This window comes from Aegilops tauschii, chromosome 3, assembly GCF_002575655.3.
Source record: "Aegilops tauschii subsp. strangulata cultivar AL8/78 chromosome 3, Aet v6.0, whole genome shotgun sequence".
In the NCBI taxonomy this organism is placed as follows: domain Eukaryota; kingdom Viridiplantae; phylum Streptophyta; class Magnoliopsida; order Poales; family Poaceae; genus Aegilops; species Aegilops tauschii.
In genome coordinates, this window is record NC_053037.3 from 467,466,984 (window position 1) to 467,539,072 (window position 72,089).

General features: G+C 47.6%; 1 long non-coding RNA gene across 1 annotated transcript; it reads right to left on the minus strand.

Annotated features, from left to right (window-relative positions):
* Nucleotides 1-37,872: 37,872 nt before the first annotated feature.
* Nucleotides 37,873-44,611, minus strand: LOC123497878 (uncharacterized). Its single transcript, XR_012205322.1, has 4 exons — nucleotides 39,091-44,611; nucleotides 38,887-38,992; nucleotides 38,592-38,813; nucleotides 37,873-38,525 (listed from the first exon to the last, which is right to left on the minus strand). It is a non-coding gene; the product is annotated as an uncharacterized lncRNA (long non-coding RNA).
* Between the last annotated feature and the right edge of the window lie 27,478 nt (nucleotides 44,612-72,089).

Genomic DNA, 72,089 nt, shown 5'->3' on the forward strand with positions numbered 1-72,089 from the left:
ACCCTTTAACTGCCTCTCCAGCGCGCGCAGGGGGCTCGGGGTCAGGATGCGAGGCAACTGACCTTACCCCGGCCTCGGGCAAGCGGATGTCGAGCGGCTCCGGGCAGCAGGGCAAGAAGACAGCAGGGAGGAAACCAGGGAACAAGACAGTGGCCAAGGAGGCGGCGGGTGCGATCGATGCGCTGGGAGGAGAGCTAGGAGCGGCTCTGGAGGCGCCAGGGCCGGCGACCAAGGCCAAGCGTTCGAGAGCGACTCCGGTGGCGACCCGGGCTCCTAGCGTGCGCGCCAAGGCCAAGCTCGGGGACTTGTCCTCGTTGGAAAGCGCCAAGCTCCGTGCGGCTGACAAGAACATGGACGTGACAGGTAACCCTTCCCCCTTTTACAAGATCTTAAATGCCTTTTCTGACGTCCATCTAGCTGAGATACTTCACGATAGTGGCGTTGCACTAGATTCCTCGCCTTTGGATATCATTCCCTTAGTTCGCGCGCGTGAAGATGCTCAGGCCGCTCTTGCGGCTGCTGCCGCCCGTTGTGCGGTTGTGCAGCCCGCGGACGGTCAGGCCGTGCTACCAGTAGGGGCTGGTGCAGTAGATTTTCCCAACGAGGAAGACGAGGCCGGGGTGGCCTCGGACTTGCCTTCTTCCAGCCGAGCACCGGCAAGGAAGCGTGTGGCCAAGGCGGTGAGCTCCCGTGGAGTTCGCCTGCGTAATAGGGTTATCTGATGAGATACATCTTCTGGAACATTCGCGGATGCGGCCATGGGGGGCGGCGTACGCAGCTCAGAGAGTATATGTCTAAAGAACACATAGATTTTGTTGCGCTCCAAGAGACTATTAAGGCTGATTTCTCGTTTAGAGATTTAGTGGCGTATGATCCTTTACAGCGTTTTGATTGGTTTTGGACCCCTTCCATGGGGCACTCTGGAGGTCAGCTGATGGGTTGTAATAGAGATATCTGTGATGTTATTGCGTGGGAGCCGGGTTTATTCTATATTGCAGTTACTGTTTTCGTCACCGGGTATCCATGGCTACTTGGGTGATTGTCAGTGTCTACGGGCCGGTGGACCACGCGAGGTCTGCAAATTTCTTGGGGGAAATCACAACCTTGGTCGGGGCCAAGCGAGCGGCCAACTTGCCCATCGTGGTGGGCGGGGACTTTAACTTGATCCGCTCGGGGGCGGACAAGAGCAATAGCAACATTGACTGGGCTAGGGTGACCCTTTTCAACAATGCTATTGCGGCCGCGGCTCTTAGGGAAATTGCGCGGACAGGTGCAAGGTACACTTGGACTAACAAACAGCGGGTTCCAGTGCGATGTGTTCTCGACCGTGTTTTTTGTTCAAGCGATTGGGAGGCCCTGTTCCCCCTCTGTACCTTAATGGCCGAGACGCGCATTGGTTCAGATCATGTCCCTTTAATTCTGTCGTCAGGGGAGGATAGTAGGCGTCGCAGCCGTAGATTTTTCTTCGAGACGGCGTGGTTCGAACACGAGGGCTTCTGTCAGTTGGTCACGACTCGTTGGGCCTTGATTGGAGACCAGGTGGGGTGTCAAAGAGGACCAGTAGAGTTCTGGTCCACGGCGGCTGCGGCTTTGCGGGCTTTCCTCAGGGGATGGGGGGCCAACCACGGCAGCGAGTCCAAAAGGGAAAGGGAACGCATCGTGGAAGAAATCCTGAGTTTAGACGCGCAGGCGGATGCCAGACCTTTCTCTGGCGACGAATGGGAGCACCGATACTCTCTGGAAAACCAGGTCTTGTCTATCCTTAGAGCAGAGGAGGAGTACTGGCGACGTAGGGGCGGCGTCAAGTGGGTCGTGAAAGGTGACGCCAACACCGGCTACTTCCACGCGTACGCCAACGGCCGTAAACGCAAGAGTACCATCCTAAGACTTCAGTCGGAGCATGGGACTCTGGTGTCCCAGTCTGAAATCGTTAAGCATATCTTCGATTTCTTTGTCGAGTTGTTGGGAACAGCCGAAGAGAAAGGCTTAAGTCTTAGGGAAGACTTATGGGGCCCGGAGGAGAGGGTGTCTCAACAGGAAAACGACGCACTCATGCTGTCCTTTACGCCACAAGAGATTGACCTAGCGCTTGCGGGCATGAAGAACGACACGGCTCCAGGCCCGGATGGCTGGCCGGTAGAGTTCTTCAAAAAGTTTTGGCCTTTCCTTAGAGAACTCTTCCAAGCTATTATTAATGGCTTCGCCCTAGGTACGGTTGACCTCTCGAGACTTAATTATGGGGCGATTTGTTTGATTCCCAAGGTCAAAGGGGCGGATACAATCAAGCTGTTCCGTCCGATCACGCTCCTAAATGTTCCCTTCAAGTTATGTGCCAAAGCCTTTGCCTCTAGGTTAGCGCCGGTTGCCCAACGAGTTATCCATAAGAGCCAGACCGCTTTCCTTAAGGGTAGAAACACTCTTGAAGGGCCTATTGCGCTCATGGAGATAATCCACGAGTTAAAACGTACTCGTGGACAGGGCGTTATCCTCAAGCTCGATTTTGAAAAAGCATACGACCACGTAAACTGGGAGTGTGTGCGGGAAGTCCTCCTCAAAAAGGTATTTGAGGCGGGTTTCGTACACCGGATCATGCATCTGATCTCGAGTGGCAACACCTCGGTTATTGTCAATGGCGAAATGGGGAAGTTCTTCCGTAATAGGAAAGGGTTAAGACTGGGCGATCCCATCTCCCCACTTGTCTTTAATTTTGTGGCAGACGCTTTGGCAGCTATGCTGTCCAAGGCCAGCGAGGCTGGTCATGTTAAGGGACTCGTTCCACACCTCATCCCGGGTGGTGTGACCCATCTACAATACGCAGACGATACCTTGCTTTTGTTTAAGCCCGACGATCATAGTATCGCATCGATTAAGCTTTTGTTATTAGCCTTTGAGATCCTGTCTGGACTCAAAATCAATTTTCTTAAAAGCGAGGTCATCACCATGGGGATGGACGACCATCAAAGTCGGCGTGCCGCAATCTACTTAATTGCAAGCTTGGGAGCTTTCCAATAAAGTATCTGGGGCTTCCTATATCCCATCGTAAACTTTCGATTTCAGAGTGGGAGCCGCTATATGGGAAGGTGGCCAATAGGGTTAGCCCGTGGCGTGGGCGTTTTATGTCCTCTGCGGCTAGGCTCATTTTAACTAACTCGAGCCTCTCTTCCCTGCCCCTATTCACTATGGGGATGTTCTTATTAGCTGATGGCGTGCACGCTAAGCTAGATACACCGCGATCCCGGTTCTTTTGGGAAGGAACTGGTATCAAGCGGAAATATCACCTGGTAAAGTGGGCGGCTGTCTGTAGGCCCAAAAAATTCGGAGGCTTGGGGATCCTAAACTCCAAACTTATGAACGTAGCCCTTCTGTCCAAATGGTGGTGGCGGCTTGCCCAAAACGAGACGAGTCTCTGGGCTCAGCTGCTTAAGGCTAAGTATTTCCCAAATGGGAATCCTTTCAGTGCCCCGGCCAACGGCTCCGTGTTTTGGAAAGGGATCCAAGCGGTCCGACCAGCGTTTGCTATCGGGGCCAAATTCCAGATTTAGAATGGACAATCCACTCGCTTTTGGGGAGTATTGGTGACACGGTAAGTCCGAGCGGGCTGGGCTCCGTGGACTTCGGAGCGACGCCCCTGCTGGGAAGCTGGTAGCGGCAAGTTGGGTGGCACGCGATGTTATGACGGCGGCAGCGGCCCTGCGCGTGGTAGAATTGGCGCCCGTTATCTTTCATCAAGAAAGAAAAAAAGGATTGGTGCCCGTCGGTGGTGCGGCCACGATCGTCAGTGTCAGCAAACTTTTCGGCGCCGTTGGTGCGCTTCTGCTCGGACTAGCATCCATTAGGTACCCACTGAAATCATCGTCAAAAGATTTTCCAGTCTCTATATCTTACTCCTAGCAGGAGCTTTATTGTCTTGCCCTATAAGACCATTACGTGTTCATTTCTATTTTTTTATTGGAATGACAGATTCAGAAATCTCATCAGCTTCTTGTCTAGAAGTGTTAGGTATGTCTCTTGTCGAAAAATATAGTATCCTTAGACTTTATTATATAAGCAAACGTTATGATGAGCATAGCCCAGAAAAACAAAGTGCGTGATGTTTGGCCCAAGTTTATGATTTTGGAGTATTGCACATTGACTTTTTACAAGCCGTGTGTGCATGTTTTAGAAATGAGGCGTTTGCCCGACTTTAGTGAACTGAAGCCCTTACAGCATTTACAACATGAGGAGCAAAACAAGTAAAAGGTTCTATACAGACCCACAGGGTCAAAGGCATGAGGCCAAACTAGACAATAATGAACGTGTGTGCATGTAAGAGAGTGCTATACTTTTCTTCTTCCATTACTCATAGGGAGTAGTTTTTTATCCTTTATGGGAACTTTAGTCAGAACAAGATGTCAATGTAGCCTCCCAACATGCCTTGGATAAACCCTATGTGTAGCATTAACCAAATATGTTATGGACGGTTTTTTCTTTTGGGGAGGCATCCTTTAATGAATAATATCATGTTCCGCACAAAGAAAATGAACTAATTTGAACACCACGATTTGACCGAACTCTTGTAATTTTTCTTTCAAATTGATTTTCACCTTTTGCCTTAGGGCATCTCCAACAGCAATCCGCAAAAAACCTCTCGCATCCCGGGGGAGGGGGGCAGTCCGCGGACATGGATGCGGAAGGCAGCCATCCAACGCTAGCCGCATACATTTGAAAACACATTTTAACAAAGGAGGCGAAATTCATGCAAACCGGCCGATATTCATCAAAGTTCAGATAGAAAATAGCACAAATCATCCACACATAACATGCAAATTAAGTCTAGTACAACAAGGTCTCAAATTCGACTAGATCCCGGATGTCCAACAATTTTTTCATGAACGGATCATGCCCCCCCCCCCCACACACACACTTCCCCTTCAGCTTCATCTAACGGTGTGTGCATGTAAATGGTCGTCCGTCTGACCTGTGGTACACCATGGTGGCGCGTGCGGGCTACATACAATGTGTAGACGAACATTGAGTGAATGAATCAATCAACAAGTTGAGTAAGAGGAAGTAAAACTTACCATCTCCTCCATGTCTGCGTGCAATGGTCACCTTGCCTCGAGCTAACTAACCAAGTTGCAAAAATTGATGACGCTGACCTAGATAGCGTGTCAGCGATACGACAACGACCTCACGTTGCGTCGTTGAATGATGTACATGTCGTAGGGCGCAATGTGCTTTCATGCGTGAAACTTTTCATGCACTTGCTCCCAGAATGGCGGCCCTCTGGTCCTGCCCATGAAATCCGCGGATACGACCAGCCATGCATCGCACAACAACTCATCCTCCATGATCGAGTAGCTCACCATACTATGTACTCTAAAAACTGACATAGCATTTGAAAATAAGCTCAATGACATTTGACCGAACACCTGCCGGGCGTGGTGTCCGCCATGGAGGTCGTCGACAGGGGGCAGAGTGTACCTAGATGCAAACAGCTCTAGGGCTGAAAGCTCCATCCGAACGGCGAGCGGGCGCGTCCGTGCTGGTTGCGGACGTCCGGCAATGCCTCTGTGGCGGCCAGAGATGAACATCAACGACGGTGGAGGTGGATGGTGCGGATGCAAAGCAAGGGGGAGAAGGGGCGGATTGGAAGGAAATGGGACCGGAAGGGGGGATTTGGTGGGCCGGGGGTGTCGGAGTCCTACATTTTGGATGTCCGGACTCCTGCAAACCTCCCACACTTTTGTCTCCAATTTGCGGGAGAAATCGCGTCTGGCCGCCCTACGGACCGATACAGGTCGACGTTGCATGAGTTCTGTGATCCGGACAACGCGGTTCGGACGGTTGCGGGACGTTTACGGGTCCGCCTTGGAGATGCCCTTATAGACTTTAAAGTGTTGTATAACCTCATCTTTAGGTTTAACACAAATGCGTAAAAATATCCAGTGGAATCATCTATCGACGTCATCAAATATTTCTTTCCACATTCTGTCAATGCACCATCCATCTCACATAGATCAGAATGTATTATCTCTAGTGATGCCAATTTCTCTCTTTTGTAGTATTTTGAGCCTTGCAAGGTTCCTTAGCTTGCACGCAAGCTTGTCACTTAGATCCTTAAGGCTAATGTGAATCTCGAGACTAAATTCATTTGGTAAGTCATGTAATGCTGCAACTGAAGCTAGCGTGACAAAGTCATGAATTGGAAAACATTGGTTTCATTAACACTAGAATGTGTATGGTTCATAACAGAAAAGGGGAATAGATCTCTGCACTCATAGATTTCACCACAAATGGTCAATACTTTGATATGACTACTTTTCTGGATTCAAAAACTAACTCAAAACTTTATGTATAGAGAAGGGAGCCACTAATGAGATTATTATTTACTAGGAAAATGTTGCACATTCTTAAACTCCACGATCTTTCTCAAAGTAAACTTCATATTTGTTGTGTCAACACCACAAATGGAAGCATGTGATTTGTCCCCAAATAGAATGGGGTAATCCCTTGTGATCGGGCAAGAGGAAAACAACAAATATCAACACACACACACACATGAATATTAACACTTGTATCAATCCAAAATTTAGTAGACTAGCAAACAAAAGGTACAATATGTACATTGGTATACCCTGTATCCTGCACCATCATTGTTGCAACTAGTGGTCATACTGAAGTTGCTAGTCCATACCATGATATTTTCCCTGGCCCCGTGAGAATTTCTCCGCGCCACATTAGTGCTAGAATGACTTTGTATTCACTTAGCGTGTGAGTCTTCTACCGTCACTGCTACTTAAGAGAAGTGGTAAAGTTCTTCTATAGAGGAGGAACCTTAGCAATAACTGAAAGGATCGAGACAGACCTAGAGGGGGGGGGGGTGAATAGGTACAATTACAAATTTTAATTGTTACTTAGCAATTTTAGGCAATAATGCGGAATATGAAAGTAAGCTTAACAATTGCAAGTAAGATGTGAAGAGCTAAGCAAGGTAAGCAAGTAACACAAGTAAGTGAGTAAGCAAGTACAATATGATATAAGTAAAGACTAAGAGACAAGTAACCACAAGTAGGAAGTTAGGGTTAGGAATAACTGCAACTCCGAGAGACAAGGATGTATGCCGATGTTCACTTCCTTGGAGGGAAGCTACGTCACCGTTAGAGAGGTAGATGTTACCACGAAGGCACACCAACGCCACGAAGGCTCACCCTATTCTCCCTGTGAGACAATACCATGAAGGCATTTCTCAACCACTAGTGGTAGACCTTGGGGTGGTCTCCAAACCCTCACAAACTTTCTGAGGGTAATCACAAAGGTCGATTCCTCTCCGAATGGCTCCTGCCGCCTAGGAGTCTCCAACCTCCAAGAGTAACAAGAACGATGGGGAAAAGCTCAATACTTGCTCAAAACACGAATTCCTTTGGTAAAAAGATGGGGAATGAGAGGATCTATCACTTGAGTGGACAACTTCTTGCAAATGCTCTCAAATCCCTTAAGGATCTAAGATTTGGTGTAGGAGCGTGAGAGAGAGAGAGAGATTAAAACATGTTCTTGTGAGTGTTCAAAGTGAATGGTCAACCCTCTCCCGTGGAGGAAGAGGGCTATATATAGTGTTGGTGCAAATATGACCGTTGTAGTGTAAGTGACAGGGCAGGCCGGACATCCAGGTCAGGGGCCGGACATCCGGCCTGGCGTAGCACTTGTGAAATGAACCAGAAATTACAGGATAAAATAGAGGGGCCAGACATTCGGGGCAAAGCCCGGACATCCGGCGATGAGGCCGGACATCCGGCGAAGTCACAGAACCCAGATGCTCTCTGGTAAGCTGAGGCCGGACATCGAGCTTGGGCAGCCCGAATATTTGGGGAACACGGAGAGCCCGGACATCCGGCATGGAAGGCCGGACATCCGGAATAAACACCAGCACACGGTGCTCTCTGGGCAGCAGGGTGCCGGATATCCGGCGTGCGGGCCGGATATCTGGCATGCGGCCCGGACATCCGGCAAGCAGCCCGGACATCTGGCTTGGGAGCATAGGCAGAACTTTTAGCACCAAAATATTGTGTGCGACCCAAAGATTTTGAAGCTAGGTATTTAGTGGCACGAGAAAGTCCTTCACTAACCCTACCAATCCCCTCTTAATAGTGCGGGATCCTATACTCAAGAACAACAAATATACAATCTTTTTGATACTTCTTTCTTGAGTAAAATCAACTCCGTATGTTCATGATCCACACACCTTTGACATCCGGGGACTAATAAGTGAGATTCACTTGACGAACATAGTTAGTCCCCTACATGTATATTGTCATCAACATCAAAACTTGATGTAAGGGCATGATTGCACTTTCAATCTCCCCCTTTTTGTTTGTTGATGACAATCATACATGTAGTATAATAGATAAAATAAATACATTTAGCAGTGTAATTCATGAGAGCATAATACAATATATGTTCCTATTTGCTTTAGCTCCCCCTCATTGTGTGCATAAGATAATTATATTAGAATGCAATGCACATATTTTCATGGTAGCATATGTAGCCCAAAAAGGTAGAAATGTAGGACAAGCACACATGAAACACAACATCAACCCATAGCCACAAAGATAATAAGATAGTCTCATACAATTAAGTGATTAAGTAACATATGTAGCATACATAGATAGTTTGAATAATAGCGAACCCAAATAGCAACATATAGCACGACATCTAGTCATCTAAGGTACTACTTCTCCACCTTCGACAGCAACATGCAAAAAGGGGCGAAGGTAATGAGAAGAGCAACACTGAAATCACTCCTGGCGGATGCCAACATCATCAGCGATCCCCTCAAAGAACTCGGCGTACTCGTCACGAGACAGGAACCCGAAGGTGGAAGAGGACGGTGCCGCGGGAATAGGATCATCATCACTCACGGGACTCCCACGGTCGCGAAGGCGCTGCTTGAGCTGGTTCTTGGAGATAATGAGGCGCTTTTGAACATCATGATTTTGCTGACAGCTAAAGGTGATAGCATTCATAATAGCAGACTGAGCCTTCCCCAAGAACAAGGCAAGACGTCCACGAGGTGCGGTCGAGGAGGAAGGCACGATCGAGGAGGAAGGCACGGACGACCTCTTGGGATGAGTCCCAATAGCAGACCTCCAGGGCTGACTAGGTGCAGCAGACGGCGCAGGAGCTAACATGCGCATATGAGTAGGAGGTTTCCAAATGGAATGCATAACCGTCTTGGCAACCTCAAAGGGGGCAGTGTGATCAATCATCACCTGAATGAATGGAGCATGAGGGAATTGGCGCGTCTGAAGGAAGCTGGAGACACGGATCTCATGCCAAATGTAATGGGCTGTGTCAAGTGGCTTTGTAGGCTTGTCATGCATACGTACCATCAAATCAATGCAGTAGTTGCGAGCCCTCGAGCGATCTCCCTTCTTAGGATAAAGCGTGCGAAGCACAACCTAATAGAGAATGTAGTATGGAGACCGGAAGATGGATACTTCATTGGGTGGATACTCACGTTCCTCCGGGGTGAGCTGAGTGGTAGGCTTAACAAGAGACATGAAATCATCAATCCATTTGGGCCTACGCAGTGGATCTAGACTATGGATTTTAACGGCCAACACCAGAGAAGCCCAAAATCTAAACAAACCGGTCATAGGTGATGCTCAGCACAGTATCGTCGGTCATCTAGGTGAGTGTGTTGTTGGGGCCAAAGAAGCAGGTGGCATAGAACTGAAGGATGGCAGTTGCATTCCAATCACACTTGAAGGTCATAGGTAGACCGAGAGTCATATCATCAATGATCTTAACCACGTTGTCAGGAAACATGGCAGAATGGTCACGCATGAATTGAAGATCCAAGTATTTATGAGGAGCCAGTCCACGACCGCGGACGAAGCTAGAGTAGAGATCCTGTTGCATGCGAGTATGGAACCGAGGATCCTCGGCATCGTCCACCATCTCATACGGGTTGGTATCCCGTCGGAACTCAAGATATGGACCAGCCCCCACGGTCTTGAAGTCGTGAGTGGGGCGAGCCTCGCTGAAAGGGATCTCCATGGAGATGTGACGACCATTGACAAGGGGCATCGCAGAACCCCGGACCGGAGGCACGGGCCCCCTCCGGGTGCCCAGTTTCGACTGACCAACGGAGCTTCTAGGAGCAATGTCATCCTCTTCCTCCCCAACATAGTCTGCATCATCCGGATCAGAGGCCGACGGACTGGGTGAGGGAGCCCGACGCTTCTTCTTGCGTCCAGTGGTGGTCTTCTTGGGTCCGGTAGTGGTCTGCTTCTTCTTAGGACGAACATGTTCCTCGGAGTCGGTGGAACCTTGCCGGCGATCAACTAAAACGGGTACACGATAGGGATATCGATGAGAAGTAGCCCGAAAGGATATGAACAAGGGTAAAACAACTAACAGAGTGGAGATGTGAATATTTTGAACATGACCATAGGAGTGGTAGATCAAAATATCGACATGCCCATGGTTAATTCGTTTAGCCAAGTGCATAGAGAGTAATTTGGACTAAACAATGAACATCAAAGTGATAGAGGGATATATATGTAACCAACCGATTTATCGGAACCCTAGAATTAGTTGAGCCAAAGGAAGAGAAGGCAAGAACAGAAACGGCCATACCCCGGGATGAAGGAGGAGGACCGCATTGCTTGGTACGCGCCATGAGGAACTCCGGCGGCCGACCCTCGAGTCAACACCCAAACCGGCCCGTCCCGAGTGATTCACACCACAACCCAGGAAATAGATTGGGTGGGAGAGTAGATCGGGAAGAGGCGAGGGCGTGGAGAAGAGATCGGGTCCGGAGGAGCGAGGAGATGGCCAGGGCGGGCCGGAGCACAGCCCGGCGGCGGCGGCGACGTGAGACAGGTGGGGGAGCGAGAAGGGAAGAAAAAGGGGAACTGCCCCCAAATCCCAAGCCCCCCTATTTTATGTGTCTGTGCGCGTATGAGTGCTGCTTCTTGAGCTTGCGTTGGTTTTTCCCTTGAAGAGGAAAGGGTGATGCAGCAAAGTAGAGATAGATATTTCCCTCAGTTAGAGAACCAAGGTATCAATCCAGTAGGAGACAACACACAAATCACCAATACCTGCACAAACAATCAAACAACTTGCACCCAAGGCGATAAAGGGGTTGTTAATCCCTTCACGGTTACTTGCAAAAGTGAGATCTGATAGAGATAAATGAAACTAAACAAACGATAAAGTAAATTTTTTTGGGGTTTTTTGATTTATTGATCGGAAAGTAAGAGATTGCAAAATAGTAGATCGGAAACTTATATGATGGAAAATAGACCCGGGGGCCATAGGTTTCACTAGAGGCTTCTCTCAAGATAGCAAATAATACGGTGGGTGAACAAATTACTGTCGACCAATTGATAGAAAAGCGCAAAGTTATGACGATATCTAAGGCAATGATTATGAAATATAGGCATCACGTCCGTGTCAAGTAGACCGAAACGATTCTGCATCTACTACTATTACTCCAGACATCGACCGACTCCTGCCTGCATCTAGAGTGTTAAGTTCATGAAGAACAGAGTAACGCATTAAGTAAGATGACATGATGTAGAGGAGTAAACTCAAGCAATATGACGTAAACCCCATCTTTTTATCCTGGATGGCAACAATACAATACGTGCCTTGCTGCCCCTAGTGTCACTGGGAAAGGACACCGCAAGATTGAACCCAAAGCTAAGCACTTGTCCCATTGCAAGAAAAACCAATCTAGTTGGCCAAACCAAACCGATAGTTCGAAGAGAATGACAAAGATACCAAATCATGCATAAAAGAATTCAGAGAAGATTCAAATAATATTCATAGATAAGCTGATCATAAATCCACAATTCATCGGATCTCGACAAACACACCGCAAAAGAAGATTACATCGGATAGCTCTCTGAGAACATCGAGGAGAACATGGTATTGAGAATCAAAGAGAGAGAGAAGAAGCCATCTAGCTACTAGCCATGGACCCATAGGTCTGTGGTAAACTAATCATGCTTCATCGGAAGGGCAATAGAGTTGATATAGAAGCCCTCCGTGATCGAATCCTCCTCCGGCAGGATGCCGGAAAAGGCCCCTAGATGGGATCTCATGGGAACAGAAGGTTGCGGCGGTGGAAAAGTGTTTTCGTGGATACTTCTGGTGGTTTGGGAATATATGTGAATATATAGGAGGAAGATATAGGTCAGGGGTCACCGAGGAGCCCACAAGGTAGGAGGGCGCGCCCCACCCCCCTGGGCGCACCCTCCACCCTTCACTACAAAAAAATACACTTCCGTGATGATACGTGTTTGTCACAGTAGGTCACGTTTTCTGTCATGCATGTACATCCATGACGATTCTATGACAGAATCAAGCTAGTCATACCTGTGCTGTCGTAGAAGTGTCCAATGACATTACCAAAATTATCATCATGGAAGTGTCCACTTCCATGACGATAAATCACGCGTCATAGAAGTGCTTTCGTCAAGGGTGACTGACATGTGGCATCCACCATAACGGGTCGCCGTTAAGCTATCGAGTTCTAGTTTGGATCCAATAACCTGTTAACAGCCCGGACCAATGGGAATTTTCCACATGTAAAATTCTCAATGGCCAGGGGAACCACGTGTCGGCTCACCGTTGGGACAGATGGCATCCACTCATTGGACCGAAGGCGCCTATGATACGTCGACACGTGGCACGGACCAACAGAGGCCCATTCCAGTGAAAAGGCCATCCCATTTGACTTGGTCAAAAGGTAGCGGGCCGGCCCACGGAAAGCCTGTTAACGTCATGTTCGCATATAGCCCATTTACATCCCGCTAACTCACGGCCCATTACGGCCTACCGGAATTTGGCCTAGTAGCGTCATCTGGGCCGTCCAATATGATTCCAGCCCATTGTAACTTCCGGCCCATGTATGGCCCATGACGTATTTCGGCCCATAGGAGGCCCTTTGTAACTCTGGGCCAATTAAAGGCCCGACATGAAACTGGCCCATAATGAACAGTGTATCGCTTTATACCCATTAACAGCCCATTATTCCATAGGCCGTTTCCAGCCCGTGTTAACTTTCGGCCTTCTAAGGGCCCATTTATTCTTGGGGTCATTTCTAGAATTCGATTACTTACGGTCCGTTACTGGCCTGTTCTGCTTGTGGGCCAAATTCAGCCAGTGGTTACGTCGGCCTGTTTGTGCCCCGTTAACCCGTTGGGCTGTTTTCATAGCGTCATCAAATACGGCCCATTATGGTCGGGCCATAAAACAGACGATTTCCACTCTAGCCCGTTTACGGGCCATTTTGCGGACTATTATTGGTCCACGAATAGTACGACCCATGTTTGGCGAAACGATTATACTACCCATAGAAGGCCCATAGATCCTACGGCCCGTAGAAGGCCCATGGATCATACGGCCTGTAGAAGGCCCATGGATCGTACAGCCTATGGAGGGCCATGGTCACTACAAAAGGTAGCAGGACCATGGTTACAATAGTCCGTGTGTTGCCATGGTTGTTGTGGCCTAGTTATAAAAATAGGTTATTGTGGCCACTAGAAAAACGCGGAAAAAGAACTGAAGTGACTACAAGCAAACAACTAAACAAGACAATAAGGAAATAAATAAGCAAGCAACTAACGCTAGGCTATTATGGCTATTACAACATATTACATCCACTGGACATCAAAATTCGCCACCAGTGCAAATATAGGGAACAAAGCAGCATATTACATACACTGGCCGTCTAAATTGGCCACCAGTGCAAATAAACGTGGCAACAAAACAAGTCCATAACTGAAACAACTTCAGATGAGCTCAAGAAATGTTATCCTGGGTATCCACCATGCTGGCAATAAGTTTAGCAAGCTTATTAGCTTTCTCCTATTTAGCGCTAAAATCCTCCAACACTTGCTGTTGCACCAGAAAGTATGCATCTGAATGCTCCAGGGACTTCCGCAGTCCTTCGGCTTCTTGTCGCAGCACAGCTGATCGATGTATTTCAGCTTGTAGTTGAGACTCAAGAAACCAAACTGATTCAGAGAGTGAGTTTGAATAGCTTGTGCCAGCGGTAGTGGCCAGTAACTCGAACACTAAAATAAGATAGGACTTTGGGGTTGTCTCGCTGTCTTCAAGATAGTTTTCCTTAGCTGTTTTATCAGCTTTGTTGGAGACCAACAAAGATGTCTCACTATCTGATGACCCACAAGTATAGGGGATCAATTGTAGCTCTTTTCGATAAGTAAGAGTGTCAAACCCAATGAGGAGCAGAAGGAAATGACAAGTGGTTTTCAGTAAGGTAATGTCTACAAGTGCTGAAATTGTAAGTAGCGGGGTAGTTTGATAGTAAGATAATTTGGAACGAGCAAGTAACGATAGTAGTAACAAAAGTGCTGCAAGGTATCCCAATCCTTTTGAGGCAAAGGACAGACCAAAACGGTCTCTTATAATAAGCAAAGTGTTCTTGAGGGTACACGGGAATTTCATCTAGTCACTTTCATCATGTTGGTTTAATTCGTGTTCGGTACTTTGATAATTTCATATGTGGGTGGACCGGTGCTTAGGTGCTGTTCTTACTTGAACAAACCTCCTACTTATGATTAACCCTCCCGCAAGCATCCGCAACTACGAGAAAAGTATTAAGAATAAATTCTAACCATAGCATTAAACTTTTGGACCCAATCGGTCCCTTACGAAATAGCGCATAAACTGGGGTTTAAGCTTCTGTCACTCTCGCAACCCATCATCTAATTGCTACTACAGAATGCATTCCCTTAGGCCCAAATATGGTGAAGTGTCATCTAGTCGACGTTCACATGACACCACTAAGGGAATCACAACATACATACTATCAAAATATCGAACACATATCAAGTTCACATGATTACTTGCAACATGATTTCTCCCGTGACCTCAAGAACAAAAGTAACTACTCACAAATGATAATCATGCTCATGATCAGAGGGGTGTTAAATAGCATAATGGATCTGAACATATAATCTTCTACCAAATAAACCATATAGTAATCAACTACAAGATGTAATCAACACTACTAGTCACCCACAAGCACCAATCTATAGTTCCGGTAACAAGATTGAACACAAGAGATGAACTAGGGTTTGAGATGAGATGGTGCTGTTGAAGATGTTGATGGAGATTGCCCTCCCCAAGATGGGAGAGTTGTTGGTGATGATGATGACGATGATTTCCCCCTCTGGGAGGGAAGTTTCCCCGGCAGAATCGCTCCGCCGGAGGGCAAAAGTGCTCCTGCCCAAGTTCCGCCTCGAGACGGCGGCGCTCCGTCCCGAAAGTCCTCTCCTTATTTTTTTCTAGGTCAAAATGACCTATATACTAGAAGATGGTCACCGGAGGTGGGCCTGGGTGAGCACAACCCACCAGGGCGGGCCTTGGCTCCCTGGCGCGCCCAGGTGGGTTGTGCCCACCTGGTGGGCCCCCTCTGGTAGTTATTTGCTCCAATATTCCTCAAATATTCCATAAAAAATCTCTGTGAAGTTTTAGCTTGTTTGGAGTTGTGCATAATAGGTAGCCTGACGTAGCTTTTCCAGGTCCAGATTTCCAGCTCCGGAATTCTCTGTATACCTTGCATATTATGAGAGAAAAGGCATTAGAATTACTCCAAAAAGCATTATTATGGATAAAAACATTATAAATAACAATAAGGAAACATGATGCAAATGGACGTATCAACTCCCCCAAGCTTAGACCTCACTTGTCCTCAAGCGAAAACCGAAATCGAAAAACATGTCCACATGCTTTGAGAGAGAGGTGTCGATAAAAACAAAATACGGACATAGAAGCATATGTTGATTATTATAGCAACAACAAAATTAAACATAAGAATTTTATCATAGGACTTTTATCATATATTTCTCATGAATGAGTAACAATTCATCACACAATTGAAGTATAAAGCAAAAACTCTATTAGAAACCAAAAAACTATGTTCTCAGTCAACTTTGCATGTACAATTCATCATCTTTTCAGGAAGGGTCACGTATCGGAGCCTTTAGGCAAGTCCACATACTCAACCATCATATAGTCTTCTATGATTGTTAACACTCACCGCGTACACATGAGCAAAACGTTTCAACCGGACACATCGAAAGATAGGGGCTTATAGTTTCGCCTCCCAACATATTCACCTCAAGGGTGATGTCAACAATAATAACTCATGCTATCTATATTCAACTAGACATATGTGCCTAGATCTTTCCTCACCACATGATGCTTGCCAAAGGAGAAAAATAAAAAGGAATAGAAGAAAAACGTTGACTCTTTGCATAAAAGTAAATACGTAAAAGTTAAAAGATAGGCCCTTTCCAGAGGGAAGCAAAGATTGCCATGCGCTTATTTGTTTGTATGCTCAACCCCTTAATGCAAAAGAACGTCAGATTGCATTGCCCCTTGTGATAGCGACCTTTATTATGCAGTCTGTCGCTTTTATTCTTCACCATCACAAGTTCGTGCAACGCTCAATTTTCTCTTACACTAAATGATCTCACACTTTTAGAAACAATTTTTTTGCTTTTTTTCACCGATGATAACTTACTTGAGGGACCTTGCTCAATCCCTAGGTAGGTATGGTGGACACTTGAAAGTAAGATTTGGGTTTAAGGATTTTTGGATGCACAAGTAGTATCTCTACTTAGTGCGGAATTTTTGGCTAGCAAAGATAGGGGGCAAGCACCACATGTTAAAGGATCTATGACAATATGACTTCTATGTGAATATAAACAAACACAAACCATTAAGTTGTCTTCCTTGTCCAACGTCAACAATTTTGGCATATAATATTTTGATGACGACTCACAATCACAAAAGATTTCTCGGATAGTATATTTATATGTGAATCTTGTCTTCCCTTATTAATTCTTTCATGAGTTGCATCATTGACTGATGCTATGTTTGTCAATCTCTAATAAAATTTTCTACTTATACTTTTGCTTAATGTGGTGTCATCACCTACCATAGGATTAGTATATGATCTTCTTGATTTATTTCCTTTCTTTTATTTATTTCCTTTCTCTTTTTTCTCTTCCTTATTTATTTTCTTTATTTGCAACATGAGAGTAAAGAAAGCAAAAACTCAAACTAAACTTTATTATATAACTTGCACACGATTACAAGGATAGATCACTAAGCAAACTCTCAAAGAAGAAAGGATCAAACTAAAATTTTATTCATTCTAAAGCAAAAGATCGAACTAAAATAAGTAAAAGCAAAAAGATAGTGGGATGATACGATACCGGGGCACCTCCCCCAAGCTTTGCGGAAGCCAAGGGGAGTGCCCATACCCGATACTCAATTCTCCTTTGGTGGTGAAGAGGGTGATGTTGGTGATGAAGAAGGGATCTTGTCCTCGGATTTCCATGGCATTGGTCCACCATCATAAGAGGAGGAGTGAGTCTCACGAGTCCTGCAACTGGCAGCCAAACTCATACCTTTAAACCTCGCCTCTTGTTCAAAGACTTGGTTTTGGAGGTCATAGATCTGGCTTTGGAGGAAGTTGATTTGCTCGTTGAGGGTGAAGATGATGTCCTTCATAGGCTTTCCATCCACCTTGAGATTACGGGAGAGGTCCATGATCATAAGGTGATTGGCGTTGAGTCCACGGTCCACCATCCCCTTGCACCGGAAGACGTCCTGCTCCATGGCTTCAAGTCTGGCCTCCATGGTTCCCGTCCCCTTGGGACATGGCACATCGCGGAGGTGAAGCACCCCCTCTTGCATCTGGATGACCTGAGGGTGCTGCACCACCTCCCGAAGGTATGGGTTGATGACGTTCTTGAAGAACTTGTCCTTGGAGGAGCTTGAAGCAGCCATCGTAGATGGGATCTGACAGAAAACAGCAAGGAAAAGAAAACAGAGGATTTCTCCGTGATACGGTGATTAACAGGTTCGGGAAGTATATATAGATTTTTTATCTTGGGGGACAAGCATATGGTAGAAAAACAGAGTCCGGAAGGTGTCCCAGGTGGGCACAACCCACCTGGGCGCGCCAGCCAAGCCTGCCGCCCCCTGGTGTCTTGTGCCCACCAGGATACGCTTCCTGGAAGTTTCTTTATTTCCTAAATTTTTAAATATTCCAAAATTGATAAAAAATATTTTTGTGGATTTTTCGGAGTCCGTTTACTTACTGTATCACGTACCTCCTTATTTTCACGATTCTGGGGTGTTCCGGAAGGACTCTTTTATGTGTTCTTCCGGTGTCAAAGTTTGGATAATATTACTTTCAACATTAATAGGCGTACCTGAGATATAATGTTTTATTCGTTGTCCATTGACAACCTTCGGGTTAGTACCTTCGGCATTATCCATTTTGATGGCTCCAGACCGATAAACCTCCTCGATAACATATGGGCCTTCCCATTTTGAGAGGAGTTTTCCTGCAAAGAATCTAAAGCGAGAGTTGTACAAAAGAACATATTCTCCAACTTTAAACTCACGCTTTTGGATTCTTTTGTCATGCCATCTTTTAACTTTTTCTTTGAATAATTTTGCATTTACATAAGCTTGGGTTCTCCATTCATCTAATGAGCTAATATCGAATAATCTCTTTTCACCAGCAAGCTTGAAATCATAGTTGAGCTCTTTGATGGCCCAATATGCTTTATGTTCTAACTCAAGAGGCAAATGACAAGCTTTTCCATAAACCATTTTATAAGGAGACATACCCATAGGATTTTTATATGCTCTTCTATAAGCCCAAAGTGCATCATCTAATTTCTTAGACCAATTCTTCCTGCACCTATTGACAGTCTTTTGCAAAATTAATTTTATTTCTCTATTGCTAAGTTCAACTTGACTACTAGATTGAGGATGATAGGGTGATGCAATTCTATGGTTAACATCATACTTGGCAAGCATTTTACGGAAAGCACCATGAATAAAGTGTGAACCACCATCAGTCATTAAATATCTAGGGACTCCAAACCTTGGGAAAATAACTTCCTTAAGCATTTTAATAGAGGTGTTGTGATCAACACTACTGGTTGGAATAGCTTCTACCCATTTAGTAACATAATCAACAGCAACCAAATATATGTGTATACCCATTAGAGGAAGGAAAAGGTCCGATGTAATCAAATCCCCAAACATCAAATGGTTCAACAGCAAGTGAATAATTCAAAGGAATTTCTTGACGCTTACCGATATTACCTATTCTTTGACATTCATCACAAGATAAGACGAACTTACGGGCATCCTTGAAGAGAGTAGGCCAATAAAATCCAGACTGCAATACCTTGTGAGCAGTTCTATCTCCAGCATGATGCCCTCCATAAGCTTCAGAGTGACATTTCCGTAGGATTTGTCCCTGTTCATGCTCAGGTACACAACGTCTAATAATACCATCTGCTCCTTCTTTGTAAAGATGTGGGTCATCCCAAAAGTAATGTCTTAAATCATAGAAGATTTTTTCTTTTGTTGGTATGTAAAGCTAGGTGGTAAATATTTAGCAACAATATAATTAGCATAGTCAGCATACCAAGGAGTGTTATGAGAAACATGTATTGCAGCTAACTGCTCATCAGGAAAACTATCATCAATAGGTAGTGGGTCATCAGGCACATTTTCAAGCCTAGACAGATTATCAGCTACGGGGTTCTCAACTCCTTTTCTATCAATGATATGCAAATCAAATTCTTGTAACAAGAGAACCCAACGAATAAGTCTAGGTTTAGCATCTTTCTTTTCCATAAGATATTTAATAGCAGCATGATCGGTGTGAACAATTACTTTGGAATCAACAATATAAGGTCTAAATTTATCACAAGCAAACACCACTGCTAAGAATTCTTTTTCAGTAGTAGCATAATTTCTTTGAGCAATGTCTAGAGTTTTACTAGCATAATGGATTGCATTAAGTTTCTTATCAACTCTTTGTCCTAGAACAACACCAACAACATAATCACTAGCATCACACATAATTTCAAAAGGCAAGTTCCAATCAGGTGGTTGAACAATAGGTGCAGAAACTAAGGCTTTCTTGAGTGTTTCAAAAGCTTCTAAACAATCATCATCGAAAACAAAAGGAATATCCTTTTGCAAAAGACTAGTAAGAGCCTAGAAATTTTTGAAAAGTCTTTGATGAATCTCCTAAAGAAACTAGCATAACCTAAGAAACTACGAATACCTTTTATATCTTTAGGACATGGCATTTTCTCAATTGCATCAACCTTAGCTTTGTCCACTTCAATACCTCTTTCAGAAATTTTATGACCCAAGACAATGCCTTCATTAACCATAAAGTGGCACTTCTCCCAATTCAAGACAAGATTTTTTTGTTCACATCTCTGCAAAACTCGATCAAGATTGCTTAAACAATCATCAAAAGACTTCCCACAAACAGAGAAATCATCCATGAAAACCTCAACAATCTTTTCACAAAAGTCAGAGAATATAGCAGTCATACATCTTTGAAAGGTAGCAGGTGCATTACATAAACCAAAAGGCATACGTCTATAAGCATAGGTTCCAAAGGGACAAGTAAAAGTGGTCTTTTCTTGATCAGGTTGAGAAACAGATATTTGTGAAAAACCAGAATATCCATCAAGGAAGCAAAAATGTGTGTGCTTAGATAATCTTTCTAGCATTTGATCAATAAAAGGCAAAGGGTAATGATCTTTTCTAGTTGCTTTGTTTAATTTTCCAAAATCAATTACCATTCTATAGCCTGTAACAATTCTTTGTGGAATAAGTTCATTCTTATCATTAGGAACAACAGTTATACCTCCTTTCTTAGGGACACAATGAACATGACTTACCCATCTACTATCAGCTATAGGATAGATTAAACCTGCGTCCAGAAGTTTTAATATTTCCGTTCTTACCACCTCTTTCTTCTTCGGATTTAACCGACGTTGGTTATCAACAACGGGTTTAGCATCAGGTTCCATATTAATTTTGTGGTGACATAGAGTGGGACTAATGCCCTTTAAATCATCAAGAGTATATCCAATAGCAGCTCAGTGCTTCCTTAGAACTTTCAATAATCTTTCTTCTTCATGTTCTGAAAGGTTAGCACTGATAATAACATGATATATCTTCTTTTCATCAAGATAAGCATATTTCAAAGTGTTTGGCAATTGTTTTAATTCAAACACAAGATCACCTTTAGGTGGAGGTGGACCTCCTAGAGTTTCAATAGGCAAATTGTGTTTAAGCAGAGGACGTTGTTCAAAGAAAATCTTATCTATTTCATTTCTTTCATGCATATGTAAATCATTTTCATGGTCTAGCAAATACTGTTCTAGTGGATCAGTAGGTGGCACAACAATAGAAGCAAGATCGATTAATTCATCTTTACTAGGCAATCCTTTTTCATGAAGTTTTCTACTAAACTTGGAAAAATTAAACTCATGAGACTCATCGCCAAAACTAACACCGACAGTTTGTTTCTCACAGTCTATTTTAGCATTAACGGTGTTCAAGAAAGGTCTACCAAAAATAATGGGACAGAAGTCATCTTGTGGGGAACCAAGAACAAGAAAATTAGCAGGGGCATTTTATTTCCCACACAAGGCTTCAACATCTCTAACAATCCCAATTGGTGATATAGTGTCTCTATTAGCAAGTTTAATAGTAACATCTATGTCTTCTATGTCTGCGGGTGCTATGTCATTCATAATTTCTTGATATAAGGTGTAAGGAATAGCACTCGCACTAGCACCTATGTCACATAAACCATGATAACAGTGATCTCCAATTTTAACTGAGATGACAGGCATGCCAACAACAGGTCTATGTTTTTTATCAGGTTTGGCAATTCTAGCAGCTTCTTCACAGAAGTAAATAACATGCCCATCCATATCTTCTTCCAAGAGATCTTTAACCATAGAAATACTAGGTTCTACTTTGATTTGTTCATCGGGTTTAGGTGTTCTAATATAGCTTTTGTTAACCACAGTTGAAACTTTAGCATGTTCCTTTATCCTAACAGGAAAAGATGGTTTCTCAATATAAGCAGAAGGAACAACTGGATCAACATTATAAAGTATAGTTTCTTCTTTAATTGGTACCGGTTCTTTAGTTTCTTCTTTAATAGGTGGGTTATATTTAAACCACTTCTTTTTAGGGAGTTCAACATGAGTAGCAAATGATTCACAAAAGGAGGCTACTATCTCAGAGTCAAGTCCATATTTAGTGCTAAACTTTTGAAAAGCATCGGTATCCATAAAAGATTTAACACAATCATACTTAGGTTTAATACCTGACTCTTTACCTTCTTGAGTTCCCAATTTTCAGAGTTGCGTTTAATTCTTTCCAAAAATCCCACCGGAATTCAATAGTCTTCTTCATAAAAGAGCCAGCACAAGAAGTATCAAGCATGGTTTGATCATTACGAGAAAGCCGAGCATAAATGTTCCAGATAATAATTTCTCTTGAGAGCTCATGATTGGGGCATTAATATAACATTGACTTAAGCCTCCCCCAAGCTAGAGCGATGCTTTCTCCTTCACGAGGACAAAAATTATATATATAATTCCGATCACGAGAACTAGATGCATAGGATAAAATTTGAAGGAAATATGCCCTAGAGGCAATAATAAAGTTGTTATTTATATTTCCTTTTATCATGATAAATGTTTATTATTCATGCTAGAATTGTATTAACCGGAAACTTAGTACATGTGTGAATACATAGACAAAACAGAGTGTCCCTAGTATGCCTCTACTTGACTAGCTCGTTAATCAAAGATGGTTATGTTTCCTGACCATAGACATGTGTTGTCATTTGATGAATGGGACCACATCATTAGAGAATGATGTGATGGACAAGACCCATCCGTTAGCTTAGCATAATGATCGTTTAGTTTAATTGCTATTGCTTTCATCATGACTTATACATGTTCCTCTGACTGAGATTATGCAACTCCCGAATAGCGGTATTACACCTTGTGTACTATCAAACGTCACAACGTAACTGGGTGATTATAAAGATGCTCTATAGATGTCCCCTAAGGTGTTTTTTGGGTTGGCATAGATCGAGATTAGGATTATTTGTCACTCCGTGTATCGGAGAGGCATCTCTGGGCCCTCTCGGTAATGCACATCACTATAAGCCTTGCAAGCAATGTGACTAATGAGTTAGTCACGGGATAATGCATTACGGAATGAGTAAAGAGACTTGCCAGTAACGAGATTGAAATAGGTATGATGATACCGACGATCAAATCTCGGGCAAGTAACATACCGATGACAAAGTGTCGTGGTGGGCGGACGACAGATGCCATGGGATGGCTGAAGATAGGATGAGGCTCGAGGGCACTGGTGGGCTCCAGAGGCGAGGTCGGCATGAGCGAGTGCGGGACGCAAGACATACCGAGGTTCGGGGCTCTCCGGAGAGATAACACCCCTAGTCCTGCCGAGTGTGGTATATATGTGACAGTACAGAGTTACTCCTAGAGCTGTATATTACGAAAAAGAGCCGGAGGCTGCTAGCTTCATGTGTGTGTGTGAGCACAAGTGTGTGCGTGAGTGCTCTTGGCACTAGTAGCCGTGAAGCATGGATGGATGTGGCCGTATGGGCCTTGTGGCCGTATGAGTGTGTGCGTGAGCATGGATGGATGGATGCTGACTTTGTAGTGTGGCTTGCTACCTTGGTGAAGTCTACGCCTTCTTGGCCAAGGGAGTGACCTCCTCTCCAAGAAAGTGCCTCCCCTGGGTCATTTTATACAATAGTGCTCACGGAAAAGTAGCACTGTACATGATGTCACGTATGACGAGTAAATAGTGTATGCTTTATCAGCAACAGTGGTCGCTGTATGGCCATCTTGTTGGTGTCGTGTCAGATGGGACGCCGTAGTTGACTTCACGTAGCAGGCCGGCTGGAGCAGCCGGCCGGGCGGCCGGGTTGAGCAACCCGGCCAAGGGCGAGCCGGATTGAGGGGCGTTGCTGGCCCCGATGTTTTTTAAGCGTCGTTCGCCGTCTGGGGCCTACCCGCATCCTCCCGACAATAGCCTCCGAGCCTCCGGGCAACTTGGAAAAGTTGTGCGGAGGTTTTTAGCGGGCGTCGATGACGCAGTAGATGTCGATGACGGCCGACCGCGGACCGCAGCCGGTGCGGCTTGCTTCCGGTGGGGGCGCGCGAGCGCACCCTTTGGGTGTAGCCTCTGAGCCTCCGGGCAACTTTGTAAAAGTTGGGCGGAGGGTCTTCGCGGTTGTTGGTGCAGACGATGGCGTCGAGGGTGCCGGTTTCAGCCGGCAGCGGGCGTGCAACAGGCGTGGCATGTTCCGAGTGGGGGCGCGCGAGCGCACCCACAGGGTGTAGCCTCCGAGCCTCCGGGCAACTTGGAAAAGTTGGGCGGAGGGTCTTGCTGTTGATGAAGAAGCCGACGGTGACGTCGAGGGTGCCGGACGCGGACACGGAGTCCGCCGACTGAGTGGGGGCGCGCGAGCGCACCCACTGGGTGTAGCCTCCGGGCAACTTTGGAAAAGTCGAGCGGAGGATCTTGCTGTTGATGAAGAAGTCGACGGTGATGTCGAGGGTGCCGGGCGAGGACACGGAGTCCGCCGGCTGGAGGGCGCGGGGCCCTGCCGGACGTGGACGCGGTGTCCGCCGGCTGAGTGGGGGCGCGCGAGCGCACCCACTGGGTGTAGCCTCCGATCAACTTTGGAAAAGTTGCGCGGAGGGTCTTGCTATTGATGAAGCGGACAGTGGCGTCGGAAATGCCAGTTGCAGCCGGCGTCGGGCCTGCAATCCACGTGTAGCCTCCGAGCCTCCGGGCGTGGAGGGGGTTCCCCATAGCGATGATCGTACAAAAGACAAGGTTAGTCCGCGCAGATATATCAAATATTTTGTTTTAGCGGTGCAGGTTTTATGCAGAGGGTGCCGACTCGATTTCGTCCGAGCCCCTTTCAGTCTTTTTCATGTCCCTTTCGCTCTTTGGCTTTGCGTCTTGTTAGCTAGACAACCCGGAGCTCGACTCCGTACTCTGGGGCTGCGGACCATGCCTAATCGCACTATCGGATACACACCTTTCTTCATGGAGTACGGCGCAGAGGCAGTACTGCCCTGCAACATTATTCATTACTCACCTCGAGTGCGCATCTACGAAGAGAGAGAGGCCGAGCTCGATCGGCAGGACAGCTTAGATGCCCTAGAGGAGGAGCGCGACGTCGCAAAAGCCCGTTCCGCATTTTATTAATAGCAGGCTCGCAGGTATCAAAGCAGAGAGGTGCGGGCCAAAAACTTAAAACGTCGGCGCACTCGTTCTACGCCTGCCGGAGAAGAAAAAGGACAAACTCAAGCCCAAGTGGGAGGGTCCCTTCATCATCGACGAAGTTCTCACCGGAGGGGTGTAAAGCCTGCGTGATGCGTCAGACAATCGATTAGAGCCGAACCCCTGTAATGCGGCCAGATTCCGAAGATTCTATGCCTAGCCCGGAAATCTTTGTTCGTATCCTTCCCCCTATTTTCCATTATTTTTTCTCTCTCTTTTTGTTTTTATTTTTAGCTTTAAAAGCTTTCGTGCGGTTAGACCGTACACCCCCGACGCATACGTCTTGAAGTATGTACGTCTATTATACCTGGGGGCTTCTTGGACAGAAGCTTGCTATTGTTATCTTTCGAGCATCAAGCTCCTCACATATGCATTTTTTCCCATATGTACCTTTTCTTCGCCATTATATGCATCGATATGACTTAAGTTTTGGCCAAGCTGGGTTGCCTGGCTCCTGTGCTTATGCCCTATGTTCCCGTTAGTTCGGCTAGGGCATAAAGGGAGCACCTCTGCGATTGTTACTGCCGGGTTGTGACGCCCTCGATTTGACCGTACACTAATCATACACGCAAACATGTACGATCAAGATCAGGGACTCACGGGAAGATATCACAACACAACTCTAAAAATAAAATAAGTCATACAAGCATCATAATACAAGCCAGGGGCCTCGAGGGCTCGAATACAAGTGCTCGATCATAGACGAGTCAGCGGAAGCAACAATATCTGAGTACAGACATAAGTTAAACAAGTTTGCCTTAAGAAGGCTAGCACAAACTAGGATACAGATCGAAAGAGGCGCAGGCCTCCTGCCTGGGATCCTCCTAACTACTCCTGGTCGTCGTCAGCGGCCTGCACGTAGTAGTAGGCACCTCCGGTGTAGTAGGAGTCGTCGTCGACGGTGGCGTCTGTCTCCTGGGCTCCAGCATCTGGTTGCGTCAACCAGGTAGAATGGAAAGGGGGAAAAGAGGGAGAAAAGCAACCGTGAGTACTCATCCAAAGTACTCGCAAGCAAGGAGCTACACTACATATGCATGGGTATATGTGTAAAGGGCCATATCGGTGGACTGAACTGCAGAATGCCAGAATAAGAGGGGGATAGCTAATCCTGTCGAATACTACACTTCTGGCCACCTTCATCTTGCAGCATGTAGAAGAGAGTAGATGGTAAGTTCACCAAGTAGCATCGCATAGCATAATCCTACCCGACGATCCCCTCCTCGTCGCCCTGTTAGAGAGCGATCACCGGGTTATATCTGGCGCTTGGAAGGGTGTATTTTATTAAGTATCCGGTTCTAGTTGTCATAAGGTCAAGGTACAATTCTGGGTCATCCTTTTACCGAGGGACACGACTATTCAAATAGATAAACTTCCCTGCAGGGGTGCTCCACATAACCCAACACGCTGGATCCCATTTGGCCGGACACACTTTTCTGGGTCATGCCCGGCCGCAGAAGATCAACACGTCGCAGCCCCACCTAGGCACAACAGAGAGGTCAGCACGCCGGTCTAAATCCTATGGCGCAGGGGTCTGGGCCCATCGCCCATTGCACACCTGCACGTTGCGAATGCGGCCGGAAGCAAACCTAGCCTAGTAGGCGTTCCAGTCCAATCCGGCGCGCGCCCCTCAGTCGCTAACGTCACGAAGGCTTCGGCTGATACCAGGACGTCGAGTGCCCATAATTGTTCCCGGGTAGTTGGTTAGTGCGTATAGGCCAAATGGCCAGACCAAGATCAAATACTAAGAACTCGTTAAGCGTGTTAAGTATCCGCGAACGCCGACAAGGGCCAGGCCCACCTCTCTCCTAGGTGGTCTCAACCTGCCCTGTCGCTCCGCCACAAAGTAACAGTTGGGGGCCGTCAGGAACCCAGGCCCACCTCTACCGGGATGGAGCCACCTGTCCTTTCAGCCCCCTCATCAGAATCACTTGCGGGTACTCAACGAGCTGACCCGACTTTAGTCACCACATGTGTCATGTATATAAATTATATAGTATATACCCGTGATCACCTCCCTAGTGATCACGACCCGATAGTATAGCATGGCAGACGCACAAGAGTGTAAGGCCACTGATGGAACTCTAGCATCCTATACTAAGCAGTAGGATAGCAGGTAAGGGTAACAACTGTAGCAACAATGACAAGCTATGCAGCAGAATAGGATTAATCGAAAGCAGTAACATGCTACACTACTCTAATGCAAGCAGTATAGAGAAGAGTAGGCGATATCTGGTGATCAAGGGGGGGGGCTTGCCTGGTTGCTCTGGCAAGAAGGACGGGTCGTCAACACTGTAGTCGTACTGGGTAGCAGCGGCATCGGTCTCGGTGTCTAACAACAGAAGAGGGGGAAGAAACAATAAATACAATGCAAACATAAGCATGACGATGGAAGACATGACAATGCGCGGTGCTACGTGTGCCCTAACGCGGTAGGAGGTGGTACCGGCGAAGAGGGGAAACATCCGGGAAAGTATTCCCGGTGTTTCGCGTTTTCGGACAGATGAACCGGAGGGGGAAAGTTGTGTGTGTGCTATGCTAGGGATGTGTGGCGGGCGAACGGGCTGCGTATCCGGATTCGTCTCGTCGTTCTGAGCAACTTTCATGTACAAAGTTTTCCCATCCGAGCTACGGTCTATATTATATTAATTTTTAAAGTTTTAATTCATTTTCTAAATTACTGGAATTAAATTAATTTGAATTAAACACTAAAAAGCTATGGGTACACAGAAGTGTACCGAGAGATGTGCATGTGCGGCTGACAAGGGAGGGCCAGTTGACTGGGTCAACTGCCCAGTTAGCAGAGGCTGACTGGTGGGGCTAGGGGGCTGAGTCAGCAGCCTAATCAGCAGTCAACAATTTGACTGTTGACTGGTCAAACCTGACCAGTAGGTCCCACCATCAGTGACTGTTATATATATAACATGTTTAATTAATCTGGTTAATTAGCTAGGGGCCCACTTGTCATTCCCTGTTAGCTTAATTAAATTAGTTAGTTACTTTAATTAATTAAGTGGGCCCATAGGTCAGTGTCACAAGGGTGGATTAGGGAGGTTAGCATAGGGCTAAGCACCGTGGTTAGCGCCGGGACCCACAGGGAGTGGCCCAACCGGCAAACCAGCGCACGCGCCGGCGATGAGGCCCGACGCGGCGGTGGTGGTCGGAATAAGGCCTCCGGCGACCATTTGGACGGCGGAGCGGCTCGTTCGAACTGGAGGAGCAGCACGCGTGCAACGGCGGCATCGCTCCGAGAAGGGGTGGGCTACAACGGCGACGGCGACGGCGTGCAGTGGTGGTCGGAGCTGACGGGCACGGCGGGACATGCGTTTGAAGGCCGCGGCCAGGGGGTGCGCCCAGCGCGAGCGAGCGGGAGGGGAGGCACGGGGCTGTGCGGGGGTGCGCATGGCCACAAGCGAGGTCGGCCGGAGCTGCGGTGAATAGGCCACGTGGCGGGGCGGGGCCAGCAGCACAGCAAGGCAGCAGAGCGGAAGCAGGGTTCAGGGGGCACGGTCGCGGCCACGGGGCGATGGGGAGGAGAAGGAGGGGGTCCTCACGAGGGTTGTAGGGGAGTGGCAGCGGGGGCGCGAGGTGGAGACGGTGACGGCGTGATGGAGAGGAGGCAGGCCGTTGAGGAGGAGGAGGCAGTCCGGCGGGGAAAGCTCCGGCGAGGCCCATGGAGCTCCGGGCGGCGTCGGGGTCCGGTGGGCGTCGGGGTCGACGCGGTTGTCGGGGGCGAGCGCCCCCGATCCAGATCCACGTGGGGGAGGGGAGAGAGATCCGGGGAGTGTGGAAAAGTGGGCTGACGGGGGGTTAGGGTTTGCGGGTGTGAGGGGGAGGCCTAAGTAGGCCACGTGGTAGTGGGGTGGGTCGGCCGGGTAGCGGCCTGGTGGGCCGAAGCCCAGTGAGGGGGGGAGGGCTTTTACTCTCTTTTGTTTTTGTTTTGATTTTTCCCTTTTATGTATTTTTCCTTTACTTTTTGCATTTAGTTCCTAATTATCTTAGTATTAATAAAATACCAAAGTGGCACCTAAATGGTTGTTACAACTTATGTCACAACCACAAAAGGTTTCAACCCAAAATAATTTAGTTTAGTAATTTTCAAAACATAAAAGGCATTTAATTAATGGTTTTAGCTAATGATTTAATTAGTTTAGTGCATTTAAACATTTTGTAAAGAGTTGGTTTCTCCACCAATATGTCTTATGAATTATTTGTCATATTAAGAACATTTTAGTTTTGACTTTTGAAAACTTTAATTGTTTGACTTGTTTTTGAATTCGGTTTTTGAATCGGTTTTGAACTAACGCGGGATTAGCAACAGTAACGGAGGTGACATGGCATCATTAGCAGAGGGTTGTTGTAGCTTAATTATCTGGGCGTCACAATTCTCTTCCACTACAAGAAATCTCGTCCCGAGATTTAAGAGGTGTAGTAAGGGGGAAAGATCTGGTTACGAAATTGTAACAAATCTTCTTGGTCTTGGTTGCTCTTCTCGAAGAGATCGATCCATTTCATTGATGTCTTCATTCCACTACTTCAGGTCATCATGATGAAATCATCATCCTTTCTTCGGAAATTTCATCGTACTTACGAAAGGACAAGGGGTAACTTCGGAAGAACGGACCTTACAAGGTTGACTATCTGGCAGATAACATCGGGGAAGGTGGCGGAAAGTAACTCTCGAATTGAAACCTTAAGAAAATCTCGAGAGCAAAGTAAGGAGGTATCATGGGAAGTTTCGAGTGGGCAGGCAATCGTTCGTTGCCTGATACGAAATGTGAAAGGGGGTTCAGAGCAATGGGAATAAGTATTGCGTCTGATACCAGAATAGATCACTAGGCGGGTGGCCCGTGAACTACATACAAAGTCAAGCTCTAGGAATAACTTTGGCAACAGGGTGTACAGGAGAGTCAGGTTTCGATCCTGTGAAACTGTGGGTTATGGGCCCACCATGTGGGTTAAAAGTACAAAGAGCGGTGACATCTTGCACGATCATGATAGCAAGGTAGGTCAGAGAATAACCGATCAGTTATGTTGGCAGCATCGTTGGTACCAAGGGCGAGGGACGAAGAGAACCATTTTCCTGCTCATTGAGATGAGGCGGACCAATAGGCAAAGTTCTCGTCCATCGGTGGTTACCGAAATGTCATCAACATAGTAACACGGTCTTACTAACACAGTTGTACACCAAGGTGTTTACATATGCAGAAGAATATTACTGCTTAGATGATATAGATCACAAGAAAGATTAAATAAATCAATGGAAAGGAAAAGGTGATCATCAGATTAAACAGAACAATGGAAAGGAAAATGTGTGTAAACACATATTTGAAGGGTATATCCTTCCCAATGATAAGCAGAGCATGATATCCGTGACAGGATATAATGTAGAAAACCCTTTAGATAAGGGGAGAGTAATTTCATGACAATACCCATACAACGGTGTTTTGGATAATTCTTAAAGAAAAGATAGCATTTTGCTTCAAATGTTCTTGTTGAAAATCGGAGTACCATAGGCATGCTTCGAGATAGCATTGGCATGGTCATCAGGTGAAGATCAAACTTTGGAAACACAAAGGATCCATCAAGAATAACTTGTAGAATAAGTCTTACAATTTCCTCATGGAAGAATGGATAACCTTGCTGAAAAGGAATCTGTAACAATAGGGCCTCCGGCCAGGTGTGCTATGCATGACATAACCTTACCGGGTCATATAAAGACCAACATTATAACTCTTGGAAATATGTTCCAACCATCACATCTGACCGAGATTCAGATCTGATTGGTGTCACGATACCTCAGACTTAGGATGCCTGAGAAGAAAAGGTGCGGCACAATTTGACGAGATGACATTGTAAGATTCTCGGGAAATGAACTATGGAAGCGAGTTCCGAAACAAGAGTCCATCAGTATACCAACGAGAGGATGAGGAGGTGGCTGATGGAATCAGCGACAATTCATCGAGATTAACAAAAGATGGATTTCCACAACTATGTGAACAAGGAGATAACATTTGTCAGATCAGATGGTATAATGATGTATGCTCGAGGAAAACATACACAATTAAACATTGGTTGAAAGGTGCACCCGAAATATGGGCTGGGTTGCACGACCAACGTCGGAATGGTGATTCAATAATCATTAGTCTAAGAACGAACTGTCGATCGTTAACTTCAAAGCAATAGGGTTGGTAGAAGGGCAGGATCCAAACAACACCGCTCACTTGTTGGTACCCCAGTTGGAATCAACACGAGGACCCAAGAAAGAATGGTGACGTGAGAAGTATCACCATACCAAGAATTCTTAAGAGGTGGTGAAATTCTCACAACATTGAGGACAAAAGAGATGTTAATGTTCCAAGGTAAAGAAGAACAATTGCTGGATAGCAAGGAACTCAAGGTATAACACCAAACACGAACAAGCTTGTGTTGGTGGGAAGGCAATAAAGTGGTCGATGATAACACAGATCATCGAGGGCAAGGATGGTATTTCTCATCCTGAATTTTGACACACAACTTGGAAGAAGTCAAATTGTTGACAATGATCACGACAAATTTGCCGAAGGTTTTCAAGAAGATGTAATTGATCGACGATGACATCAAGTCAAAGGAATGATGAAAGCGAAAGGTTATTGGAACCACGGGTAGGACACAAACTCGAAATCAAGTTTGCTGTTCAAGGAGAAGTGATATGACGAGGAAGATCGACGCAAGATTAGCTCACTGTCGAAATTTGTGCGCTGGGAAGGACCAGGCAGCACAGTTAAAATCGGCACAATAATGACATAGCCGAGCAGGCTAGGAATGACTTCAAGGATTATTAAACTCGTAAGCAACAAAAATTACTTAGAGTTATTGAATCGGAGTGCGGAATTGATTCACTTATCGGTGTCCTTGAGGGGTTCTAACAACTCAGAACCCGTTGGAAAAATGGAATCGACAAGAATATTAGTTGATGAAGAACTCATAAGAAGTTATGTAGTTCCTTGGCATTCTCGAGATACCAGGGGGGGTAATGCTCGACGACAGATCAAAGTAGAGGTTGGACTAGGGTATTGCTCTGCAGAAGACAAGTGCTTAAACTTGCACGAGAAATGGTATTTAAAGGAGAACATGGTCGGAACCACGATTGCAAAAGGCCGGATCCCAGATATAAGATGAACTTATACCAAGGAAATAATTAATTTAAGAAAAGCTTTAATGATAAGATCTACATCGTGTCCATGGGCATGAACGCAAAGTTCAAGGTCGACTCCCACTTCTTCAATGCATAACCTTTCATTCACTTCTCGCGTTTGATGAAGTTGCAGTGTTGAAAATTTTATCTGGCAAAATACCAGAAGAGTATGACTCATGAAAACTTTCGAGTTCGCACATATTATGAAAGGCATAGGTTCAACCCATCGGGGCATCGTGGAAACATATACCACAAGCTTCAATAGTAAGTATCACCAGTTCGAAAGCAGAGCATGGTTGGCCAAATCAAGGAATAGGATTTACCAAAGGCATTATGTATCAGGGAATGAACTTCCAAAGTGATTGAAAATGAAGGACGTCGTCGGATAAAATCCAACAATGGATCGAGCGATCCACAGCGGAGCTGATGTGAGTATCGGTACTCAATCAGAGGAAGAAATAATGCAAGGGCGTCAGATTATATAACATGTGAATAATTTGATGCTTAGTTAACAAAGGAATTTATGATTTCCAAAACGAAGGATCAGAAGCAGACGCTCTGATCAAGGATGGATAAACTAAATAGACCAGAGGATCAATCGACGACAAATAGTTTGGTCAACAACCAGCTCAAGTTCAAAATGACGTCTGAGCCGGAAAGATAATTTAGAAGGGTCGATTGATGATTATGTGCATTCACACACATGTTGAATCAATAGGATCAAAATGATAGTGTCAAAAGATACTAGTGAATATTGCTAGTGATATGGGAGCATCCATAATGTAAGCCTACAAGTATTTGCAGAGCAATAGTTCGAAGAGGATGCTCAGAAGGTCGGATAGTATTTCAGAGTATCTTATGAAGCATACGAACAACTGGGGATGAACGGATGCTCAATAAGTGCGAGGATTATCCGTAGGGTATTCAGGTGGCAAAGAACTGCAAGGCAGTAGGCATAAAGTATTCTCGGAACAACAGAGATAATTTTGGGGTATCTTGTAAAAACAAGAACAACTGGGAAACATTGTATGAATGGCGAGTATACGTGGTTATCCATAGGAGTTTATCGATGGAAGGGAATTGCAAAAGTGATAAACACAAGTTCTCGGGTTAACAGCGGAGAGTGTCTTCAGGGTCTTCACGTGCAGCAGACGATCATCAGTAATAAGGGGCTCTCCGGGTGAAAGTGATAACGAGATCCTAATGTTAGATTTAGCAAAATTCATTTAACCCGCATAGGAGAGAGATCAGAGTCCCGGAGTAAAGGTCGAGGAGTAAAAGATCCTAGTACCACCCAATGGCGACGTGGGCCCATGGGCCGCACAGCCATGTTAGTAAAAAATTTCAATGTCTAGACTCGACTTTGGCCAAGGAGTATGGAAGGGGGGTTCCTAAAGGCAGTCGGCTCTGTTACCAACTTGTGACGCCCCCGATTTGACCATACACTAATCATACACGCAAACGTGTACGCTCAAGATCAGGGACTCACGGGAAGATATCACAACACAACTCTAAAAATAAAATAAGTCATACAAGCATCATAATACAAGCCAGGGGCCTTGAGGGCTCGAATACAAGTGCTCGATCATAGACGAGTCAGCGGAAGCAACAATATCTGAGTACGGACATAAGTTAAACAAGTTTGCCTTAAGAAGGCTAGCACAAACTGGGATACAGATCGAAAGAGGCGCATGCCTCCTGCCTGGGATCCTCCTAACTACTCCTGGTCGTCGTCAGCGGCCTGCACGTAGTAGTAGGCACCTCCGGTGTAGTAGGAGTCGTCATCGACGGTGGCGTCTGTCTCCTGGGCTCCAGCATCTGGTTGCGTCAACCAGGTAGAGTGGAAAGGGGGAAAAGAGGGAGAAAAGCAACCGTGAGTACTCATCCAAAGTACTCGCAAGCAAGGAGCTACACTACATATGCATGGGTATATGTGTAAAGGGCCATATCGGTGGACTGAACTGCAGAATGCCAGAATAAGAGGGGGATAGCTAATCCTGTCGAAGACTACGCTTCTGGCCACCTCCATCTTGCAGCATGTAGAAGAGAGTAGATGGTAAGTTCACCAAGTAGCATCGCATAGCATAATCCTACCCGGCGATCCCCTCCTCGTCGCCCTGTTAGAGAGCGATCACCGGGTTATATCTGGCACTTGGAAGGGTGTATTTTATTAAGTATCCGGTTCTAGTTGTCATAAGGTCAAGGTACAACTCTGGGTCGTCCTTTTACCGAGGGACACGGCTATTCGAATAGATAAACTTCCCTGCAGGGGTGCACCACATAACCCAACACGCTCGATCCCATTTGGCCGGACACACTTTTCTGGGTCATGCCCGGCCGCGGAAGATCAACACGTCGCAACCCCACCTAGGCACAACAGAGAGGTCAGCACGCCGGTCTAAATCCTATGGCGCAGGGGTCTGGGCCCATCGCCCATTGCACACCTGCACGTTGCGAACGCGGCCGGAAGCAGACCTAGCCTAGCAGGCGTTCCAGTCCAATCCGGCGCGCGCCACTCAGTCGCTAACGTCACGAAGGCTTCGGCTGATACCACGACGTCGAGTGCCCATAATTGTTCCCGCGTAGTTGGTTAGTGCGTATAGGCCAAATGGCCAGACTCAGATCAAATACCAAGAACTCGTTAAGTGTGTTAAGTATCCGCGAACGCCGACCAGGGCCAGGCCCACCTCTCTCCTAGGTGGTCTCAACCTGCCCTGTCGCTCCGCCACAAAGTAACAGTCGGGGGCCGTCAGGAACCCAGGCCCACCTCTACCGGGATGGAGCCACCTGTCCTTTCAGCCCCCTCATCAGAATCACTTGCGGGTACTCAACGAGCTGACCCGACTTTAGTCACCACATGTGTCATGTATATAAAGTATATAGTATATACCCGTGATCACCTCCCTAGTGATCACGGCCCGATAGTATAGCATGGCAGACGGACAAGAGTGTAAGGCCACTGATGGAACTCTAGCATCCTATACTAAGCAGTAGGATAGCAGGTAAGGGTAACAAATGTAGCAACAATGACAGGCTATGCAGCAGAATAGGATTAACCGAAAGCAGTAACATGCTACACTACTCTAATGCAAGCAGTATAGAGAAGAGTAGGCGATATCTGGTAATCAAGGGGGGGGCTTGCCTGGTTGCTCTGGCAAGAAGGACGGGTCGTCAACACCGTAGTCGTACTGGGTAGCAGCGGCATCGGTCTCGGTGTCTAACGACAGAAGAGGGGGAAGAAACAATAAATACAATGCAAACATAAGCATGACGATGGAAGACATGACAATGCGCGGTGCTAGGTGTGCCCTAACGCGGTAGGAGGTGGTACCGGCGAAGGGGGGAAACATCCGGGAAAGTATTCCCGGTGTTTCGCGTTTTCGGACAGATGAACCGGAGGGGGAAAGTTGCGTGTTTGCTATGCTAGGGATGTGTGGCGGGCGAATGGGCTGCGTATCCGGATTCGTCTCGTCGTTCTGAGCAACTTTCATGTACAAAGTTTTTCCATCCGAGCTACGGTTTATTTTATATTAATTTTTAAAGTTTTAATTCATTTTCTAAATTACTGGAATTAAATTAATTCGAATTAAACACTAAAAAGCTATGGGTACACAGAAGTGTACCCAGAGATGTGCATGTGCGGCTGACAAGGGAGGGCCAGTTGACTGGGTCAACTGCCCAGTCAGCATAGGCCGACTGGTGGGGCTAGGGGGCTGAGTCAGCAGCCTAATCAGCAGTCAACAATTTGACTGTTGACTGGTCAAACCTGACCAGTAGGTCCCACCGTCAGTGACTGTTATATATAAAACATGTTTAATTAATCTGGTTAATTAGCTAGGGGCCCACTTGTCATTCCCTGTTAGCTTAATTAAATTAGTTAGTTACTTTAATTAATTAAGTGGGCCCATAGGTCAGTGTCACAAGGGTGGATTAGGGAGGTTAGCATATGGCTAAGCACCGTGGTTAGCGCCGGGACCCACAGGGAGTGGCCCAACCGGAAAAAACAGCGCACGAGCCGGTGATGAGGCCCGACGCGGCGGTGGTGGTCGGAATAAGGCCTCCGGCGACCATTTGGACGGCGGAGCGGCTCGTTCGAACCGCCGGAGCAGCACGCGTGCAACAACGGCATCGCTCCGAGCAGGGGTGGACTACAACGGCGACGGCGACGGCGTGCAGCGGTGGTCGGAGCTGACGGGCACGGCGGGACATGCGTTTGAAGGCCGCGGCCAGGGGGTGCGCCCCGGCGCGAGCGAGCGGGAGGGGAGGCACGGGGCTATGCGGGGCGCTCATGGCCACAAGCGAGGCCGGCCGGAGCTGCGGTGAATAGGGCACGGGGCGGGGCGGGGCCAGCGGCACAGCAAGGCAGCAGAGCGGAAGCAGGGTTCAGGGGGCACGGTCGCGGCCACGGGGCGATGGGGAGGAGAAGGAGGGGGTCCTCACGGGGGTTGTCGGGGAGTGGCAGCGGGGGCGCGAGGTGGAGACGGTGACGGCGTGACGGAGAGGTGGCAGGCAGTCCGGCGGGGAAAGCTCCGGCGAGGCCCGTGGAGCTCCGGGTGGCGGCGGGGTCCGGTGGCCGTCGGGGTCGACGCGGTTGTCGGGGGCGAGCGCCCCCGATCCAGATCCACGTCGGGGAGGGGAGAGAGATCGGGGGAGTGGGGAAAAGTGGGCTGACGGGGGGTTAGGGTTTGCGGGTGTGAGGGGGAGGCCTAAGTAGGCCAGGTGGTAGTGGGGTGGGCCGGCCGGGCAGCGGCCTGGTGGGCCGAAGCCCAGTGAGGGGGGGGGAGGGCTTTTACTCTCTTTTGTTTTTGGTTTTGATTTTCCCTTTTATGTATTTTTCCTTTACTGTTTTCATTTAGTTCCTAATTATCTTAGTATTAATAAAATACCAAAGTGGCACCTAAATGGTTGTTACAACTTATGTCACAACCACAAAAGGTTTCAACCCAAAATAATTTAGTTTAGTAATTTTCAAAACATAAAAGGCATTTAATTAATGGTTTTAGCTAATGATTTAATTAGTTTAGTGCATTTAAACATTTTGTAAAGAGTTGGTTTCTCCACCAATATGTCTTATGAATTATTTGTCATATTAAGAACATTTTAGTTTTGACTTTTGAAAATTTTAATTGTTTGACTTGTTTTTGAATTCGGTTTTTGAATCGGTTTTGAACTAACGCGGGATTAGCAACAGTAACGGAGGTGACGTGGCATCATTAGCAGAGGGTTGCTGTAGCTTAATTATCTGGGCGTCACACGGGTCATCCGGATGTGTACCTCAGACTGGGTGAAGCCGAAAGCTAGCGTTCTTAAGGGAATATTCGGTCGATGAACTAAAGATGTTTTTGCATTCGTCCCATCGTGAACCCCCAGAAACTATACACATTGTGATTTCTTCATCATAGTTCAGACATACACATAGATGCATGCACACCCAGGGAAAGGAACCCTTAACGGAACTATTCTCTCTGGAAGATGTTTCTTACACTCTTAATGTAATATAACATAACTGGCCGGATAATTGTCTGTTCAAGCAACTATGACCCCTACGCCTGGTTTCCATGCATACCCGGTCTACTCGGCCGTTCTGGTATTCGGAAACACTCCGCACCTTCGGGTCGAGAGGTTGAAGCGAAAAAGTCCGCCATGACAATCGTTTTCAGCTAGAGCTACATATGCAAAGGAAAGTACATAGTCACTTGGACTCAAAAAATTTCCTCCTCTATGCTGTCCAGCAGGCTATCTAACTTACAATCCTGCTGGGAATACTTGGCGGCTACTTCTACTTGGTTATATACTAAACTAACGGGAATTTCTTCCCCATTTGACCCTAGTGGTCTGACCCGGGCCTTGTGATTCGGATCCAGCTTGGTATATCGTGTTTTTACCATGGCCCAGGCTTCTCGTGCACCCTCTCGGCAAGCCGATATCTTCCATAGTCGGATATGCCGCCGCGCTCCCTTGAATAGCTCTACAAGCTTCTCCATACTCCCTGGAGGGGAGTCGGATGGCCATAAGGCCTTGGCTACACTCCGCATTGCCTGCCGAGCTTGCTCGTGCAATTGCGACAGCCCTTGCAGGAGATCACTTGATGATCCGGACACCTCCTCTTCGGGGCGGCCCGTCAACATACCTGCAATCACGGCTATATCAGCTACATTTACCCCCAAACTGTTATAAGGTAAATCCGGCCACGTACTGAATATGCCGCATCACAACTTTTTGTTCTCCTTCACGGCGTCGGCTAGCTGGGCTCGCACATCTTTCTGTTCTTCGCCCAGTTTGGTATTTGAATCTTGGATTTTGTTTTTCTCCTGCATGACTCGGATCAACACCCGTTCGCCTGCGACGTGTAGTCTTTTTGCCTCTTTCTCTCCCGCTTGAGCGGTTTTCAACTTCTCTTCCAGTTGACCTGATGGTCCTATTATGAGATAAGCAATAGTATTAGCACATCTACTATATAATTGTTATTCCTCGATGGAGGGGAACCTTACCAGAAGATGCCATCTTGGACTCTTTCAGTTCGGCGGTAGAAGCATTCAGCTGTGTCCGACACTGCTCCAGCTCTTGAGCTAGCAGGTTGTTCCTCTCCGTCAGAACCTGGTTATACATCGATCCTTAAATCACTTGTGCCAACTGCTTTTAGTCTCGGGGGCTATTAGCATGTGCTTATCCTTTTCGGACAAAATAAACCTTACCTGCACATCCGTCAAATGCTACTTTGTGGCTTTGCCAAGCCCATCTCGAGCAGCTCGGATATATGCGTCAGCCGAGCTGAAGGCATCAAACGCCTCTTTCGAACAGCGGGGGTCTCGTAAAATGGCCCCCAAGCGCCGATGATTCATGGCGCTCTCCACTTCCGAGTTGGTGACGGACATATTTTCCGAGCCCTCGGCCGAAAGACAGTCCGGCGTCACCCCCATATCGGCCCCCGTCCCCTCGACTGGGGCTGGATCCTGGTTGTTGGGAGTATTACTGCCCAGACCCCCGGACACAGTCCAGCGGACTCTTTTCTTGATACGGAATGAACATGAAAGTCACAGTTGGATGCGACTATTAAAACACATATTTGCAAACCCATACCTCTTTGACGAGGGCCCGACCGTGTCTTCGCCTTCCTTCCTCTTTGAAGGCTTGCCCGGTGCGGGAGCCGCTCTCTTCGGAGTCGCTCCTGGAGTAGCACGGTATGTTGAACGCCTCCCCTTTGAAGCACGAGACAGTGCGGTGGGTGAGGCGGAACGGAGGAATCCTTTCGGGGAAGATGCCTCCTGACTACTTACGTGTGGAGCGGGCAGAAGACCAGGGTAATCGGCGATGATGGCCACTTCGGTGCCGTCGTAGCTCGCCTGGTAAAACACGCCATTCTCCAGCACCACAAATATATCCGGATCCTCTTCGAAGCCAGGGTCAAGGTCCCGATTGTGGCCCTCGGGCTGCGGGGCGGGGCTGTAGAGCCCCTCGGAAGTCTTTCGCTAGTGCTGTTATAAGTGGATGGGTTAATAAAGCTGAGGGAGGGGAATGAGTGGAGCAAAAAAGTTGGGGGCTCACCCAGCTAGGAGGATTGTACATGGAATATCCTTCTTTGTGTGTGATGCGCAGGAACTCCTCTTCCTCACCCTTGAACAGTTCGGCCAATATTTTAGCTAGGGCGGCAGGGGTATCCGGACCTTTCCTGCTGCAGCGGGAGGTGTCATCTTCCCCATTGTAATTCCACATGGGGAGACCTCTGTATTGGAGTGGCTGAACTCCCGGTACTATGAAGGTCGCCGTCACTTCGACTACTGTATACCCGGACTGGGCAAGCGTCCTGATCTTGCTCAGGAGTTGGCGAACTTCCGCACTATCTTCCTCCTCGGGACTCCGGGGGCGCCAGCTGTGGCGCTTCTTCAGAGGAACACTCGCAAACTCGGGGAGGCCTCTCCGGACCGGATCTGGAAGTACGACGTCATCAATGTAAAACCACTCAGAGGTCCACTCTTCCGACGCCTTCTTCGGCGTGCCGGATAAGTATCCGGTCTCGGCAATGCGCCATATTTCGGCACCCCACTTCAAATATTGATCCTTCGTCGTTGCGCGGGACAAGGCGAAACAACTTTCTCCACAGTTCAAAATGGGCCTCAATACCCAGTAACAGTTCGCATAAAGCAACATAACCCGCGATGTGCAGAATGGAGGCCGGGGTAAAGTTGTGCAGCTGGAGGCCATAATACTCCAGAAGCCCTCGGGGGAATGGGTGAATGGGAAATCCCACGCCCCTCAGCAAATAGGGGACGAAGCACACTCATTATCCCGCAGACGGATTGGGGAAATCCTCCGCCTGGGTTTTGCCGTTGAAGGAGGCCAATCCTGCTCGAACAGGGACCAGATCTGCAGGAGGGAGAAATCCCTGCGTTTGCAGCTTCTCCAAATGTCTGTGGGATACAGAGCACCTCTCCCACTCGCCTCTCTCTAGGTTGGAACGGGAAGAGGAGCTGGGAATGTTGGCCATGTTGGAGTGGTCTCTCCTGGCAGTCTCTGAGGATTTTTTTCGCGTGGTGCCGAATTGATCTGAGATCCAATCTCTTTAAATAGACGCTCATTCTTGCATGGCTAGGGTGCTATTTGCAAAAAAGACCCTGACCATCCGCATTCGCCCGACATGTGGAAGTTGAAGACATAGAAGCACAAAAGCCGAAGGGTGTGGCATTGAATTAAAAGCCGAACACATTACTTGGAAGCCGTCGGAGGGGGAACCCGCCTTGCAATGCCGAAGACAATCTGCGCGCCGAACACCTCGTCATTGAAGCCTGGTTTGGGGGCTACTGAGGGAGTCCTGGACTAAGGGGTCCTCGGGCGTCCGGCCTGTTAGCCACGGGCCGGACTGATGGGCTGTGAAGATATGAAGACCGAAGACTGCACCCGTGTCCGGATGGGACTCTCCTTGGCGTGGAAGGCAAGCTTGGCGACCGGATACGTAGATTCTTTTCCTTTGTAACCGACCTTGTGTAACCCTAAATCTCCCCGGTGTCTATATAAATCAGAGGGCTTAGCCCGGAAAGGGAGATACTCATTACCATAGACATAAATGCTAGACTTATAGGGTTTAGCCATTACGATCTTGTGGTAGATCAACTCTTGTAATACTCATATTCATCAAGATTAATCAGGCAGGAAGTAGCGGATTACCTCCATAGAGAGGGCCCGAACCTGGGTAAACATCGTGTCCCCTGTCTCCTGTTACCATCGACCTTAGACGCACAGTTCGGGACCCCGTACCCGAGATCCGCCGGGTTTGACACCGACACCGGTCTGTAGCTGTTATGAAGAGTGGCTGCGGAGTGGAGCGTACAATACTCGGACTACAGGAGCGGATTCGACCGAGTAGATACTCATAAAGGAAACGGCCGGGTTGCCCAAGCCGTCTTCTCCCGGACGTTTTTCGCGTGGGGTGACTTTCAACTTTTGCTCTCGCCTGCCGGACAGCCGCGCTGCGGTATGTCGCTGAGAGTGGACCTTCGGTGCCGTATGCGCTACTAAGCCGTCTACGGGAACGAACGTATCGGGCCGAGTGGCCAACCTCCGGGCCGAGACTAGCCGGTGCCGGGCGAACAATGATGCAACTGTAATAAAGGCTGAAGTGGTCCCCAAGCGTCGCTCGGGGTTATCCGTGTTTGCGCGTGGCGTGAAAGTATGCGGGTGAGGAGCTCACAATGATTTTCGTGTAGTCGTGGCAGAGGTCGTCGATGATTGCTGACGCGTCCCGCCCACTGGGTATAGCCCCGAGCCTCCCGGTGGCTCGAGGGGTGCCCCTGCCGGTCCGACCCGACCGGCCAGGCGTCGAGGCGGACGATGACGCGGGCGAGCGAACTGAGCCGTCATTTTTTTCGTTCTTTTTCAGCCGGAATCTCTTTTTCTTCTTTCAGCAGGCATCTTTTTTTTTCTCACGCAACATCTGCCCGTGGCGGCTGAGCAGCGCGGGCACGCGAAGCCGGAGTGCGAGGAGCCGATAGGGGCAGGACGCGGCGGAAGCCGGCGGCCGGGTTGCGGGGGAGCCAGCCAGCGTGGGAGCCGGCGCGGGCGAAGCCGGCAGGCTGGGTTGCGGCGGAGCCGGGGAGGGCGAAGCCGGCAGGCCAGGTTGCGGGTGGAGCCGGCGAGGGCGCGCAAGGAGGAGCCGGCAGTGCGGGTGCGCATAGAGGAGCGGGCGACGCGACAGGAGGCCGGCCAGCGCAGCCAGCCGGGTCGGATGGGCGCGAGGTCGGACGCGGCCGGGCTCGGGGTGGCGACCCAGAGCCGGTGCGGACCGGGAGCGCAGATGGCGGGGGAGCCGGAAGAGACAAGGCTCGGGGTCGAGGCGGAGCAGGGTGCGGGCGCGGGTTGCTGCCGGCACGGGCGTACAACGCGCTGGGTTGCGGAGCGAGGGCGGAGCCGGCCGGAGCGGAGCCGGCGGGTGCGCAGGGAGGGCGGAGCCGGCACACGATCGTGGTCGTACGCGGAGGCACGCGAGGACGGGTGCGGGGGCGGAGCCAACCGGGGGAGACGGAGCCGAGTGGCGGGGCGGCGCGGGCGGAAGCCGGCCTGCCGGGGCGCGCGAGCGGGAGCCCGGACCAGGGGCACAGAAGCTGGCCGGGACGCGCGGAAGCCGGCTAGCGGACGGGGCCGGACCCGGCGCTGCGCTGCTGGAGCCGAGGACGAGGCGGAGACGGCCGGGGTGCGGGGACCCGGCGCGCAAGGCGGCGACCCGGCCAACTGGCATGGGGTCGGACGAGGTCGGGACGCAGGAGTGGCCGGGATGCACGCGCGAGCCGGTGGGCGCCAAGCCGGCGAGCGAGTCGCGGGACGCCGGCGCAGGACAGAGGCGCGAGCCGGCCGCGGAGACGCAGGGGCGATGTGCCGCAGGCGCGGGCGCACATGCATACGAGCAAGACAGTACGCGCGTAGTACCAGCTAGCTGAAGAATCAATCGAGCTGCTGGGCCGTGTGCGTGCTTGCTAGCTTTGGTTAGTATAGGGATAATCTGGCTACTGCACAGGAGCGTATGGCCAGCGAGGCGGTGTCCATGCAGCCGGGCAGCAAAGAGCTCGTGGTGGAGGAGCGTCCGGCGCGCAGGCGCGCGCAGACGCGTGGGGCGCCGCGGCACAGCTACGGCAAGGTGTGGTCGCAGCAGGACGGAGGTGCAGTGGAGCAGAGCGAGTGTGCAGTGTATGGTCAGTGTATCTGAGTATTATATGGGCAGCGAGAAGAGAGGAACTTGCGCCGGTGAGCCTGAGACTGCGAGGACGGGCGTCCCGCGAGCCCGATGGCGAGGCGGAGAAGCGCTGCAGTCGCTTGGACGGCAGGGCGCGAGGCTGCGGATGCTCGCTTGGAATTGGTGAAGCGCACGATGCAGAACGTCCGCAGAGAAGAGAGCTGAGGCCGACGGAGCCGAGGTCGCCGACGAGGACGCGCGTTCCCGCGCGGCCGCCTCGGGGGCGTGTTGATGGAGAGCCCCCGAGCGCGGCCGAAGAGACGACGACGACGACATCGTGGCGGTGATGACGGCGAAAATGGCGAGGCCGATGATGGGGACGCGTCATCCCGTGCGGTCGCCCAGAGGCGTCTTGATGTCGAGCCCCCGAGCGCTACCGGAGTGACGGCGCGACGCCGCGGTGATGATGAAGAAAATGACAAGACCGACGACGGGGACGCGCCGTCCCGTGCGGTTGCCCCGGAGGCGTGTTGATGTCGAACCTCCGAGCGCTACCGGAGTGACAGCGCGACACCACGGTGATGATGAAGATTGTCCCGCCTGGACCGCGGTTCCGGGGCAGCTTGACAGGCTCGTCGGAGTTGGAGGGGAGCCCCGTCTGGAACATGCTTCCGGCCAGGACCTCGAGCTGCCCCACGGTGGGTGCCAACTGTCGTGGTGGGCGCGCGGCAGATGCCATGGGATGGCTGAAGATAGGAGGAGGCTCGAGGGCACTGGTGGGCTCCAGAGGCGAGGTCGGCATGAGCGAGCGCGGGACGCAAGATATACCCAGGTTCAAGGCTCTCCGGAGAGAAAACACCACTAGTCCTACCGAGTGTGGTATATATATGTGACAGTACAGAGTTGCTCCTATAGCTGTATATTACGGAAAAGAGCCGGAGGCTGCTAGCTTCATGTGTGTGTGTGAGCACAAGTGTGTGCGTGAGTGCTCTTGGCACTAGTAGCCGTGAAGCATGGATGGATGTGTCCGTATGGGCCTTGTGGCCGTATGAGTGTGTGCATGAGCATGGATGGATGGATGCTGATTTTGTAGTGTGGCTTGCTACCTTGGTCAAGTCTATGCCTTCTTGGTCAAGGGAGTGACCTCCTCTTCAAGAAAGTGCCTCCCCTGGGTCACTTTATACAATAGTGTCCAGGGATAAGTAGCACCGTACATGATGTCGCGTATGACGAGTGAATTGTGTATGCTTTATCAGCAACAGTGGTTGTGGTATGGCTGTCTTGTTGGTGTCGTGTCAGATGGGACGCCGTAGTTGACTTCGCGTAGCAGGCCGGCTGGAGCAGCCGGACAGGGAGCCGGCCGGGCGGCCGGGTTGAGTAGTCCGGCCGGGTTGAGGGACTTGGCCGGGTTGAGCAACCCGGCCAAGTGCGAGCCGGATTGAGGGGTGTTGCTGGCCCCGATGTTTTTTAAGCGTCGTTCGCCGTCTTGGGCCTACCCGCGGGTCATCCTCCCAACAATAGCGTCCGAGCCTCCGGGCAACTTGGAAAAGTTGTGCGGAGGTTTTTAGCGGGCGTCGATGAAGCAGTAGATGTCGATGACGGCCGGCCGCGGACCGCAGCTAGCGCGGCTTGCTTCCGGTGGGCGCGCGCGAGCGCACCCATTGGGTGTAGCCTCCGAGCCTCCGGGCAACTTAGTAAAAGTTGGGCGGAGGGTCTTCGTGGTTGTTGGTGCAGACGATGGCGTCGACGGTGCCGATTTCAGCCGGCAGCGGGCGTGCAACAGGCGTGGCGTGTTCCGAGTGGGGGCGCGTGAGCACACCCACTGGGTGTAGCCTCCGAGCCTCCGGGCAACTTGGAAGAGTAGTTTAATGTACAAACATTGTCGACAAATGGAAATGTAATGAAGAAAAGGATGGGCAAGATATCGTTCAAATATATGATGCCTGGTTAAACAGGATGGCATTGCATATTTCACATATATTATGGCTGGTTAAAAGAGATTAGGCTGCATAATTCCCATATATGATATAGAAACTAAACAGGTGGCATTACAGAACATGTCTAAACTAAGCAGATGACATATATGATGTCGAAAGTAGGCACTGCAAGGCAACATATGCATGATATGACTAACATCATCATGCCCAGTTAGAGCAAACACCTTGAGGGGTAAATAGGAGTGGTCAGCTGTGTCTGAATCCGCCTCAGAACAGATATCTTCCTATGGATTACAATCTGGAGAGGGGGGAAGGGTTTGCCATTGAACCCACCATGGAGCGATGTCTGCATGACATTGTATTGCCGCGCAAAACTCTTATCTTTTTCTCTACATGTTCAGCATGACTGTGTACAATATCTGACATGCATACGAAAAAATATAGTGAGATTATGTAAGGAGAGCATGCAGAAATCTAGAGTGATGGTAACAACCAGTTGATGGATCCAAAAATAATGATAGAAGGCTGATGCTAGCTTTAATTTAATAAAAAGACAGATGATAATTGCTTTACTATTTGTTTCCCACCCAAGATGAACAACATAGGCAGAGATACTATTCATTGCTACCTTGATATGTGCCAGATAATAGACAGAGATACTATTCATTGCTGCGTCGATATGTGCCCCACAACTAATTTTAAAACTCAAGTTTGAACATTAATTTGGACCTGACTTGGAGTCTAAGAGGTGAACAGGGCGATAAAGTAGCATGTAATATTAAGCAATGCATAACATAAGTAGAAACAAAAGAGTGCGACCTCTCTTGTGGACCCGTGTACTCCTTAGGTTCATCTGCTGAGTCGATGATGGTGATGCCGTCACGGTGGGTGCCGGCGGTAGGGAAGGAGATCTGAGGCAGCGAAATACGGTCAGGAGTCGTGATGCCTGGTTTGGTGGATGCTTCTTTCGATGGAGCAGCTCAGGTGAGGTGGACGACGTCGCGGCAGGAGCAGGACAAACCACACAAAGTTTTCTACGACACCTACATGTAACTGAAGTAATTTTCTAAGGGCTCCTTTGGCTTGCGGGATTCTTAAAACGCAGGGCTAGGGAAAACACCAGAATAGGATAGGAATGCACGTGGGAAACAGAGCATTTGTAAACACAGTATTTCTGTCAACTTGGGTGTTTGGTTCACAAGAATTGGAAGAGCAGAGGAATGTAAAGAAACATGGCCAAATTAAAGTGAAACCATATGAAAGCGTGTACAGTTAGAATGTTATTCTGTCACTAATGCACTTGGTCTTATTTTCATGCATAGGATTTTGAAAAGTAGGTCCAGGTGGATGTTTTGCTCCATTCATTTCAACAAAATGCATGAATAATTGAATAGTAGAGTGCCATAGGAAAATTTCCTAGTGCTATGTTTTTCCTTCAGTTATTCCTTTGAACCAAAATAGCCGTAATTGATCGACATGAATGTAGAGTAATAAGTCATGTGACAAGTGCACAACCTCTTTGCCATAGCCGTGTCAACCTCGGCATCATTGGGTTGGTCACCGAAGAAGTTGAGCCAGAGGTGGCTGTCGGAGGTGTGGAGGAAGATCGGAGGAATCTGTAGACGGCGTCCAGGGCACTGCTCTGTTGTGATGGATGGTTCCGTTGTTGGAGCAGCTCCGGCGAGCCGTAAGACGTCGAGGCTGAAGTAGTACAAGACAAGCATCATTAATCTCAAGTGGGATTCTAATAGCATCTCCCATAGATGATGTAAAATACATTACCAAAAAGTGATAGATGTAAACTTTACATCGCCAAAAAACACCTGACTACAACTGTTGACTCTAGACTTAACTGTTGAAACTGAAATTTACTGTGGAATCTGAATGTTACTGTCGAAACTGAACGCACTGGTAGCACAGAGGCACTCCACATGTAGTTTAGGCCGCTCGAGCACTAGTAGTACAGAAATAGTGATCTAAATCAGCAGGCGATCGATGGGGAACACAGTAGCAGATAGCAGCCGGAGCAGCAACGCCTGGAGGAGCAGCGCGAACTAGAGGCAGAGCAGCAACTCATGTAGCTGCAGCAGCCCGTGTACCAGCATCAGCAGCGCGAGCGAGAGCAAGAGCAGAGCAGCAGCACGAGCGCGGGGGGGGGGGAGCAGAGCAGCAGCGTGAGCGAGCGAGCGAGAGCCAGAGCAGCAGCAGCAGCGCGAGCGAGCGAGAGCCGGAGCAGCAGCAGATTCGCCTGGTATGGACGCCGCCACCGAAGGGGCCTCGCACTAGGGGAGAGCCGCCGTGGAGATGTCGCCCGCGGCGCCGGCTTCGTGGTAGCCGCGCCATGGGGGTGCGGGATGGAGCACCGTCGGCGCCGGTAGGTCGAGTTAAGGAGAAGGTGCGATGCAATGAGTGTACAACCTCTTTGGTGGCGCCGAGTAGGCCTCGGCTTCGTCCGAGGAGTCGGTGAGGATGCTGCGGTTCCGGTGGAGCAGGTTAAGGTGGCGCTGTGGGGATGGAGCAACCGCGATAGACGAGGCGATCATCGGAACAGCTCCTTGGAGGTGGAGGACGGGGCGGCTGAACTGGCGGGACGGCGAGATGGACGACGGATCCTCATCCGGGGAGGTGGATGAGGGACGTCGAGCTGTTGCGGTGGACGACGTCGTCGGGGAAGAGGCTCCGGCTGGGCAGCGGTGAGGTGGCAGATGGAGGAGGGTGGGGTTTCGCGGCTGGAGCAGAGAGGTTATGGTGGCCTGGGATTTCGAATGGCGAAAAGGAGGCGATGGGAGGGGGAACCATGACTTAGGGACGCGCTTGTCCAAAATGTAGGGTGTTTTACAAAAGTACCCCCACTGATTTGAACTAGCGGCCCTTTCGGCTCAGGGTTAGAAGGGGGATTTCGCGTGTCGGGATTTGGCAGCTGGAGGGAGTTTTTGCGCACGTTGTAATTTCGGGATAGCAAGGCGCGGGTTGTGGGAGCACGATATCTGGATTTTTGTGATATAACAAGGCGCGGGTTGAATTTTGGGGACAAGCCTAACGTGTAATATTGTACTTGTAGGTACCAAATCAATTCGCACTTCCCTCAACGAAAAAAACAAAAAAAAATAAAACTACTCACACCACACAAAGAGAGAGTCTTGTCCCGTTTTACTATACAAATGCTATTCAAAGCTAGGAATCCATGTTATGCCCAATTAAATTTTTTTTGCTGGCTATATAATGCATGTAACCTACTCATACCAACATTTTAGTGCATTCCAAATGTCTATACTACCACTGCAATTCGAACTAAATTTGAATTTCATTTCTCTATTTGAATAAGAATCTACAATCATGATTGTTGCCAACTTAAACCATCATTCATGTATTACCTTAACAACACACCACATGATTACTATAGAGATAGATATGAACTATGTGTACTATATGGACTCGAATTCAAATTTTTGAATACACTTGATGTTGATTCCAAATAATAGTACATTTGTTGTACTAACTAGATATTCATAATCTAAACCATGTTCCATACGTACACCGTGTTTATCACACAAAGTATAGTGCCCCGCCCCCTACATTATGACAAGTATTTAGACCTGAGCTGCAAAAGCCACACATTATCCCAAATTATAATCAATGTTCTATATATTATATGTAGTATAACATGTTTATAACCACACCATGCGTATCACCATTATATATATTCATTCATGCATGTGTCGGTTTAAAACACTATGATATCTTCTTCAAATATCTGAATCCACTTTTTTATAATGAATTATGATCTTTGTTCGTCTTTTACACCTTCACGATCACCTTCTCTTTGTAGCAGCTAGCGCTAACTTTCTATCATGCATGCACACGCCCGACCCCCTCTCACCCTCCCTCAGTGTCCCCTCCATCGCGCCATTCGTTTCTCTTTAGGTCATTCACCCATGGTGTGTGTAGGCCCCCCGGCTCCTTCTTTTCGGCACACACCGGTTGATATACCTCTCTAGCCAAGTGCCTACCACAAACACACACTTCCCCTCGTCTCTTCTCACCGTCCATGCCCCACTATGTCCAATGCGGTTCCATGCAGGTGCACACCCCCGCCCTTCTTTTCATCGATCTCATACTCGCACACTCCTCTCCCCTCAACAGAGTAGGCCTCTCGCACCACCTCCTAGCCGCACCCCTCTCCCCCTGTCTGTCTCTCTGGACCTTATTTGCTTCTAACACATGCAAGCATGTATACGTGGCTCATCAAATTCAACAAAACATCATCAAACCAACAAATCACAAAAAAATTGGGGCTATTTTTTGGTGGGGATTTTCGAATTTGGGACAAAATCAACAAAACTACGCTAGAAAACACAACGGGGAGGCTCCGAAATCGTGATCAACGTGGCTCATGATACCAAGATGATGTAGGGCGGAACCCTAGGTGGCCGATCTTTCACGAAAGGAGCGGATCCCAAAGAGGAACTCGAAGAACACGAGGGGGAACATGAGGGAAAAAATGAGAGAATCACTCAACCAACAAGAATAGATCACACATGCGCTAGATCGATGAACACAAAGGTAAGATACAAGATTCCAAATCCAACAAAGGACGATACAAAGGGTAACCGGTTCTTCTCCGTAAGGAGGTCTTGATGGGGGTCTTCTCCGTGAGGAGGTCTTGAATCCAAGGTGGATCGTCTCCGTAGAGGGGCCGCAGTCTCTCTCGTGGAGTAGATCCGATATGGATGAGCAAAGCTCTATCTCTAAATGAGCTAATCCTTTGCTAACCCTAGCTAGGAGGAGGTGGGGAGTATATATAGTGTTAGCCCACGAAGGGGTAAGTGAGAGGGGGATACATGGGCCCTTGGCCCGATCTCTGCGCACAGGCAGGTGCCGAAGGTCCGGGCTGGGGGCCGGATGTCCGGCGGCTCGCGAAGAGCCGGATGTCCGGGCCTCTGGCCGGATGTCCGGGCTGAACCGTTCAGCTTCGGGTGCGTTCTGTGATGGGTGCCGGATTTCCGGGCTGGTGCCGGATGTCCGGGCTTGCGGGAGGGGCCGGATGTCCGGGCCCTGTAGCCTTTCTCCGGTTCCTCTCGTCGTGCTCCTTCATCCTTGTACTTGGGGACTTGTCCATCATTCCGAGCATCTCCGAGAGGGTCTCCTTGGTACCTTGGCATGTGTAGTGTCCTTGCATTAGGTAGCAACCATGTCTCACATGAATGGAAAGGAGAAGCATTTAGGAGCGGGTTCACCTTAGAGCCAATGGCGTAGGCTCGAGTGTACATGGGGATGATTGTAGGATGCTCCGCATCATCTCCCCTCCCTTGGGAAAGATCCGACCTTGGATCGAAATCCTCATCACCATGGAAACGGTTGTCGTGGACGGACTTGTAATTGGACGGAGTGGATGTCATGGCGCAATCCAAGTACTCCAAGGTGTCTCCGGAGTGGTATACATGCAAAAAGAGCAAACACAAACAACACTTGGAAATACAATGGTTAGCGCACACAAAGTTTCCATCATGTAAGAATGAGTCCGTGCGGCAATATTGTTCGTGACAAAACACATGAAGCTTATCAAGATGATAGAGAATGATATGCAAAGCGTTCATGTGAGAAAAATCATACATTGTGCACACAAATGTGTTGTGAATATGATCAATGCAACCACGATGCAAAATGATGTCATAGTGAGACGGTTTATCAATAGCATGAATATGACAATGGATGTTCAATATGATTATGTTATCATGCAATTGATGGTAGGCAATATGATCATGATGTATGAATATGCCATCAAGAAAGATCACAACAAATTTGCTAAGAAAATGCACAAGCTCATATATCATGGATGACATCGAAATACAAGATGCAACAAGGCAATCATAATGTGAGTCAATCCATGCATAAGATGCAAATTTGTTATGGGTGGTGTTGTACCATAGCTTGATGTCGTGGTAGAAGTGTTGGTCCGGTGGTGCATCCGCTAAGTCCGAGCACTTCTCAACTTGAAGGTCCATAGGGTCCATCTCCAATGTTGCTCCTCCATTCACGAGATGTATCATGTAGACAACAAGAAGGAAACAACAATGAAAGAATGACCCATCCAATATGCGTATTTGAGAATGGCTCAAAGGGAAGGAGTTCACCTTTAGGAGATTCTTGCAACTGTTGGTGTTGCACATCATGTACGCCTTCACATAACCAAAATGTCTCTTTATGGTACGGCCTTGTGAATCCTTCAAAATGAAAGAACATGACAAACACTCGGAAAAACAAATGAGGTTAGTGCAAATGCAAGACCTATCATTCGAGTGGTAAGATACCCAACAAGTGTTCTCATCATTCTTATCATAAGAAAGGACAAGGTGTGACATGGTATGTAAGCGTATGATGCAACTACAACCAAAGACAATAGGCTCAATCAACCAAGCATGCATCACAAGTGAAGTATCCAAGTCTCCAAGATCATTAAGCATAGAGGCAACTATTGGAGGCAAGCGACAATAAACAAGATATATCATGTGAGAGGCATGAGCATATATGTCATCAACCCAAGAAAGCGAGTAATGGAACATGGGTGATGCAACCAAGCAAGTAATCATAGTGATCAAGTCAAGCAAGCTAGTAGTGTGAAGATGCAACGTACTAGAAGGAATCATGGCAAGCATGTCATGTGTGCAAATAGTGGTCATGAATAATGCACATGACATTTCACAAGCATAAAGGCAAGATATGAGCAAAATAGCATCAATAGCATGGGGCACATGATAAACATGGCAATAGCAACAAGGATCTCCACCAAGCATGCAAATACACATAGTAGTATCATAATGGTGAATCATGGGTAAGAGCAAGCAAGGGTCACAATTGCATGGCAAAATCATAGAAAGAGGCATAGCATGCAAAGTGAACATGATAGAATGGGCATAAGGTGACAAATGGTAAATAGCCCATAGCCGTGTGAGAGCCAAGTAGAAGAGATGCGTGTAGTCCGTGCGCGAAGGGAATGGTGATAAGGATAGTCCACGGGATCCCAAATCGTTGTTGCTCTGAAGAGCTCGTTTCGTCAACTCTTGGGATTGAGAGGTTGAGGAGTATACATGAGTACCTAAACAAAACAAAGGCAAAGGAAAAATTGTGTGTGCGTGGTAGATGTACACATCATCCATCATGATGCATACGTGCTTGTGTTGGTTAGCACAAAATATCCAATGCTCAAATAAATGAGATGCGTGATATAGAAACATGTCATCCATCATGAGAGGTTTGTTATTATGTATAGCATAATGGAGACTCAAATTTTGTAATGCATCATGAGCAATATGTAGAGCATTGTTCTTCATGGAATGCATATGGTGCACGCAATTGTGGGAAGCAATCAAAGGATGGGATGTATCAAAATCTCCTAGTATGTATGAGGAAACTATCGGGGTCTCCTCATGAGCATTTGTGGAAACATCACATGGAGAATATTAACAACATCCAAAACAAAGCATATTTGGAACAATGTGATCATGGCATGGCATAGTAGATGAATTGCGCAAATCATGTAAAGGAAGCATGGCAATATCATCACATGAAAAACAAAAGCCAATGACCATCATCTTGTCATCTATGCCATAAGTGCAAATGGGATTTATCTTAATGGGCATGCATAGTTACTATGTTGAGATTGAAATGAAGCAATATGGGAGATCTCACTCATAGCATATGACAAGTTCAATGGATTGTCAAACATGAAGTGACCAATAGAATTTTCACATGATATCCTATGGAGCATAGCATCACAACTAGGCAACTCAACATGCTCATCATCATATTCATCATAAATTGGTAAGTCATGACATGAAGAAGTCGCACTAGCATGAAGCATGGGAATAGGTGGATCAACATCATGCAAGCAATCATTCGTGAGATAGTCCACTAGTGGGACAAGAGAAGCACTATCACCTATGTTACCTTTGGAGCGTAGCTCATGTGTTGTAGGTGAGGTTGCAACTTGATGGTACCATGTGGGGGGCTCATCATCGTCCACCATGGCCATCGTCGTCTCCATTGGAGGTATGTACTTGTCGAGGATAGGCATGTCGTCATGTAGGAGACCTAGCACCAAAGAAAACACACTCGGAGTAGAGGTTAAGTCGTTAGAAATCATAGTGGCCTCACATGCCATGTCAACTACCTCACTCACTAAGTGTTGTGGCTCACTCACTCCCTCAAGGATGCTCTCACTCATATAGTTGGTGGAGTCACTCAAATGGCGCTCAACCTCACATAAGATGTGTGGCATGCTCTCATGTGTGGGGCTAGTGGTGGTCACACTCATCCTCTCATAGGAAATGCTCTCAATGTCACGTATGGGGGAGTCACTCATCTCACTCATGGGTTGGTGGCTCTCCTCACATGGAAATTGGGTCATCTCATGATATGTGGGTGTCAGAGAGATGTTGGTGCAAATGTCTCCATCCTCAATCATGTTGTAGTCCTATCTTGACTCGGAGTATGAGTCCAATATGGGCGCCGTCTTCGTGTTGTTGAAGAGGTTCATGCTCGTCGCCGTAGTCGAAGGGGATGGCCCTTGCTCGACCTTGTTGTCGCCGTCTTGTTGTTGGAGGCCCATATGATGTGGCACCTCGTAGTTCATCTTCATGACCGAAGGGAATTTCCCATGCTCGGCCATCTTCCTTGAGGGGCTTCCGAAGATGGAAGTGTCGCCCTCGCTCGTAGGTGGTCGCCTTGTTGTTGAAGATGTTGATGTAGGCGAACTCATGGGAAGTAGGCGAAGATGCGTACGTCCGAAGGCGAAGATGCCTTCATAGCACTTGGCGAATATGCCGAAGTGGTTGTTGTAGCCGTAGCTCCATCTTGGTGGTGCTCGTCTCGCGGTCTTCTCTTTTGCTCATGAAGCTTGGACTTGGCGTGAAGTAGGGCTTGTTCGGACGTATGCATTTGCGCTTGTGGAGCATCTTCATGATGATGGTGTCGTTTTCGCACTTGAGCTCATAGTAGATGTCGTTCATCGTCGTCGTGCACAAGATGCTTGGAGGTGACTTGCCCTTCATGATGATGTTGATCACGAATGTGATGGTGGTCGCCATGTATATGTGGACGTGGACGACTTGCGCTTGCATCGCATGGGTGCTCCAAAGATGATCGACTTGCTCGCCACTGCCTTGAGGATGATGAAGGGGAAGAAGACTTGTAGTCGGCCACCATGTCGCGTAGTTGATCCTTTAGCTCGCCCAACTTGGTGTCGATGTAGTCCCTTTTCCTTGCTTCGGAGTGTCGTATGTCGATGGCGAGGTTGTCGAGGCGCTCTCGCAAGGTAGATTGTGCACCTTGCATTTCGTGTTGTTGTCCAAAGATGGACATTTTGGTGATGTAGTTGTTCGCGCCGTCGTTGTTGTCGAAGACCGGAGATGAAATGCCTTGCCTATCCATCACAAGACTCAAGCAAATATGAGTGGGAGAAAGAGAAGAACTATACCAAATGTACCTTGACCAATGTTGAAGATGGATCAATGATCACTCAATGTGTAACAAGGAAATAGCACAATTGGTACCAATTCTTGTCGGTTTCTCACACCTACACAAATAAGGCTTATGGTGGAGCTCGGTGAGGATAGTGGCACAAAAATTTGATGAAAAATGTTAGCAAGAGTCAATAATGTTGAAAGAGATTCACAAATTCGCAAGTAGACCAATAGCAAAGAATGGCACACGGAAACACACACACGGATAGATAAATGGGGTCGTGCAACCAAGGAATGAGCACAAAATGTGGAGTCCACGGAAAACGCTCGTGTTGCACAACTCAAGAGATACGCTAGCACGATTGCTCTATAGGCGGATACGACACTTGTGCACAACCTATGATATGCAAAATGGATAAACTTCTATCCCAAGTATGCTATGTATGTATGGTTCACGGTGTTTCTCTCAAGATGATCCAAGATGATCGGATATGACAATCTTATGTGCAATGTGGTATGATGCAATGACACTTGCTTACAAGCTCTTTGCGCTTTCTCTTTTGCTTAAAAGCTTATTCTTTTTTTGTATGTATGGCCACTTTGCGAAATGCACAAACCAAGATAGCAATTGTGTATATGCGGGAACAAACTTGTGACACAAGGGATGATATGATACCAATATGATATGGTATGTATGCAATGGAAGGTATTGATCACTAATGTGCACAAGTAACGTTGCCGGCAATACTCGAATGGCTAGTCTCGATAGGCAAGTAACGCAAAATGGGCTAGGGGTTATCAATGCAATTGCAAGGGAATATACAATGGAGGGATACCATGATACTGAGATGATATGGAGGTTACCGTCCGAGGCGATGATGAGTGGCGGTGTTCTTGATGTAGATACGAAGATGATGGAGACTCGTCCCTAAGTAGCCGAAACACCTTAGGAAACGGAAAAACCGCGAACTCAAAATCTCAAATGTCAAATGGTGGTAGCGGGAATGCGGTGGTGTTTTTGCGTAAGCGCAATGGGATTGCGGAAATGCAATGATGGGTTTTGAGACGCAATGCGGAAGTGGAGGGTTAGGTGGTGAACTATGCACGGTGTTGGAGTTGGAAGTACGGTCCCTAGGTAGCCGAAACACCTTAGGAGACACAACTCACAACACAAACAAAATTGGGTTAAGTTGGGGTGGTGGAAGTTTATGGTGGGTAAGCCTATGCGGAAGTTATGGTGGTGGTTGATGAAGAAGCAACCGTCCCTAAGTAGCCTAAACATCTTAGGAGACTCGAATCACAACTCAAACAACCACAAATGCTATAAGGAACAAAATGGGTTAGGTTGCGGAAGTCGGTGGTGGTTATGCGGAAGTTATGGTGGAAGCCCTAGGCAAAGATGCCAAAGTGCCAAAAATTTGATGGAGTCAAATGGGGATGGTACCTATCTAGAGGGATAGAGGATGTCAAACCAACAAATCACAAAAAAATTGTCAAAACATCATCAAAACTAGGCTAGATTTTTGTTGTGATTTGTCAAATACGCGAAAATCGGACTCCAGATGTGGAAGTTATGCACAAAACGATGAAACGGAAAAGCTGAAATGTACACGGGCCGGACATCCGGGGGTTTGGCCGGATTTCCGGGACCTGATGTCCAGAACAGCGCGCGAAAAAGCACTCCAGGAGCCGGATGTCCGGGCTAAGGCCGGATGTTCGGGGTGGCCAGATGTCCGGGGGTCGGGCCGGATGTCCGGGCTCCAAATCCGAGGATGAACTCGAGGAACTTGATTTTGGGGCGGAAATTGATGATTTCGGGGGCAAAATTGTGGAGATTTCGTGGATGGAAAGTGGGGAAAATTGGGGGAAAGCTAGATCCACAAGTAACAAAGCAAATCCACGGATCAAATTCAACAAAACATCATCAAACCAACAAATCACGAAAAAAATTGGGGCTATTTTTTGGTGGGGATTTTCGAATTTGGGACAAAATCAACAAAACTACGCTAGAAAACACAACGGGGAGGCTCCGAAATCGTGATCAACGTGGCTCATGATACCAAGATGATGTAGGGCGGAACCCTAGGTGGCCGATCTTTCACGAAAGGAGCGGATCCCAAAGAGGAACTCGAAGAACACGAGGGGGAACACGAGGGGGAACACGAGAGAATCACTCAACCAACAAGAATAGATCACACATGCGCTAGATCGATGAACACAAAGGTAAGATACAAGATTCCAAATCCAACAAAGGACGATACAAAGGGTAACCGGTTCTTCTCCGTAAGGAGGTCTTGATGGGGGTCTTCTCCGTGAGGAGGTCTTTTATCCAAGGTGGATCGTCTCAGTAGAGGGGCCGTGGTCTCTCTCCTGGAGTAGATCCGATATGGATGAGCAAAGCTCTATCTCTAAATGAGCTAATCCTTTGCTAACCCTAGCTAGGAGGAGGTGGGGGAGTATATATAGTGTTAGCCCACGAAGGGGTAAGTGAGAGGGGGATACATGGGCCCTTGGCCCGATCTCTGCGCACAGGCAGGTGCCGGATGTCCGGGCTGGGGGCCGGATGTCCGGCGGCTCGCGAAGAGCCGGATGTCCGGGTCTCTGGCCGGATGTCCGGGCTGAACCGTTCAGCTTCGGGTGCGTTCTGTGATGGGTGCCGGATTTCCGAGCTGGTACCGGATGTCCGGGCTTGCGGGAGGGGCCGGATGTCCGGGCCCTGTAGCCTTTCTCCGGTTCCTCTCGTCGTACTCCTTCATCCTTGTACTTGGGGACTTGTCCATCATTCCGAGCATCTCCGAGAGGGTCTCCTTGGTACCTAGGCATGTGTAGTGTCCTTGCATTAGGTAGCAACCATGTCTCACATGAATGGAAAGGAGAAGCATTTAGGAGCGGGTTCACCTTAGGTCCAATGGCGTAGGCTCGAGTGTACATGGGGATGATCGTAGGATGCTCCGCATCACGATCTCCCTACATATAGCTAGGTCGACTAAAATTCTTTTTCCCCACACACCGATCGACTTACCTCACTAGTTATGTCTCTCTCTTTCTCGGACACACGACGATTGATCTTCGTATGTAGTTACGTCTGCTTACCACAACCATATTGTCCCCCCTCATCATCCTTGCATACCTCCCGACCCATCTCTCACACGCACGTGCATAGACAGGCAGACATCCCCTCTCTTATTGATATTGCACTCGTACCCTCCATTTTTCTAGGAGGCCTCTCCCACCATTTGTGAGAAGCAACTCCACCACCAACCCTCCGACACTCTACCTTTGTCTTTCTCCCAACCTTATTCCTCTGCTACACATATGCATGGATGTCGATCGATCTCCCTCAATACATAGCTAGGTCTCTCTCCTTCTACACACATATACTAGATAGTCGATCTACCTCTCTATAGTTAGGTCTCAGCCCCCCCCCCCCCACACACACACCGATAGTCGAACATTGTAGGTAGGTATCCATGCCACAAAGAAGAACTACACCCCTGCCCTCTCACATTCCAGTAGGCCAGCCGCCCTATATCTTTGACGTGGGCAAACACAAATTCGATGGCACTCTTTATCGATCACACACCCACACACTTCATCCCTGTTTTCGATTCTATCGATATCACACGCCGATGATCCCTCCACTCTCTTCTGGTGGATCGCTCCCTCTATGTATGATATATCCATGACTATGTTTCACACACATGGCATATGTTACTTTTATTGTTTGAGATATCATCGACACATTGCCTCTATTTCGCACAAACCATCCCTCTCACACCGACCCACGTACGTAACTGCACCTAAAGAAGAGGTGCACGCACGACGCACGTACTCATGTCTCGTTCCCGGCCACACCCCCGCGGGTACACGGTGGAGTTCATTTCTATACGAAAAGGTAGCCCACGTGATAATTTGACGCGTGTAGCGGTTGTTTACTCGAAGGAGGGTCGTGTACCATGCGTAGACGGAACAAAGTTCGACTTGACGCGTTAGTATTGAATAAAGTTATATTCCTCAATGGCATGTACATAATATAAAACGATTTTTGTCAGGAAAAAAGACAAATTCGCTCCACTATATACAATGGAGCCTGCCTGCCGGGGTTTGTCTCTCGTCACACTATCTCACACAAGGCAGCGGTGGCCTCTCTCTCTCACCGTTGGTCACGGATCCGGCCGCATCCCGTCCACCGGCGGAAAGGGAGGATGTGTATCGTTTCTCCGTTCGACAGCGTTGAGGCAGCACGTCCCGATCTGCGGTACCCGCCGTTCTCTCTGACCAAGCTCCGACGCAGTAGGGCCTTCGCCACTTGCTCGCTGTGGCAGTATGGGAAGATCCCGGCCACCGGCGCCCTCCTAGTTACATCCCGACGACCCTTAGGTACAGCTTCCTCCGGCCTTGCTCCACTGCCCATCTTCCCATGTTGCTGCTTGTGGAAAATCCTGCATGTGGATCTTCTTTAGTTGTTTTCTTAAAACGTATCTCGGCCAGCGTACTTTCCATCTTACAATCTCGTCCTCAAACCGTTTTTGATAAACCACCATGCTGCTATCTTTCCCTTATTACATGGAATATGCTTCTTTTTTCTCGGTGTATGTGTCTTCAACTCGTGTTATCGGGCAGTAATTGTGTCCTTTCTACCTCCTTTTGCAAACAGGGCTATCAATTTCACCTCGTTGCTATTGCAACCTTTTGGTGAACTGCACAAATCACTTTTTTCTTAAGTGTTTTGTGCAGTTCCGCCAAAATGTCAAACGGGCAACGTTTTTACATTTTTGTGGGACTGCAGAAAGGGAGATTGGTTTTGCTATCCTCCTCATCCAACTCCGTGCCTAATCTTCTCCAACAAGTAGTTACTCCTAAAGAGAGATCGCAGAGGTGATCGGCTTCTATTTGTGTGTGTTATGTTTCATCATCTAGTTCCACTATTATTGTAATCACACTGACTGGATATCTTTGCAAACAAGGATGATTAGCTCGATTTTAGTGGAGCTGCACAAAATGATCAGATTGTGATGTCCTCCATACACCTCTTTTTTGGCTACAGAGCTGGGTGAAACTAGCTGCCAACCAATGAACACTGTGCCCAGGAAATGGAGCCATGCCTACGAACAACATCGATCAATTATATATTTTTCTTTATTTGTACACCTTCTCACAACTTTGTCTTCAGTTGTGATGTGAATATTGGCGCTGATCTGCGAACCATTGAGATGCATTAGCAGCCATGATTGTTTCATTTGTATTTGATGGAATGTTGTAACGAGACAATCTTGAGGCAAGAGGACACATGAATCCTAAGTTGAAACCTTTTTTTTTCTGCGGGAACCAAATTTGAAACCTTCATAGCATCACGGTACAATTTCATTATGCTAGAAAATTATGCGTACATATAAACAAATCCTGAAGGACTGATAGCGATGCCAGAAACAATTCAACTTCGTTTCACCGACATGTGGGACATCCTTCATCCGGCTCCAGCAATATTGAGTGCACAACTTAAGGAAAAGATTCACCCTGATTGTTGTGTCGCAGTAATAATGACTAGTGAGCAGTCAAATCACAGAGCCCCACCTTCGCCACAGTAAGTTGCTCGGATGAAGCAACCATCATTTCTCTCTTCGATGAATCCGCTGGTACGTACTCCAATATTCCTAGAGTAATAAGTTGCTCGGGCGAAGCAACCATCACTTCACGTTTCCCACAGTAAGTACTACCTTCTTTTTTTATTCTACAAACAAACACACGTGAATATTGGATGGTAGCAGCACAACAACTGAATCAAAAATCGAAACCAACCAATGCACTACTACTTATGGTGAGTGTTTGCTAGTATCATGTACTCCGTCTGTCCATGTATATAGGGCTTAATGCGTTTTCCCAGACTAACTTTGGCCCTGTTTGGATCCATGGGTTAGAGTAAGTTTGAGCTAGTTGGGGCTCAAATAGCCCTAAAGTATCCAAACATGAGGGTTAAATTGGAGCAAGTTGCAGCAAACCCACCAAAAAAACTATCCCACCCAAGAGGTGCTAATTGGAGATAGTTCTCACTGGGCCCATTGAAAAATCACTTTTCTCTCTCTATCCCGCTAGCCAAGTGGTGCTAATTCGAGCTAGTTCTCGTGGGGCCCACTAAAAAATCACTTTTCTCTCTCCATCAAGTGCATCTATTGTCAACCTAACCATGTCATCCAAACACCTCTTTGGCTAGAGTTAGTTTAGGGTTAGTCATGAGTTAGTCTAACCTCTAGCTAAGTTAGAGTATCCAAACAGGAGCAGTATAGGACATGCAAGGTGCTCAAAGCATACCATCAAATTCGTATGTGAAAGGATCTTTTTTTAAACGGAACGTGAAAGGATCTTCGAATGATATAATTTTGAAATTATATAAAATCTTATCAATAGTCAAAGGCAATCTCGAAGAATACATTAGGCCCTATATAAAATCTTATCAATAGTCAAAACCAAGTGTTACTACTACACCAAACAAGTTCATAACGAGAAATTGGACCCAATCACGACACGACACAGATGTCTCGTTTGGTCCGTCGGTCAAAACGCTTCCTCTTCTTGTCACAACAATAGAGTATAGTAACTTTTTTAGAATGCTCTTGGCATGTCGCTAACATGTGATGAGTTAACCGACCTCAATAGACGGCAAAATTGCCAGCCCGCCGCACTTTGAGAGAGATGAGGAGAGAGAAGCGATACGGGCTGGTGGGTTACTAGAGCTAGGTGTCGCACGGAGGCCAAGAAATATGGTGATAGCGTGGGTTGGCTATGTATGATGTCACTACACTGGGCTGCCGTGTTTCGGACTCTTCTGGTCTACTGTGGAGAAGATTGGGTAGATTTTATATCGCAGAATATAAAAATATTAAAGAGTCCAGACGCTTCACCGCGAGGTTTCTTGCTCCTTCTCAGTCGTCGGAAAGCGTTCTTCTAAGTTTTGCCGACACGTGGGACATCCAGCATCCAGGTCCACGTGTCATGCAAGAAAATGGAGTTAAGTATAGTAGGAGAGACTCACCAACGGTCACGAACCTAGGTGGAGTACGTGCACGAATCACCCAAAAAATAAGGAATACGAGCACGAAGAGAAGAGGTGTTGGCACCGAAGCAACACGCAGGTACTCTTTGCCTCTTTCCCTAATACTCACGCGCGGGTACACAGTGAGCTCATTTCTATACAAAGAGGAAGCTCACCTGATAATTTGGTGAGTGTAGTAGTTGTTCATGGGAACCACGCGTGGACGAATCAAAGTTTGATCATGACGGCGGTGGCGCATTTTTATTTATAAATTAAGTTATTCTACTCGAGGGCACGTACGCAACATTATTTTCTCAATGGAACGTGAATCGTGCACGCACTGAATGACGGAGCACGGGGTGGTAGCCATGGACATGGTCAGCCCTTTTTGGAGACTGATACACTACTTTTGATGTGTCCCGTCAACTCGCAAATGAGGAGAAGCATTGCTTACTAGTACGACCTCTCCCTCGCTCAGAGCAAGTACAATAAGGTGACTGATTACCTCCATGCTAGTTTTGACTACTCTAATTTAGAAATGAACCACATGTTTTCTTTGGTAACACAAAAATAGTAACTAAATGGTGATTGGACACCATGTCCTGCCACGTACGTATGTGCAGCAAGCAAGATTTATTCATGTTCCTTCTTGACGTGAGCTTTGCTGATTGCTCATCCTTTTGCCAACACGCGGGACATCTAGCATCAAGGTGCACGTGTCATGCAAGAAAATGGAGATAAGAAGTGTGTAAGTGAGCCGTGCACTTCGATGGCACGTACTATGCAATATTTTTCTCCTCGATGGCACATTAATAGTGAATGTACTCAATGACGGGGCACGGGATGGTAGCCATGGACATGGTCGGCCCTTTTTGAGAGAGTACTAAATAACTTTGATGTGTCCCGTCAACTCGCAGAACGACGAGAAGCTTGCTTACTACGCCTTCTCCCTCGCCCACGCATGCGCGGTGGCTTGCAGCACGAGGAGAAACTTTTGCTTACAAGCGGTGGACGTGCAGCAGTTCATTTGGTGTCAGATTGCCAGAAATACTACTGTAGTACCATCATTATTGCTCGGCTTCCGGAAGAGGCGAAGAGCCAAACTCAAGCTCACCTACTAACCTAGTACAGTATCTACTATAGCCAAAGTTGGTCCACCTTTTTAGAGCATGGTTAATTAATATAGGCGGCTCTTGCAGTGGCACATCATTTAGAGCAAGTACTCTCTTCCTAGGAACTTAAAACGTAGGAATAGGAAAAATAAAGGATTGGAGTGGCATGTCCACTTGAATCCCATAGCATTAATGCAGTGTTCCCCTAAAAAATCCAGAGTGTTTGACACAGGAAAAACAAAGGAAGTGAAAAAAAAGTTGGAGTGGATGCTAGATTCCCAATTAACACATGATTTCATAGGGAAAAATCCTATAGCATTCTATCCTATGAATCAAACGACCAATGTAGGAAAATTATGAGGGAGGTCTCTCCAACAGTGTTCCTCGGCTTTCACCTAAGCATCACAGTGGTCGAACTTCGAGTCTTTCATCTGGTGCACGTGGCGTCTCAGATTTGGACACAAGGTGTACACCGTCAAGGTCCAAGGATAATGGTGTCCTCAAAGCCAGACGTAAACGGTCAAGGTCCATGGTCAAGGGGGTCAGGGCGGACGCGACCTCTCACTGCGTCCTCCATTTGAAGCGGCACGTCGGTCGAGGGCACTGCCCACTGCACTCCCAGCGGTACCCGGCTCCTCGCCGCATTCAAAAACCTACATTTAAACCCATGTGGAATGTGAGAAACCCACTCCAGCCACACACATCCGTTCAGGAGCCGGACGTCGGCCAAGCTCCTCCGTCCACCATTTTATCCACTCTTTCGGCAGCATCCGACGAGCAGGAAGAGCAGTTCTCCGGCATAAAAGCCGTCTGGGTGGCCCGCCTAGCCCGGCAGTTACGAGCAAGGCAACTCACTGCTCCACCTACCTCGCCTAGCCCGTCGGAGGCAGTTGCCGAACTAAGTGGCACGGGCATCGTCGCTGCCCTCGATGCCGCCGCGTCGTATAGCGCCTCCAGTGCCTATGACTGCGCCATCCGCCGTCGACGCGCGCGTAGCCGCGCCCATCAGGCAGAGAAAGAAGCCACCGCGGATGTCGACGAGGTGACGCGGCTACGCGGATGTCGACGAGGTGATGGCCAGCATGTCCCCACCCACCGCCATCATCGAGGAGAAGTAGAACATGGGAGGCCGCCGCCGATTGTATCCCATGAAGGCCGCTGCCGAGGCGACGCCGGCGAAAACAGCCGGTGTCTTGCACGATTCTTCTTCAGCCGGATCTTGGAGGAGGGCAATGAGATCGGGCGGCGGCCATTTAGAATAGGTATATTAATTCTACCAGGCTGGTTGTAATGGGAGTATCATAAGTAGTATCATGCATGCCAACTAGGCACATTTGATGAGGTGGCGTAGAATCAAATGAAGAAAGAGAGGGTTGAGTATCATATTATGATACCGTATGGAATTAAGTTACTCCCACTGTGGTTAGTCTTAGGCCTTCTTCGGTTCAACCTCCTCCCAAGGGGTTTATAGAGGAATGGAGGGGAATTTGGCATGTACATGACTTAATCCCCCACAATCCCTGTTAATCCCCGTTAAAACCCCTTGAACCGCACATGCCCTTAAGGTTAAAAATGATCGGGATTACAGAGGACAGGGTACAAACTTCAAGGATTTAAAGGCGAGGGTTTGTTTCTGACTAGCTCTACAACCTCAAGGTTTATAAATCGGACTTCACTCTCCCCTCACACACACGCCCGAGTACACTCACGGTGGAGCGCCTTTGCACACGAAAAGGCGGGTAACGTGACAATTTGAGACATCTAGTCGTCCACTTAATGTGGGATCTGGGACCAAATGTCAGCCATACCAAGTGCGACCTGAACGCGGTAGCGCAGTTATTGATCGAGTATCTTTTTATTGGTACGTTAAATGAAAATATATGGCTGCAAGCGTATTCAATTTAAAATGATCGCTACGGAGGGAAAAACAATTACTACTCCACTAGTCCACTTCGGGACTTGCTTGCTAGGGTTGTTCTCTTCTTCTCACTCTCTCACCCTCTCCAGATCTAAACAAGACCATGGTGTCCACTCTCTTTGTCTCTCTCTCTTTCTCTTCTCTCCGGTTGACACAGATCCGGCCGGATACCTTCTGCTGGTGGTCGCTGGTGGCGAGGGAGGAAGCCGACGCGTGCCGTCTTCTCTGACCTGGCGTCGGCGTGGGAGGTCCTCCTCACCCTTGCTCCCCGCCGTCAAGTTGGGAGATCCCGCTGCCTGCCTCGCCACATCCCGGCGACCGGAGGTATAACCTTTTTTGGAACCGTCCTTGTTCTAATGGCCCAGCTCCCCACGTCGCTGCATCCCTTTTTCATCAAGTTAGGATTGCTCCCCACGTTGCTGCATCCTGCCTGTGGATATTCTTCTAGTATTACAAAGCTCTCCATGTAGCTAGCTCCGTCGGCTTGTCGAACACTCGAACACCACCTAAATTTTTACTATTAGAGGAAAAAAGGTACTGCAGATACTGGCTAACGAACCGATCTCTTGGTTGGAAAGGGAAATAAAGATGCTGGCCTGACCGGTCTCTTGGTCGAAAAAAACAGAAAGTGGGGGGTGTTGGGTCGACAATGCAACTGAGAATGAGCACGTCTAGATTTCTTGTGGTCACATAGGAAAGGTCACTGACGAGAACAAAAAATGCACAAATCCAGACATGCTTTGCATGTTTGCCGCACTCGGCGACACCTCTGCATCACCACTTTATTCCTCGGTGGATGTAAAATGTGCTTGTGCCTCCCCTATCCCTATGCCCTTACTGCTGCTGTTAATCTAACATCACAGGTAAAATGAAACAATGCCACTGTTAATGTGATGTCGCTGTTAAGTAATGCTGCTGTCAATGTATTGCCATTGATAAAATGAATGAATGCCACCACCATTTTATGAAATGCTTCTGTCTTGCTTTATTTCTCATAAAGAGTGTTTTGGGCCGTTACAGTAAACTCTGACACTGATAACATAGCTGCATCTCCGTTGAACTGCACAAAATTTAATTGCACAGTGGTTGACACGACGATGTGTTTCTCCTTTCTGTATCACCCTTCATTAGAACGATCGTTCCTGTTAACCGTGCACGTACATACTGATCAAGTGCTACTCCCAATCTGTCATCACATAGTCATAATGCAATTGTTATGCATGTTAATGTAAGCCCCCGTTAATCTAGTGCGAGTGTTGATTTGATATGATGGCACTTCTTAGTTAATGGCACCTTTTCATACTATCACTGTAATGCCATTGATAACATATGAGATGCTGTTGTTAATCACATGCCGCTGCAAAAAATGACACTGCTTAAATAACTCTGTTACATATTTGTGCAAACAGGGTTGTCTATCTCCATATGGTGTTGTAGGATCGAAAGTATGTCTAGAGGGGGGTGATTAGACTACTTGACCAAATAAAAATCTAGCCTTTTCCCAATTTTATGTCTTGGCAGATTTTAGCAACTTAACACAAGTCAAGAAATCAACCTACACATGCAATTCTAAGAGGATAGCAGCAGAATGTAATATTGCATACGAAGGTAAAATGGAGGACTTTGGAGGGAGCAAACGCAATGTAGACACGGAGATTTTTGGCATGGTTCCGATAGGTGGTGCTACCGTACATCCACGTTGATGGAGACTTCAACCCACGAAGGGTAACGGTTAGGCGAGTCCACGGAGGGATCCACCCACGAAGGGTCCACGAAGAAGCAACCTTGTCTATCCCACCATGGCCATCGCCCACGAAGGACTTGCCTCACTTGGGTAGATCTTCACGAAGTAGGCGATCTCCTTGCCCTTACAAACTCCTTGGTTCAACTCCACAATCTTGACAGAGGCTCCCAAGTGACACCTAAACAATCTAGGAGACACCACTCTCCAAAAGGTAATAGATGGTGTGTTCATGATGAACTCCTTGCTCTTTTGTGCTTCAAATGATAGTCTCCCAACACTCAACTCTCTCTCACATATTTGGATATGGTGGAAAGATGATTTGAGTGGAAAGCAACTTGGGGAAGGCTAGAGATCAAGATTCTTGTGGTTGGATTGGAATGTCTTGGTCTCAACACATGAGTAGGTGGTTCTCTCTTAGAAAATGAGTAGTGGAAGTGTAGGCACATTCTGATGGCTCTCTCCTGAATGGAGAAGGGGGTGGAGGGGTATTTATAGCCTCCACACAAAATCTAACCGTTACACAAAACTTACCAAACTCGGTGAGACCGACCTGGTTCAAAATGTGAACGTTAGGCTTTTCGGTGGCACCGACATGATCAACTCGGTGGGACCGATGCGCTAGGGTTAGGGCGAAACCTCATCTTGGTGAGACCGATCACATGAACTCAGTGAGGCCGATTTCAGTAATAAGCAAATAGAGACTTGGTCAGGCAAACTCAGTGGGACCGATCGCTCATTTTGGTGAGACCGAAACGTTACGAAAAGTAAACAGAGAGTTTGCATTGCCAACTCAGTGGGACCGATCGCTCATCTCGGTTAGATCGAAACATTACAAAGGGAAACAGAGAGTTTGCAATCCCATCTCGGTGAGACCGAGATCTCTATCGGTGAGACCGAACTGATTAGGGTTTCTGGCATTGGCTATGTCAAGTGAACTCAGTGGCGTCGGATAGATCAAATCGGTGGGGCCGAGTTTGAGTTAGGTTTAGGACATACGTGGAAATGAGAAAGTGGTTGAGGGCTTTTGGAGCATATCACTAAGCATTTTGAGCAAGCAAGCCATTAAGCAACACCTCATCCCCTTTTAATAGTATTGGCTTTTCCTATGGACTCAATGTGATTCTGGATCACTAAAATGAAAACGAAGAGTCTTGACCTTTTGCCAATATGTGTCCTTACATTTTGAGGGGTCCACATCTCTAGTCCATGCCATACCAATCACTGAACTTTCTGAAACATTAATCTTGAATGGATATTAGTTCAATGAGCTATATGTTGTTATGAATTACGGAAACCACCCGGGGATTAGTTGCACTTTTAATATCCCCCTTTTTGGTAATTGATGACAACATATAGATCAAAGCTTCGACAAATGATAATATAAAAGAACTACATCGTCGCTTTGAGAAGTATGTGATAAGTAAGAGCTCCCCCTAAATTTGTGTATAATTTAAAATTTGCTTTTGAATGCAAATGCACAATCAATTAGGATCATGGGTTACTCTTCCATGTCGCATACATCTTGGTGGAGCGGTCAAAATGATAGAATATGAAATATGCACTCATTACCAAGACAAAAAATGTGAATGATCATACATGAGAGATAGAATATCATCATTCAAGCACAAGCATTAAAGTATGATATGATCAAGCACATGAACATATAAGTATCTCACACACATGTAAGTGGAGTATCAACCAAACAAGCAAGCAAATAAAGTAGGAAGAGAGACAAAAAAGAAAAACACACACTCTCTCTCGAAGCCTAGGATCTATACACTTTCTCCCCCTTTGGCAACAAGTTACCAAAAAGCTCGAAAATGCATAGTGTTATACGACACTATAAGCATGATCTCCGGGAGCTCCAGAGTGTGGAGATGGCATGGAGAGAACAACATCTGCCGAGACTTTGGCTGACGTCTGAGGAACTGGAGGGGTTTCCACTGGAGGGGCAACTGAGGTTGTGGCTGCAGGAGCTGAGGTTGTAGCCCTAGTGTCTGTCACTGGCACTACTGTAGACCTTTGTGCTCTAGGCACCCTTTGTAAGCATATGTGGTTGTCACTCCTGTCCTCAAGCTCTTCTTGTATCTTCTCAACTGAAGTCTGAATCTCAGTGACTTTGACATCCATGTCATGTAGCTTTGTCTCAAAGATCCTCTCAAGGCTCTCTTGATTTCGAGTCAGGGTAGTGAGTCCTTTCTCTATTCTCACAGTGGCCTCAAGCAGATAGCTGAGCTGGTCCTGCTTGGTCTTGAGTTTGACTGCAGAAGGATCTGGAATCTTTGAAGCTTTTTCAGCATGCCTTCTCTCTCTTCTCTTGAGCCTCAACAGAAGTTGGATGTGAAGCATCCATCACAACAGTGTTATCCTCAAAATCAGGCCTCAAGGGAAGGTTCTCTCTGTCCAACAAATATGTGCCTGTGCCCATCTTGGAATTTATGAGCATCTGAATGTGTGGAGCATAGCCACATGATCTCTTCTGATCTGTTGCAGTTCTCTTGATAGTCTCAACAATCAAACTCATCACTTAAAATTTTTGTGGCACATCAAACATCTAAAGCAAGTTGATGGAGTGGCCTCTGATCATCATGTGATCTCCTGACTTGGGCAACAAAGTGTGCCTCAATATAGTGTTCATGGTGGCCAATCCATACAACAAGTAATATACTGAGCCTAGCTTGTGTGTCTCCAAGGCCTGGTCAGGTATCTCTTTGTACATATTGGCCATGGAGTTGTGATCTTTCTTGCGCTTGGCATAGACATCAGTGTCATCTTCAGCTTCTTTAGGGGCATTGATCAACTTGGACCACTCATCAATAGTAGATTGGTACCTAGTACCCTCAGTCATCCAGACTATCCTTCCATCTGGATAAAAATGTGCAGTGGAATAGAACTGCATCACCATCTCATCATTTCATTTTGTCAATTTCTGGCCAACAAATGTGTCAACTCCATTGAGTCTGAAGCTCTCATGAACTCCAGGAAAGTGATCTTCATTGTTGTCAATGTATTTCCAGTCCACCCATCTCATGTCACACACAATGGGCTTCTTGTCCAGGAGGACAGTCTCATAGAAGTCATGTTGTTCCTTAGTGTGAAAACTATAGTCCACAACAGTTCTTCTTCTCACAGCATAGGGGTCTGACTGTCTCCACAATCTGAGTCTTGCATCTTTTCTTTCCTTCATGTTCTCAGCAACTGGATGATTGTCATCATGATCAGGAATCTTTGGCTTTAATTTCCTAAGCACTTGGGCTTCTTCTTCTTCCACTTCAGGCACTGGGGCCTTGTTCTTCTCAGTAGCTGGTATGTTTCTAGTTGATCTCTTGGGTGTTGCATTCTTAGAAGCTTGAGTAGCAGCAGCAGCCTTGCACTACAAAAAAATACACTTACGTGATGATGCGTGTTTGTCACAGTAGGTCATGTTTTCTGTCATGCATGTACATCCATGACGATTTTATGACAAAATCAAGATAGTCATACCCGTGCTGTCGTAGAAGTGTTCCATGAAAATACCAAAATTATCATCACGGAAGTGTCCACTTCCATGACGATAAATCACGCGTCATAGAAGTGCTTTCGTCAAGGGTGACCGACACATGGCATCCACCATAACGGCTCGCCATTAAGCTATCGGGTCCGGTTTTGGATCCGGTAACCCGTTAACAGCTCGGACCAATGGTGATTTTCCACGTGTAAAATTCTCATTGGCCGGAGGAAACACGTGTCTGCTCCTCGGTGGGCCAGAAGTCGCCCATCCATTGGAGGAGACATGCCTCTGATACATCGACATGTGGCAGGGCCCAACAGAGGCCCATATAGGTTAAAAAGGCCGGCCCAGTCAAAGGCCCGTAGTACTTACTCAGGTACTAGTGGGCCAGCCCAATAAGTGCCTATTTAATAAAGGCCTATTTACGGCCTGAAGCCAGATCTGGCCCGTTAATTGTTCGCTGAATATTTGGGCCCAATTACAGCCCAGTGAATTTCAGCCTGTTAGAGGCCCGATATAGACATGGGCCCATTTCAGCCCGGTGTGTCTTTCGGCCTGGGAAAGGCCCATGCTGCCCATGGGCCACATATGGTCCGACGTGACATCCGGCCCACTAACGGCCCGTGATAAAGGTGGCAACAGTTCAGCCCAATGTGACTTTGGGCCTGTTAAAGGCCTGTCGTATAATTCGGCTCGTTGATGCGTGTACTAAGCTTTCGGCCTCTTAAAGGCCCATGATATCAGTGGGCCAACTAAGGCCCAAGATATGTTTCGGCCTGGTAATGGCCTGTCATATAACTGGGCCAAAAAAGGCCCGGTCTACATTTCAGCATGCTGAAGGCCCGTCAACGACTAGTGAAAATTGAGGCCCAACATGCATTTCGGCCTGCTAAAGGCCCATGGTTTCTTCTAGGCTGTAACAGGCCAGTAGAACATTCAGCCTGTTAATGGCCCAACGCTACCTGGGCCAATCTAAGCGTTGGGTCCACAAAAGGCCCAACTAAAATTTGGGCCGAATATAGGCCAGAGTAAGTTGTGGGCCTGGCGCAAAGTGTGAAGGCCCCAATGGCCATTCGGGCCCAAGATAGATGCAGGCCGGCCCAATTGTGGCCCGCTAAAAACCAGGCCCGTTAGAGGCGAATGTTTCAGCCCGATCGACTACATCAGTTTTTTTTCAGATAGCGAATGATGGCAGTAACTAGTAGGAATTAAGAACAAACCTACTCTATACAATAAAAACTTACGGCATAGTAACTTAGAATAAACCTACACTATACAATAACAGATTTATGGTATATTACATCCACTGGGAATCGAAGTTCGCCACCAGTGATCATAAAGCACAACGAAGAAGCAGATTACAAAACCTGGGCACCATTGCAGCGTAAAAAAATAATACTAAACCGAGACCACTTCCAAGACAGTTCAAGAAAGATTAGCCTTGCGCAGGAACTGTTGCGCAAGCTGCTGAGCAAGGCTGTGAAACCGGCCTAGCATGTCGGTCATAGCTTCCAGGTGTAGCTGTTTAGCAATGAGGTTCTCATTGGTGTTCTCCGCAATCTTTCTTAGAGATAGGACTTCAAGTCGAAGTTGAGTTGCAGAATGCCTTTCTGCTAGAACTTGGGACTGAAGAAGTCGAACTGATTCAGACAACGAATTCTGTGAGCTTATCTGACTGCTAGTCTCAAGTAACTTGAACACTGCATCAAGACAAGACTTTGGGGTTGTCTCGCTATCTTCAAGATGTTTTGCCTTCTTTACTGCAATATATGCTGGGTTTGTCTCACGGCCTTCAGCAGACTTGTGCATGCCATCAGGCATATCACCCTGAAACTAGCAGA